General features: G+C 39.7%; 4 protein-coding genes across 7 annotated transcripts; all 4 read left to right on the forward strand.

Annotated features, from left to right (window-relative positions):
• The first annotated feature begins 7384 nt into the window (after positions 1–7384).
• LOC127786248 (uncharacterized) lies at positions 7385–8109 on the forward strand. Its single transcript, XM_052313583.1, has one exon. It carries the CDS (start codon positions 7548–7550, stop codon positions 7944–7946), a length of 399 nt encoding a protein of 132 aa, XP_052169543.1. The 5' UTR covers positions 7385–7547; the 3' UTR covers positions 7947–8109.
• A 5878-nt stretch (positions 8110–13987) lies between these two features.
• LOC127786246 (probable galacturonosyltransferase 3) lies at positions 13988–18574 on the forward strand. Its single transcript, XM_052313580.1, has 9 exons — positions 13988–14106; positions 15176–15460; positions 15597–15661; positions 15757–15796; positions 15899–16045; positions 16141–16248; positions 16475–16809; positions 16932–17904; positions 18062–18574. The coding sequence occupies exons 2-9, from the start codon at positions 15347–15349 to the stop codon at positions 18338–18340; spliced, it is 2061 nt and encodes a 686-aa protein (XP_052169540.1). The 5' UTR covers positions 13988–14106; positions 15176–15346; the 3' UTR covers positions 18341–18574.
• A 17260-nt stretch (positions 18575–35834) lies between these two features.
• LOC127786244 (acetyl-CoA carboxylase 1) lies at positions 35835–48043 on the forward strand. Of its 3 annotated transcripts, none has more exons than XM_052313577.1 (30): positions 35835–36191; positions 36995–37370; positions 37473–37679; positions 37771–37929; positions 38039–38131; positions 38335–38430; positions 38878–39145; positions 39226–39464; positions 39601–39640; positions 39719–39843; positions 39920–40036; positions 40126–40200; positions 40307–40363; positions 40456–40560; positions 40665–40751; positions 41211–41402; positions 41496–41684; positions 41839–41949; positions 42061–42150; positions 42235–42411; positions 42496–42573; positions 42667–42789; positions 42878–43147; positions 43240–43583; positions 43725–43962; positions 44050–44417; positions 44525–44735; positions 45041–45220; positions 45305–47464; positions 47570–48043. In XM_052313577.1, exons 2-30 carry the CDS (start codon positions 37023–37025, stop codon positions 47624–47626), a joined length of 6804 nt encoding a protein of 2267 aa, XP_052169537.1. In that variant the 5' UTR covers positions 35835–36191; positions 36995–37022; the 3' UTR covers positions 47627–48043. The 3 variants fall into 3 exon arrangements, with proteins under 3 accessions (XP_052169537.1, XP_052169539.1, XP_052169538.1); XM_052313579.1 differs by having other exon boundaries at positions 36998–37370; XM_052313578.1 differs by having other exon boundaries at positions 35835–36187.
• A 4196-nt stretch (positions 48044–52239) lies between these two features.
• LOC127786247 (pentatricopeptide repeat-containing protein At4g26680, mitochondrial) lies at positions 52240–57338 on the forward strand. 2 transcript variants are annotated; one of them, XM_052313581.1, is made up of 2 exons: positions 52240–54184; positions 56775–57338. In XM_052313581.1, exon 1 carries the CDS (start codon positions 52371–52373, stop codon positions 53907–53909), a length of 1539 nt encoding a protein of 512 aa, XP_052169541.1. In that variant the 5' UTR covers positions 52240–52370; the 3' UTR covers positions 53910–54184; positions 56775–57338. The 2 variants fall into 2 exon arrangements, with proteins under 2 accessions (XP_052169541.1, XP_052169542.1); XM_052313582.1 differs by lacking the exon at positions 56775–57338 and adding an exon at positions 54419–56759.
• The last annotated feature ends 3610 nt before the right edge of the window (positions 57339–60948 follow it).

A 60948-nucleotide genomic window follows, 5' to 3' on the forward strand; every position in this document is an offset into this window, starting at 1 on the left:
GTATAATTAGTTATCTTTTAGCCAATATTTAATACTTCATGCAGGTGTTTAAAGGTTCGATGTGACTGGGTGAAAAATTTTAGGGTGAGATTTAAACAGGGCCTAACACACAATTTGCATATATGGGTCCCTTGGCCCTTGCCGTCTAATCAAACGTAAAATGAGAAGAAGCAAGCAACAATCAGAACAATAATTGGCAACAGTGCCAGGACACATACACATCAAACACATACAGCAAGTCCCAATCAGCAGCAGAAGATGTCACTGTTTATTTTGAGAGGCTTTGCAGTTTGCATGCATCACATTCTCCATGTGATGAAGGGTGACAAAAGAAGTTACAGCTAACCATGGCCAACATCGATCATCCACACACCAGGGTCACAAGCACAACAAGCACACAACACAGACACATCACAAAAGCTGCCTGAATGATTCTCCAGAGAGCCATTGGCTCTAGCTGCAGCAGAGCTGAGTTACCTACCTATACCTAGCTAGCAGGCATGCAGCTACCACCTACTCCATTCATTCCAAAATAGATCAAATTCTTAAAGTTTAAATTTTGTTGGAAAATAAATTAATTCTTACCTTTTTACCTACCCTTGATCCAAAGATGAGAAGTTTTCTCTTCAACACTTCTTAACTTCCCACTCACCAACACCAATACTATTTTTCTGTTAATGAGGACAAGTATTTTTTCCCTCGTTAGAAATTATCTTAAAATGTAAGAGTATGGTTTATTTTAAAACGGAAGAAGTAGCAAGATCATCATCAGCTAGTGGAGCATGTGGCCTACTGCAAGATGCAACATCATATGTGTGCACTGTGGCTGTGGCAGTGGAAAGGACAGTGGAAAAGGATAGCTATAGCTCTGGATGAAGCTGGATTGGATGCAATCCAATGCAGTGCAGTGCAAGCCTGCTGGCTGCTGGCTGCTGCTGTTGCATGCTGGTGCTTCTTTTGGGTGTCACTCCAGTGCCAAGAAAAAAAAAAGCCTGTGTGCCATTTTGCTTCCATGTGCACAAATGGAGTAGAAAGCCTGCACCAACAAATTGGTGTTGCATTGCATGGATAGGGGTGGTAGTCCTTTTCTTTCATTGGTTGCTTTTGGATCACTGCTACTTTGTCTAGTGCATGATTGGCCAATTCAGTGCTTAATTGCAGTTCACATAGCAGCTACAATATGATCCTTAGATTTAGGGCCTATTTATATCTCACCCCAAAATTTTACACCCTATCACATCGAACGCTTGAACACCTGCATGAAGTATTAAATATAGGCTAAAAATAATTAATTGCACAGATTGCGACTACTTTGTGAGACGAATCTTTTAAGCCTAATTGCTCCATGATTTAACAATGTAGTGCTACAGTAAACATGTGTTAATGACGGATTAATTAGGCTTAATAAATTTGTCTCGCGGTTTACTGACAGAAACTGTAATTAGTTTTTTTTATTAGTGCCCGAATACCCCATAGGACACCCTATATAATACCCGATGTGATACGCCAAAACTTTACACCCCTAGATCTAAACACACCCTTAAGTGGTGGTTCTATATATTTATCTTAGACTAGCTACAAACTGTGCCATGACATAGAAGACCTATGTAGGTGTTATTTTCTCCTGCAAGGACAAGCTGTAATTTCCATTTTTATGTCTAGAAATAAAGGTAAATTTAGTGTGGTTATTATAAATTGTTTTATGTTTCTCCATATGGAATGGATAAAATGATGTAATACCTCCGTCCAAAAATAAATTCATTTTTCACTCATTTCACACATACCAATACAAAACCAAAAAGGCTACAATACAATTACTTTATATAATTCCATTACAACTATTCCTTATTTTATCTACTCCCAATAAAATTATTACGTACTTTCACAAACTACAATGCAATGATTACTCTAAAAATAAAGTTATTTGGGGCCAAATGGAAGGGGCTAAAAATGAACTTAATATGGAATTGGGGAAGTACATGCCTAATTTAGTTTTTTATTAATACTTATAGTAGTAATGGGCATGTTTGTGCTGAGCAATGGATCGATCTCATTATTGATGAGAGTATGTAAACATTAACTCAACAAGGTTTGACAAGAATTTCTCAAAATTAAATGGCGTGTAGGGAAAAAATTATATTGCTGAAATGTGTTGGCTTATAAAGCACAGCCAAATTTTAAAATTTTCAAACTTAATAAAAAAATTAGTTTAAATATGTAAGTCAAGCCTGGAATACCTTAATTTATTGATAAAAAAAGTCACAACAAAATAATGATACTTACATATAGTTTTAAAATAAAACAAATGGTTAAATATGTCATATCCAAGTCAATGTAACCAAGGTAGCATATTTTACTCTGTAGAATATAGTAGACAAGAAAACCAACAACAACAATTATGGAGAAACCTCTGAATTGTCAGGCTGTGTGTGCATGATCATCTACAATTGCGACTAGTGCTTGTATAATATTTGATTTGCATATAACAAATATATATGATTCTACTAGAGAATAATAGCTCAAATAGGCCCACTCAGCCCATATGTAATCTAGACTTCTACATGGGTCCAAAATGGGCTTAACAAGGTTGTTGTTGCTTCTCAGAGATGTTAGTACAAACAAATTTCCCGAACGTATTACTTGCTTAAAAATAGTTTTTTTTTTTGCAAAATTTATCTGACCTAGCATTATTATTTAAAAAACTTAATTGTGGCAATTAAATGAAAACTTCCATAGGCCTTGTTAAAAACAGGAATACGTCCATATTGTTTTGTCTATAAATAAGAATTTCACATAGGCGCCTAGGTTTGAACTGATGGGGTTAACTTGAATGGTTCAAGAGAGTGTATTGTATCTGGTATAGAAGTTAAGCAGGTTTTCTTTTTAGACAAATGAGATAGTATTAAAAACTTTGTTAACACTACATCATGATAGCAACATCAGGCACGGATGGTTGACTAATGTGAAACATATAACGCACCATATATATGGTGATTAAGCAAGAGATGCACAGTCCTGACCATCATAAAAATTGTAGCATAATACTTAGTCAAAGCCCCTTTTCATTTTGTATATACATTTTGTTAAAATTTTCATTATGATAATGACTATGCATCTTGCTTAATCACCATATGGTGCGTTTTATTTATCAAATATATCTAGGTTAACCTGCTCTCACAAAAGTCCAACTTTCTCCAACTGTAGCTAGTAAAAGAAAAAAACAGAATACTAAGTGCATTAGGTTTGCATGCTTCATCAATCCTTTTAACTGCTCATTTGGCTTATCACTTCCATTGGTTCATGGTTAGATCTATATGCATCTCCCAAAACCACTGTTCAGCATCAGTACCAAACAAGAAGAAGCATCAAAATAGCATCATATGCTCTGCATGCATATCCATGGACAAATGTGCTTTTGGATTGAAGATCCAGAGACATCCTGTGTTGGAACGGTTCACCATCTCTGAGCCTCCTGTCCCAATCCATGACATCAGGCAAATGGTTAAACGATGTGACCATCAGAAAATCTGCTTGGAGAGACAAACAAAGCTGGTTATTCTTAGTTTTTTTTTCATTTTGGTAGATTAAAATATACTTAATTCTTGTGTAGTGTTATGATAGAGTCCTTTTCTGCAAATATATAAGACTTAAGTGTGTCTTCTAGCTACCATTATATAACTTTTCAAATCCAGAGCAGTTGAGAGTTTTTAGGCTTCACAAAACAGGAGTTAAAATTAACTTGAAATTGTGTGAGTTCTATCACTAGGAGAACAATCTTGTTAAATACCTAGCAACCATTACAGGGCTTAAGAGGCAGAGAAAAATAGCGTTGATGAAAATAATGTTTTACTTTTTCAAAAAAGAAAAGGAAAGAAAATGGTGTTTTCCATGTAAGTCAGCTTAATATCATTGCGATAACTAAGGTTATACCCAGGGGCGAAGCTAGCATCAAAACAAGGGGGTGCACTACCATTGAGAATTTAGAAAATTTCAGTACAACACTGTACATTCTAGTGTTTTTAAATGAGAAATTAGGAATTTGGGGTTCATGTGCTGCCCCCCCCCCCCCCCCCCCAACATAATATAGCTTCGCCACTGGTTATACCTAAATAAGATTTTGGTTATATTGTCGAATATTGGTATCATAGCATGCAAAGAGAGGTTTTGTGACAAAGAAGCTACAAATGAACTCTGGCTACCCTGTACCTTTTTAATATTTATATATACTATGTACTTGGAACCAATTTATTATAGTTATTGCTAAAAATAATATAATGTAAGACACATAAATGTATTCTTTCACAATGAAAAGAACTTTGAAATTATATATTTATATATATCCAGATGTTAATTTTGTTCAAATTTTGTACTACTATATATAATATGGTCCCACGCGCTAATTAACTAGCCTCCATGGAGCTAGGAGACCCAAACCCACAATTGTGAATATCTCCATAAAGAATAGATACTACCCACAATTGGTTATGTGTCCCTACAAACTGTAAAGCACCCTGTCAACTACTGGTGAACATGTTCCAAACATGTCACTCTACTATAAATATGTCCGCCACAACCATAAAACACATCGCTAACAAGCTTGTTGACTGTAAATTCATCCCAAACTAGTAAACGAGTTTTCGAACATGTTTGCCAACTGTAAATTCATTCAACACGATTGGGAAAAACATCATTTCAGTTTATACAATTATGAGACAATTATCTTCACTCCAGTTATAATAATTTTTTTCTTTAATTTTACAAACATAAGTATTTATATTTAGATATGTGCATGTACATGTGCAATTTTGCGGTCCCAAATAATGCTCGCTTTTACAGTCGTGAACTTGTTTTACAGAAAACCACCAAGGATATACTAGTATGCTTGTAGCGTCTATAGCTCAATAGATGTTGCTGACAGGAATCTGTAGGATCTCCCATGGTTAATTAACACCCTAGCCAAGTTAGCAGCCTGATAGTGGTGTAGCAAAGGCCCATATGGCCTAGGTGTGGTTGTAGTTGGTAGTTCAGTACCACCTTAGAGGTTTATCTAGGTGAGGGTAAGCTTATATACCCTATGAGTTAACCTTTTACCTGAAGTAAGCATGAACGTGTAAGTGAGATAATATGTAACGAGAGTACGGTAGTGTGGATTTTGGTGGCAAGGCCGTATTTGCATATGCCTTATATATATGCATGCAATGCTACAAAGTGCTCCATTCGCATCTCTAGGCGTTCTTTCTAATAGAATTGGATATTTAGAATTGGAGTAAACATCCATATCTCTAGGTGGCTATTTAGATTTGGATATAATCCTATATCAAATGGAGAAAATAGAAACCGCAAATTTTACCACGCAACTAATTACTGATTTTGCCAAAAGAGTTCTCTCATGTGCTGCAATCTGATGTCCGTGATATGTTCTTCACATTGATCTCCGTATTTCCTCGATAGAGAGAAAATGAGTGGCACGGTGGAGGGGGAGGAGGGAAAGTTGGCATGGTGTCTTGGCCTCATATCATGTTGACCGCATCGGATGGAATTGCCATGGAAGGAGGGAAAGTGAGGCTAAGAAAATGGTGCTCGGCTGAACCTAGAACCATGCATAAAACTCAAAATAAAAACAACAACCTCCCTTGCAATAAAATCACCAGGGAAACCAACATGTACAAACCCTATGATGGTAAAACTAAGTGTTGTTTTTACATATATATGCTAGATTTTACAATTGTTGGATGGTGCTTGGTGTGGGTTAGTCAGTTGGCCAATGCTACAAAAGCGTGTGTTTAGGGTCAGGGTCAACAATGCTGGTGGTGTGCTGGCACTGTCCCTTGGCTAGATAATATTAGTATACTATAATATATAAGAGTTCATAATATATTTTTATTTCTAGAGTTGAACCATTGAAGTAATAATATGAAATTTGATATATCATTTCCTTTGGTCTCTTTTTAACTAAGACATTTTATACTTTACGTGTAAAACCTTATAACTCAGCAGTCAAAATCGATTGACAACTAATAGAAAGTGATGTACCTGCAGTGAAATATATTTTAAAATGTGGTCTAACAAAACATTATAAAAGAAACAAAAAAAAGGTCAATCTCTGATAGAATCAAAATTGGTTGGTTCTACTTGCATGTAGATTGAAAATTTCACTTACAAAAAATACGGAAAGGTCCCACTCCTTCCAATCAAGCAAGGGTTATCAGACAAAACATCACTACAAAATCATGATGACCATATTCCTACAACTCGTTGCCAAACACTACCTTCCAGTTTGTTTTGTACTATCTGTTCACCCATTACTCAACTTTAAAAAGCTAGGATTGGCCCTCTCTTCAGTCCTCACATCAACTCACCAAACCACTACACTGTTCACGAGGCCTCTTCTCCTTTGGATTTTTTCACTTCTTCATGATTCTCCGAGCAAAAATGCTACACCAACAAATTAACTTAACCTCAGCTAGCAATAATGATTCCACAACTGAAACCAACACTATATAAAGTAGCCGTAGCCCTTTCATTTATAGAAAAACTCATCTGGATGAGCAGTAAGTTCGTCAACTATATATATATATAGAAAACATTTCATACAATTGAAGTAATTTTCTCCTTCTACATACAGAGTGAGAATTAGAATAAAAATACACTAAATGTAACTTTAGCTTGCTTATATTGGTGATGGAAGCTAATTATAATCCGACTTAACACCTCTACACGTCAAAAGATGTATCCAATAACTAACTTTTCATGCTATTAATGAACAAAATTAGCTTGTAATGTATATACTTGTGTTGTTTGTTCAAGTAGTACCGAAATGCTATCTTCTGCCAAACCTTTCTAATAGTATGCACAAACAATTAATAGTACCACTTTGTCTTTAGAAGGAATTCCATGTTGATCATTTAACAAAAATAGGAACATCTCTCCTAAAAACACTTACAATAGTATAGATGAATTATAGTCAATTTAGATTGCGGCGCTTACAATTAGTTCTCAGGAAACACTATGCTAGATAACGGGAGGCCATCATCACTTTAGTCTTATTTTCGTCACCATCATCATCATCATCATCATATGACCTTGTAGAGACAGTACATGTTGTACTCTGCCTTGTCTTTAATCTACGTTAATCAGCAGAAATCAAACTTGACACTGCCTAAAGACGATGGCACAATAGTTGCTGCGAAAACCCCTAAGATTTTCCAGAACTTGTAAATATGCATGTGAAATTTGCGTGTGGATGTAGCAGCTAGCTAGCTCCACCTATCTTCCACTTCCACATCTCCCCCATAGGATTATTTGCTGGATCCACCAGAATCCGGCACAGAAATACATGCAATGAGGAGTGAAACGTTACAACACCTCCCTTATAAATACCCTAACCCCACACAAGAAACCCCTCCTCCATATTACAATCAAGAGAGGAAAAAAAACAGAGAGAGATCAAGAGCATATAATCTATATATACACACAGACACGCCGCGAGTAAATTTCACAAAGCTACATAGACTACGTTGATCCGATACTCCGATCCCGGCCCGGCCATGAGAAGGCAAGGAGGCAACTGCGAGGTCAACTCCTCCATCGCCCTCCTCCAGGAGAGGTTCAGGAACCTGCAGAAGGTGAGGGAGATGAGGGAGGGGAGGGAGCAGCTGCTGCAGACGCCGCCGTCGCCGTCGGCGACGGCGACGGCGATAGCCGGTGCAACTACCACTGGTGCTGCTGCGTCATCGTCCGGCGGCGAGCAGCCGAGGTGGTTCTCGCACCCGGAGCTGGTCCGGCCGTCGTCGAGGCCGGCGGCAGCACAGCGAGCCACCGCCGACGACGATGCTGCCGCCGTTCGTCAGCCGCCGGCGGTGAGCGTTGGCAGGGCGGCAGCCATGGTTTTGCAGAGCTCGGGGTGTAGGAGCGATGTGGAGGTGGACACCTCGCTTCACTTGTGAAGAAGTGAAAATTAAGTAGATAGCTAGTAGTAGCTAGATGCTTATTTAGCTCGGCCGAATTAATCATTTTTTCCCCCTTTGATCCTTCTAGTTCTTGTTTTTCTCTTGATCGATCACATCTTGTATGCGCTCGTGGATGCTGTCGAATTTGAATTAATTTGGTTCTAGTTCATGTTGATTAGATGTTTAGATGAGGGAGTGTCTAAGGTGTTGTAAAATTAAATTTCTCAAAAAGATCTACTATACATACTAAGTACTAATTAACTACCTCAGATCAATCACTATTTTGGGATAAAAGATTCTTTTTGGGTTTTTTTGGGGAGAGGGCCAGAAAATTCGGGGAAACTAAAATTGAATTTGGGATATATTTTTGCTGAATTTGAACAATTCTTTGCTTCAAAATTTGTTTTTTTTTCCAGATGTACATAGTACCGGAACTCATATACTCTCTATGTCCCTAAATATTTAACGTCATTGACTTTTTTAAACATGTTGACCGTTCGTCTTATTAAAAAAATTTAAGTCATTATTAAATCTTTTCCTATCATTTGATATATTGCTAAATATGTTTTTATGTATACACATAATTTTACATATTTCACAAAAGTTTTTGAATAAGACACACAGTCAAACATATTTTAAAAAAGTCAATGGCGTCAAATATTTAGGGACGGAGGGAGTATATTAATACACCCGAAGTTGTGGATTGAAATCGTGGACCCTAGCTACATCATAAATGTTATTACCTCTGTTTTTAAGTATTTGTCACTGAACATGCATTATTCAATTGTTAATTTTGACCCCTCTATTTGCATTTGCAGAAGGTTCATGTATATTTAAAATATGCCATATACAATGACATTGTATATTATCCTACAGTAGAGAACCCCGGATTTTTATCCTATGTGTGCCCACGCAAACCTCAACATGCAAATTGAATCCACTACTATAGAAAAGGGAATAGGTGCCGGTTGAGAACCAGTGTGTCAGATTTCCTAGCTGACACCCAGTAGGCGGCACCTTTGAGAGGACTCAAAGATGCCTGTTCCTAAACCGGCACCATTGAGGTTTCAGAAATACAAAAGAAAAGCTAACTCAATGCATCGGCTCGAATCGATCCGATGCATTGAGCAGCTCCCATCACCGGTATCTAAGAACACATGAACAGACCGAACAAACAAGAACATCAAGAACACCATGAACACATGAACATCAAGAACTAAAAGAAGTCTTGTCCTCTATGCCGGCCATCACCTTACCCTCCTCACCGGCCTTCTCCACCATCACCGCCGTCGCCAGATGAAGAGGAGGAGAGGAGGGGTGAGCCTCTTTCTCTACCACCACTGTCGTGGGACGCCACTGACACCACAGTCGCCCGAGGATCCGCCACAGGAAGCTAGATCTGTCGTGGTCGCCGCTGGATCCGTCATGGGAAGCCACCGATGCCGCCAGATCTGCCGATGCCCATCCTTGCTCACCACCCATCCGTGGTCTCCGTCGGCGCCACTCCATTGGATCCACCCAGCCGCCGGCGCCGCTCCATCGGATCCGCACAGCCGTCGGCGCCGCTCCGCCTCCTCCATGGCAGAGTGGTGAGTGGATAAGTACGTGGGACACCCCTCCCTCTAGTTATCTGCTCACAAGTTGCCGGTTGGATCAGCTCGGTTATTACCAATGTCGGTTTTTTTATAAAACTGACACCTGCAATATATTATAGGTGTCGGTTTTTTAATTAACTAGAACCTATAATAAATTAAAGTTGATGGTTTTTTTTTAAAAAAACGACATCTATAGTATTGGTGTTGGTTTTTTTATAGAATCGGCACCTATAGTCGCTTAAAGGTATTCCGACACATATCTAGTAGTGATTACTTATGTAGATATAAAGTACTGAGGTCTCAATCGGTAAAATAGTACAAAAGGACATCAATAACAACTCATTTCTACTCCCTCCAGTCACTATTGTTATGTCATGTTTTTTTTTCTAAGACCAGTCATGTTCTGGAATTTACCTAGCACCATAAGAAATGTGAATCCCTGGATATAGCCTAGGTGATGAGGAATCATAATACTTTGGTACCATGTTAAAGACAGAAATAAAGCCTATGTTCCTCCTAATAGTTGATTGATTCAATTTAAAATATCATTCAGTGAAAGAGGGATCACATGTTTAATGGAGGTAGAATTGTAAAGAGGTAAAAGACTACTTGGTCACCTTATCTAGAGCCCCATTGTTTCGCTTATTCATATTCTTATCCGAATCACTTATTAGCAAATAAAATATTATTTGTGAATAAAACCGCACCGCACCACCACCACGACCTCCGCGAAGATCGGAGCTTCATGCCCGTCGCCTCGCCCACTCCTCCTCAATCTCGTCCTCTCGAGGCAATATAAATGATACCCATGCTTCTCTTGCTTGTTTTCCGGTCTCTATCGAGCTCACCGCGTCCCCAACCCATTACCCCGCCGCAACCCTGAGCTCCACCGCCTGCTGTCGTATTTTGGGCAAGCCCTACTGCCGCTAGTGCCGCCACCGTGCTGCACCACCAGAGCCTCCGGCTTCACCATGCCACTCCGCACCAAGACCACCACTCCATTTCCCGCAAACCACCGCCCGAGCACCGTCTTCCCCGCGTACCCAAAGCCGCCGCCATATCCATCGCCTCTAGCCACCATTTTCCGCCATTCTCGACCACCTCAAGCCGCGCCACCACCACCGCTGAGTTTGTCATGCCGCGCTCCTCCTCGGCCGCTTGTCGCTTGTTGCAAATTGTCGCCTAGCCGCTGCTTCCTCCACACACCGAGCTGCCGCCAGCATTGCCGCCTCCAGCCATCGCTCGCTGCTGCTATAGCCACCACCAAGTCATGCCACATCCGCCAATAGCTTTGTCGCACCGTGAAGCAGCTTGACCACCCCTCCATCGCTGCCAACCTCCATCAAAACTCCATCTTCTCTAGGACCGGTGAACTCCGCCGCTCTTCGCCGCCAACCCAAGCCACTGCCATCTTTGCCGCCTCCGACCTCCTCTCACCGCCATTCCCAATCACCCCTAGCCACGTCGTCGTCTCTATCAACTTTCCTGTGCCACGTAGACACCATTGGGGCATTGTCTTCTTCGCTTTCCGGGGCTCTGCCGACGCCACTTCATTCCCAGTCGGCTGCCGCAGGCGATTAGAGTGCCGCCAGGCCGTTTCTCCCCCTTCCTAAGCTTCGCAAGTTCACAAGCTACACCGCATGCCGCTTCTTCTTCGCCAGGCACCGCTGAAACCAACTTGGCACCGTATGAGGTCTCGGAGGGCCTCGGCCTCCTCTTCTCATCCAACAAATGCCGCGGGAGCGCCATCTCCTACATCAACTCGCACCGCCGCACTTCCTATCGCCGTCGAGCCCCGTGCTACCTCTTCCGCGGTGTGTGCTCGGTGAGCATTTTCCCCTTCCTCTCCTTGCCTCCTCCTCCACTTCCCGCATTGCCGCTACGCCCAGTGGTCGCTGGCTATGACCACCAGGCTGTGTGCCGCCGCAGTTGGTAGGATCGGCCGGTGAGCCGCCTCGCTCCTAGTTGTTTGATTGGTCCGGGCCGATCTAGGGTGTCCATGCTCGTGGACCACCCCGTGCTCCTGGTCCACGGTGCACCCGGCAACCTCCGTGGACTCGGTCCACAGTAGGCCGGCCCCTTGACCTGCTGACGCATGGGCCTGCCTGTCGGCATAGTAAAATAAATAATAATTGTGCAATAAAACGAGTTTAATTTCAGAAATTTATTTAAATGGCTCAAAACTTCTCAAATTCAAAACTAATTCATACGAACTCCACTTGCAAAATTCACCTAAAGTTGAGCTCTACACGTTTGTTTACTTTTCATGTACTGTTTACTAGGTTTTTATTAGGGTTTTTCCTTGTTTTGCGTGCTAGCATGTAGAATCTACTGTTCTGGAGGATCGCAACCGCAAGGAAAAGAGTTCAGAAGATTGTTCGAAGATGCTAGGCAAGTCACACATTCTCACTTGAGCATGTTGACCCTACTTTATGATTTTTTACTGCTTGCAAATAAAATGCATGTTTTTGATAATTATATGGGAACAAGGATTACCTATCTGCTTGCGTGTGCTATGTTTACTTGATATCCATCTTTTATCAAACTTGGGTGACAATTTGACTAGCTTGTCACTTATGTTGGTATTGCTGGAACTATGATATGCTTAGCCATGCTTAATTACTACTAGCTCACCTAATGGGACGATCACATTATGTACATTTAGTATCTTGACAAGCTGCGAGCTCGAGACACCTGGCCATATTTATTGGTCACAATTATCCAACTAAAACATGGCCTAATGGTTGGTTGTGAGTGCATGGTTTTGATTGTTGCACCCATGACAATTAAGTACCGGTTCGCGGGAAACCCTTGAAGACTTACTCTGCTTAATTACCACCAGCAAGCGTGGGTAACTGCTGGACTTGTAGTATAGCTTTTCCCTTTTTGATGTTCTCAGGCAAGGGTGGATGTGATGGTGTTTGGATGGACCGTGTGGCGGTCTATGCGGCTTCAGGATTCATCATGGCACAAGAGGGGGTTGCCCACCTCAGTTTTAAGAGAGGGGGCAAAACCTGCAGCGTGATGCGCTTGGTCAGGGGAGTTATGCAAAGGGTCTTGTCACAATCACTCGCATGGTGATGTGTCCGGCCGGGGATGGAAACATGATGGTGGGTTGTGTCTTGTGAGTATATATAGTTGTATACCTCTGGCCAGAGTAAAACTATTTGAATAGTTGTGCCTATGGTTATGGGCAATCAACCAGCATCTACATCGTAGAGCTGTAGGCCGAAGTCTCCTTGGCAGACCAGGGGTAAGCAGGTGTCTGAAGCAATCGATAGGGGTTTACCTTAACTTAATTAAAATAATTAACCCATAGGAATCATCTCTATTCTCAACCTACCATTTAGTTGTTGTCCTTGGAAGAATCTTGTACTTAGATTATACAAACACGTTCCCTGTGGATACGATACCCTGGAATACTCTTAGGTGAAGGCTACAATAGTATCTGTGCAGTTCTAGATTATTCTGTGTTCGTAATAAATACCAACAGCTACTTGAAATTCATCTAACGAGAACAAGAAGAAAATGAATATGTTTTCTAGATTATATTCTGCTTATATGTTATTTTGGGAAATAGTGTTGGCTGGAGCGTCGTCGCTACTATTCGACACTAAGGTGTCTTAATCGATCTTATCCATGGAAACAGAAGAATGGCTATGAGTTTGCCAAATCCTTCTATAGGTTGTCAAGTGGGTTGGGTTTTTCCTTATCCACCTGGACACACATATATAATTCACGACCCAGGAATAGCACGGCTCATTTGGCTATGGGCTGTGCTATCACTGCCCGTCTAGCCATGCTATGCTTGGGCTGCTACCCATCCCGGTGTGCCAACACAATAAGTACATGTAGCGAGCCAGCACGACATGGCCTAGAAATGATAGGAAATGGCCTGGTCCATGTGGCACGGTGGTGAACAATGACTGGCAAACAACCGTCAGTCGAGCAACTGCCATCCGAGTTGAAGCCAGGAGAAAAGGAGAACGGAAGAACTGCTGAAGCTAGGGCCTAGGGGCAGAGAAAGCAATGGTGGACGCTCATTGACATAGGCCTACAGGGCAGCGTGGTGACGCGGTCGACCCCTTTCGTGAGCACAACCACTAAGCGTGTCAGTTGTTGGGGGCTCATCAGCTCCGAACAGAGCAAATAGGAAGTGAAGGGCCACGACAGTGCTTGACGGGGAGGAAGAGGAATGAGCTATCTGTCAGCAGAGAACCTTGCTGGAGCTTCGCCGGAGTTTGTGCGGCAAGATAGAACAGACTCAATTCACATTATTTTTTATGGTATATGTCAATTTTGGGCTAACGGACCTCCACCCAACCCACATACCCCAATCGTGCTAGGCCGACACGACACGGCCCGATATCTCACTGGGCCGTGCGGCCCGTGCCTGGCTCCTATCGTCAGCCTCGCCATTTTGGCGTATAGTTGGCCTCTGTCGTGCGTGCGTGAGTTATCCGTCAGTTCGCCGGCCGCCGCCGCCTCCGACGATCCCCATCCATCCCGCGAGCGAGCAGGGCGCCGTCGTTCGTCCTGCTGCATCCGCCCGCATCCATCTGGTGAGCACATCCTCCGCCACCGCCGCCTGCGCCGATCCCCATCCATCTGCTGCTTCCTCCGAAACGCATCTCTCTTTCCCATCTCTCTCTACCCACGCACTTCACTTTTTCTCGAATTTGCGTTAACCCTAGCTAGCTTTCTGTTCTAGAAATTTGCCTTAACCTTAATACTAATAACAGTTTGTTTGTTCCCAAAAAGTTTTGGGGGTTCAACTGAACCCCATGTCCCAATGTTAGATCCGCCACTGGTGGTAAAATGTAGTACACTGTATTTTATTTTTCAACTTTGTTTTGTAAAATCCTTTGTAGAATTAGTCCAATGATGTTGATATCTTGGCCCACCATAGCTTTCTGCATATAGTTATTCTACCTTTGGATTCTTGTAAAGGGGGAAAATAAGCACGGACTGATTTGTTTACAGGATGATAGATGATGCGTAATTTTGATGTAGCTTTCTGATTTCCGCTAATCTCATGTTCCTATCTGTACTGCAGTAGGATCAATGGAGACGAAGTTATCGTTTTATCAGGACAGCCCGCCAATTCCCATCATTTCTGCTGTTAAGGTTGCCATTTAGTTGCTTCATTTACTTGGTGTGTTACTTTTGTGATTCTTTGGTGTGGCCATTTTTTTATCCTTTTGTTAGTTTGCGTTGGTGGAAATTGTTCGCTGGTCCTATCAGAAGATATAATATTATCCAGAAGTATGTGTGTGGTTTCATTGACTTGATCAGTATTAGCATTGACCACTAAATGTGAATTTTGATTTTATTTTGAAATCGAGTCAGTAAGGTTACAGATGGCCAGCTAGTATATATCAGGGCCTTTTTTTGGTAGAAATCCTAACTTTAATGAGTCAGACAAAAGGTATAATATTCAAACCGAAACATATAGATATTGGAATTTTTTTTTTAGATATTGTAGTGGTTGGCGATAACATATATTCACAGCCAATTCACTAACATTGCAAGCATTAGCCTTTCTCGGTAAGTTAGCTAAACGGCATGTTATTTAAAATCAAATTAGTTGTTCAAAATAACGCATATTCATAGCCAATTCTCTGGTTGCAGATATTGTTGTTGGTTGAAGATTGTCATTAGGAACGGTGTTGTGTTGTGGGAGGAGGTCCTTTGGATGAGACAAGGAGGAGCCAGGAGGTCCTCTGAAATTTCCTTCCCTCGCAGAAAAGGTGCACAAATAAAACAAACAAAAAGGAAGTCTGTATCCCCACGACCCCACCCATGGCATTCCCCTCCACCTCGTCGGTGGCGTATCCCAGAAGTCTGTCCCCACTGCGCCGCTGCCCCGGATTCCTCGCCCTCCTTGTTGCCGTCCTCCTTTTCCTCTCCTTCCAGGTACACACCACATCTCTGTGCTCATCATTTCCTCATTGTAATGGCGAACTGTCAACAGTTTCAGAAAACAACCTACTACAGTGTACTAGTGTAGGATTCCTGCCTTCTCATTCTAACTACCAATTCAATGCTACAGCTCGTGATTCATGTTCCCTCCATCAGATTGGCAGTGTCTGGATGGCTCTTCTCCGATCACCAGACGTAAGAGTTAAGAACAGCCACAGCGTTCTCCGTCCCATTGCACTTATTTAAGATTCTAACTTTGATGTTACTATCTTGGGTTCTTGAATTGTCAGTGAGCGCAAGGGTCCCGGGAGCTGTCCTGGATGCCACAATGTACAGTTTATCTGATATCTTCTAATGACATATATGAGGTCAGGAATAGTTGGATCCTGTTTCTTGCCAAATTACTAAGTGTGCATTTTGTTTACCTGACAGGGCATGGATAATGCCGATAAGACTATTGCTTACACGAATCAGGATGGTCGGATCAGGCTGTTCAAAGTTACCACAAGAGAATTCTTGTCGTCCTCTATCTGGAAGAATCCTTTGTTGCCGAAAGATACCGAGCCGGTAGCTGAAACAGTATGTTGTGAACAAAAACGTGTTTTTATCTTGCCAAGTTATTGCAATTTTTCGGTTTACAGTTCTCACTGCTCTTTCTTCTGCTGCTGTAATAGCAAGAGATTGCGGAGGAGCAGCTACTAGCCACTGGGTCAGAAGTCTCCAATCTTTCAAGCACAGAAACTTTGGAAACTAGAACTGATCCAATTAAATTAAAGAGAGAGGTTGATTTCCTATTTGCCTTATATCGTAACTATTATCAATGACGAACTTTGGAAACTAGAACTGATCCAATTAAATTAAAGAGAGAGGTTGATTTCCTAATTGTCTTGTATCATAACTATTAATGATGACAGATATTTTACCTGTATATTATGTTCCTTTCTTGTTCCTATTCGATTAACTCTTCACCATCTCAGCATATCTGATATACCATTATGATTCCTGCAGGTGTTCCGACGTAAAAGAAAGGAGCATAGGATTCAGGAGTTGCTTCAGGTGGACAAGGAGGCTGAGCTCCATATGCGAAATGTAGCGACAAACAGATCGAGGAACTTCAGTAACAAAGTAAGAGCCAGCTACAACATATGGAGGCTGCAGTTTCACCATACTAATACGGATTCAACCCTGAGACTTATGAAACATCAGATAATAATGGCCAAGGTGTATGCCACAATTGCACATTCCCAGAAGCAACCTGACATGTACGCGTTGCTCATGAAGTGCATAAAACTATGCCAGGAAGCTATTGGGGATGCACACATGGATTATGAACTTGATTCGAGGTACTCTATTTTACACCCTTGAAGATTTACCAGTTCAGTGTCTGTTTGCTGTGACCTGGTTCAGTTATTTATTGCTGTGACTCTAAAGGTTCAATTATTTATCACCCACATTTCTTATGCAGTGCTTTAGAGCGAGCAAAAGCAATGGGGCATGCCTTGTCTTCAGCTAGAGATGTTCTGTACAACTCCGATGAAGTATCTAGAAGATTGCTTGTTATGCTGCAGTCTACAGAACTAAATATTGATAGTGTTAAGAAGCAGAACTCATTCCTGGTGCAGCATGCTGCAAAGACGGTCCCCATGCCCTTGCACTGTCTGCATATGCAGCTGACAACTGATTATTACTTTCGTGATGGTACGATCAAGGAATATTTCCATGATGCCGTTTTGAAGGAAGAAGAAGATAAAGCAAAGCGTGAGGATAGGTCACTATACCACTACGCTATATTTTCAGATAACGTCCTTGCAGCCTCAGTAGTTGTCAGATCAACTGTGACACATGCCAAGGAACCAGAGAAGCACGTGTTCCACATCGTCACTGATAGACTTAATTTTGCAGCTATGACGATGTGGTTTATACGTCATCCTCCTCTACCTGCTACTGTCCATGTGGAAAATATTGACAACTTCAAGTGGCTCAATTCATCATACTGTTCAGTCCTACGACAACTTGAGTCAGCTCGGCTCAAAGAGTACTATTTCAAAGCACATGATCCATCATCACTCTCTGACGGAAATGAAAATCTGAAGTACAGGAACCCCAAATATCTGTCTATGCTTAACCATCTAAGGTTCTACATGCCAGAAATACACCCCAAGCTTGACAAGATATTGTTTCTTGATGACGATGTTGTTGTACAGAAGGACTTGACACCATTATGGGACGTTGATCTTAAAGGGATGGTAAATGGTGCAGTTGAAACCTGCAAAGAAAGTTTCCATCGCTTCGACACGTACCTCAATTTCTCACACCCAAAGATCGCAGAGAACTTCGATCCACGTGCTTGTGGGTGGGCTTTTGGGATGAACATGTTTGACCTGAAAGAGTGGAAGAAGCAAAATATCACTGGAATATACCATTATTGGCAAGATCTGGTAAGTAATGGAACGAGAAAAGCTAGCAGTGGTTAATTATATTGTTCAAATAGGTTTATCCTACCGTGCATTTTCTGTCTATGAAGGTCATGCAACTATAACAGCTGGTAATTTATCTTTTGTTGGCTTCATTTAATAAGGGAATTTCTGTTTGCAGAATGAGGATCGCAAGCTGTGGAAGCTGGGCACACTGCCTCCAGGACTGATTACTTTTTACAACCTGACATACCCATTGAATCGCAATTGGCATGTGTTGGGGCTTGGCTATGATCCAGCTGTTGACCTTGCCGAGATTGAGAATGCAGCAGTAGTTCATTACAATGGGAACTACAAGCCCTGGCTAGACCTTGCTGTCTCCAAGTACAAGCCCTACTGGTCCAAGTATGTAGATCTTGACAATTCACACATCCAGCACTGCTACATGAGTGAGCAATGAAATGAAGTACGTGTAATCCTTCACCCAGTTTTTATTTATTTAGTTTCTTTGTGCGCACGTGTGAGTTTCGTAGGGCAAGTTTTTCGCCAATAGGAAGTTAGGCATAGTTGTGTATATAAATAACATATTTCAGACTTGATGATCTTGTCATTCTTAAGCTCAATAACCGGTTCACGTACATGAATTGTGTCAGGTGGTTTACATCTTGCAGCATAGTAGTTATTATTTTGTTCATTTGAGAATACACTGGATATTGTATGAAATGACAAAAGAACAAATGTTGAGGCTAATAAAAGATCATTCAAATCTTTCTGTGATTGTGTTGTTTTGTATGAATTATGGGCACTTAACAGCAATGGACTATACATGCTAGTGTGGAAGGAAATAGAAATAACTCAAAGCTCTGAATCTCAGAACCATGTATATGAAAAGCCTAGAACAGAAGACACTGGTGAATTTAAAATGAATCCTAGGGAAGCTGAGAGTTGTCTACTTGTCTATCACAATTGAGTTCTGCTTTATCTAGGGATGGGTTGACCAAACAAATTGAATTTCATCTTAACAAATTAAGGCAAACCTGCTATGCCCAAGACACAGTACGGCATTATTATTATTATTCAGGCATTAGGAGTTCCATAGTTCTTCTACAAAACGACCGGTGAAAAGGAGTTTCTTCTTGTTTCAACAGCTTTTGTTAATTTGAATGAGGAAAAGAAGGGCTCTTAGTACTAATACTGGTGGCATGCATAGCTGTCCTTCCTCTTCCCTGCTGGTCACCTGAGTTATAGCCATGGGACCAATACCAGATCAGGAATTGAAGAACTTCATTAGCAGTCACAGTTAGTACTTACCTTTCCCTAAGAAAAGGTGCTAAGTACAATTCATGTCTCCCATTAGATCTACGAACAGAGTCCATTTTAGGGCTTGTTTGGGGAGCTTCTAGCAGCTGCAGCTTCTCCTAAATCTCCAGTTGCTTTAAGCTCTCCCCAAACTGTCCAGCTTTTTACCCAGATTCTGAGGATCTGTAGTTGTAGAATCTAGAAAATGAACTAGAAGACAGAAGTTGGGTTAAACCTAGCTTTTCCAGATTCTCACCAGCTAGCTTCTCAGCAGCTGCTTATCAGAATCTTAAGCACCCCAAACAGGCCTTAATGGAGTGAGTGACAGAGGAGCGTATCACTCATGAGTTGTGCCACCTCCTTTTTTGATCAGAATATTGCCATGGATTATGTACTTCATCATTAGAATAAATTAAATATTTTAAAATAGACTTAATAAATAGTTTAGAATAAGTGGTATAAGCAATGCGGCCGAAAAAAGGTTTCTTAAGAAAACGTATTTTTAGAAGCGTACGGCAAATAATACTACCTCCGTTCAAACCATTTGTCTTTTTCAATTTTTTTTTAAATATAAAAAATATTACGTCATGCTTAAAGAATATTTGACGATAAATCAAGTCACGATAAAATAAAATAATAATAATATAAATTTTTAGAATAAGATGAATGATCAAATGTATCTTAAAAAGTTAACGGTATAATGCATTAAAAAATGGAGGGAATATATGGCAATAGTCCAGTGAAAGTTGAAAAGAATTGGGATAAAACTAAGTATTATATTGACATATGGGATGAAAAAGCGAGTAGTCCTTAAAAGAATTGAACGATTGCATGTATATGTATGTAAAAGAAATCTCACAAAGCCTAGGATAGAAAGAAAATGGAGGTAATTCAAAAGAGAAATGTATATGGAAAATAAAATAAAATGGGCAGCTTAACCTCTCTTTGCATGGGGTTTTACATCAACTTGCATTTCAGTTAGGAATAAGTTCACTTCGTGACCCTCAACTGTTATCGAAATCTAATCCATGACCCTAAACCACAAAACCAGATATCTCGACCCCCAAACTCCTAAAACCGGTGCAATTTGACTCCCTGGGCGGTTTTGGGAGGCGGTTTTGCTGACGTGGCAATATTGACCGAGTCTTTGTTCCACGTGGCGTTGACATGGCACCTACATGGCGGTAGAAATAAACATATGCGTGGGGCCCATTAGTCATTCCCACAAAAAAGAAATGTGGGCCCACTGACATGTGGGGTCCACATGTCAGCCCTTCTTCCTCCTCCCTCTCTCCCTTCTCTCTCTTTCTCTTCCCTTCTTCCCCTTCAGTGGGCGGCGGGCGGCGAGAACGAGTGGCGGCGGCGCGCAAGTGAGGGCCGGAGCGACGACGACAGGACGAGCGAGGGCAGGAGCGGCGAGCCGTGCAGCCACCGCCGTACTCCTCCTTCCTCCCTCTCTCCCTTCTCTCTCTTTCTCTCCCCTTCTTCCCCTTCGGCTGGTGGCACGCGGGGACAGCGAGAGCGAGCGGCCGGGGGGCGGTGAAGGCGGAGCTTCGGGCGCCGGCAGCTAGCAAGGAGAGGACGGCACGGAGGAAGGCCCGCCTGCCGCCATCGTCGCCGCCTCCGCTCGGGCCTTCCTGGCGCCCATCGCTGTCGCCTCCACTCGATCCTCCTCTGGCGCCACCGCCGCTCAAGCCGGGCGGCCGCCGCCGTTTGGGCTGCCCCGTCACCCGGCGCCGTCGCCTCCGCTCGAGCCAAGCGGCCTCCGCCCATGAGGCGCGCGGCGAGGCTGGGTGTGCGCGGCGTGTCGGCCTCAAAGGGTGGCGCGGACGGCCTAGGGCGCGCGAGGGCGCCAAAGGCCGGCTCGATCTAGATGCTGATCTGGATGTCGCCGCGGAGCAGGTTGGCGTCGAGGTCGAGGCTGTTGCGCGGCGCCTGGAGGCCTCCGTCGTTTGCGCCGCCCCGTCGCCCGACGCCATCGCGTCCGCTCGACCTGCCTCTAGCGCCGCCACCGCTCTAGCCGGGTGGCCGCCGCCGTTTGGCCTCCCCGTCGCCCGGTGCCATTGCCCATCGCCGCCTGTGGGAGACGTAGGGGAAGAAGGGGGGAGAGAGAGAAGGGAGAGAGGGAGGAGGAAGAAGAAAGGAGGATGACATGTGGGGTCCACATATCAGTGGGACCCACAATTTTTTTTTTTGTGTGTGAATGACAAACGGGTCCTACAATTGTAATGCCATGTAAGTGCCACGTCAACGCCACGTGGATCGAAGACTCGGTCAATATTGCCACGTGGCGCCACGTCAGCAAATCCGTCTCCCAAAAACGCGCAGGGAGTCAAATTGCACCGATTTTAGGAGTTTGGGGGTCGAGATATCTGGTTTTGTGGTTTAGGGTCATGGATTAGATTTCAATCACAGTTGAGGGTCATGAAGTGAACTTATTCCTTTCAGTTACTTTTCCCATCACATGAAGCCTTCAAGGCCCATGGACCACTAGCAAGGCCCAAAATTAAAACCATATCTGTCCCAACCATATTTCATTTGCCTAATACTGCTCTTTATTTAATGCCACTAAGTAAAATCAATGCTCTTGGTTGCCTCTTAAATAATGAATCATGAGCCTGGAAGTTTAGAAGAATTATAGCAAAAATGATTCCCTGTTAATAATTTTATTGCATATCAGGGCGATAAGAACGGTCAGTTTTCCGCCGTCTCTACGGAAACTACATATTTCAGGATACTAATCTTTCCAAATCAGTCCATATTTCCATGGTAATATATAGTTTGTGTAGCTTAGACATAGTGTCCAGATATTCATAATTATATCTCTAGCTGATTGGAAGATGAATGCAAGAAAATTGTGATAGGAGCTGGACAAAATAAAAGCTGAGATATGGCACATGGCTGTCAAAATATGACTCTGCTTTGATTTGATTCAGCTTGAACATGCAGCCAACCAAGTAGAAATTTTAACATGAATAAAATCTTAAAACACCTATATAATAATCAGTGTAATTAGATTGGTCGTTGTTGGATGCTACACCAATTTGGATCAACAGAATCGCCACAAATCGCAAGCATAACACATTTTTTTTTAGATAATGAGAAGCATTTGCAAAGCATAACGCACGTAGGTGGGAGTAAGCTCACCAACGCTAACGATATCGAATTCTGCAATTTATTTAATTATGAACTACTATATGATACAGTTAAATAGAATAATATATGAGCTAGCTTTATGGACGCCATCCACCATTAATTCCACCTTTTTTTTATACAGTTGATGTAATTATATAATGGAGCTCCTATGATCTCCTCATGGAATGACTAGGAAGTCTAAGATACTGTCTAATTAAGTACAAATCTCTATCTGATGGAAACAGTACTGCCTGTACTAGACAATAATTGTGCAGTGTTTATTATTGAGAGAGTAAGCATGTTAGTTCTCAGAGACACGTTTTTCTTTTTTAAGAGACAGTACAGAGTAGCTTGAATCAGGAGTATTTTTTTTTATCGAGAGTACATCAATTTTTTTTGTGCATTCATATCGACTAACTGATTTCCAGGTATGTTCAAAACAAGTACATCACTTGAAATTGGTGATAAAAAAAATCTTTTTTCCTGCTAACCTAGATGGAGAATACGGTTTATAAGCTGCATCTAATATTAAATTATGAACTTAATTAATCTTGGGATTAATTTAAGGAAGTAACTATATTTATGGCGCTATATTTTTCACCAAAAAATAGTCGGTATGTATTTACATTATAAGTCCCTAAATTACATATGTAGTTTTAGTGTATTTACAATGTAAATCCCAAAATTACATATATAAGTCCTAAAATTACATATGTAAATCCTAAAATTACATACTAATTACATATGTAAGTGGTGTGTAAGTGTGGTGTAACTAATGTGTAAATTTGTATAAGAGAAGGTATCAGTGCAATATTAAACGCTAATCAGCAAAGAAGATTGGGGCTTGCCGCAACGCGTGAAAACATCCAACGATTGAAAGATGCACAGCCGAATACTCGCGGAGAAATTGTACGGCCAGCGACGCCGACTGAAAATCAGTCAAAAAAAAATTGTCGACATATTTTTAGCAGTGCCGTTAATTTAATTAGATGTTTTTCCTTGCATTATTCAGCTTTGGCTTTAAACTGTTTTAAGAGCAAAGCATAAATGGCTTATCAGCAACCAGAAAATAATTTGCAACTAAAACTTTGTACACGCCCAGATCTCTACGATCTCAGTTCGCCGAAATTTGTTTCAATTGATTCTTCTTGAGCTGAGTTTTCTAATTAACCATATGATAGTGGAGACCATATGATATATAATTAAATCAAACCTTGGTTAATTAATCTGGATCCAAATGGAAAGCACCAATTTTGTAGTAGGTAGGGTTGACTGCCAATTAGGAGATCAGCTTAGCTGCAGATTGCATCGATCACACGTTTGCAATCAAAGTGTTTAATTCTTTCTTTTTTCACTGTTATAAGTTGTGTTTGGTTTGTTGAGCGTGAGTGTGTGTTTTTGTGGTCCATCGGTCCTCCACGCTCTCACTGCTTAGCTAACATGTTTCACCAACACACTACTTCTGGTACACAATCAACTCGATCAGCTGCATCTTTTGAAGTTGACAAATCATTTTTCTTTTAATTGATCATCATAGTTGGATTTTTCTTTTTGTCCTCTTTTTCCTATTTGCAGGGAACAAGTGTTGTCATGATGTGCGATATTATTCTCTTTAATCTAAAGGCTGCATTGATTTCCATTATTAAAAATACGCATGTTTTTTTAATGAGAATTAATAAAAAATATTGTAAGACAAAATTTACTTTATATATGCAAGTGGTCGTTGAAGCATGGTTCATCTAGTCCGTGCATTTTGAATTTTTTTTTTAAAAAAAAAGGAGTACGATACAATGAAAATGCACATAAAGCATGCACACCACACTCGCTCACGCCCATATTAATTTAAAAGAAGAGGCAGCATGCATTTTGTATAGTTCCATTGTTGCACGGAATGGGATTTCTAGAGGCAGGGAGCAACTTGCGGGCTATTTAGGCTCAGATCGGCACCCCAGGTTCCAACCCAAACATCTGGCACGGAAAACGGAGCAATTCATTAGCACGTGATTAATTAAGTATTAGCTATTTTTTTAAAAAAAATGGATCAATATAATTTTTTAAGCAACTTTCGTATAAAAACTTTTTTAAAAAAACATACCATTTAGCAGTTTGAAAAGCGTGCGCGCGGAAAACGAGAGTAGAGAGTTGGAAACCTGGGTTCCGAACAGACCCTTAGTCTTTGGATGAAGGCATTATTTAATAAGTTTTTCGGATGTCAGATTGAAATTTGAAATTCTATAGTGGTTGAATACAAATTAATTTGAATGGTGATAAGTATGAATAAGCATCTGAATTGCTAATCGGTGTAGTTTTTATATAAAAGTTGCAATCACTTGTTAGTTTCCTTACACATGATTTGGTACCACACTCCATGTCTCCATCTGTTTTTTTTTTTTTTCATGAGAATCCATCTCGCCGATGAGGGGTAGGTATGCATGAGCTACCTACCAGCTAGCTCCAAGAACAATATACATGACACCAACATTTACTCAAATATATCTACACATGCTACAAAAGATAGCTAACCGATGAGAAGGACTGGAAAAAGTTATTCTTAATATACCCAGCCATTTCATCTACCATGAACCATAATCGTAACATCCCTCTTATTTCAAATGTACGTTTGTTTTAGCCTTCTCAAGTCTAAACTCTCAAGTACTCTCTCCGTTATATATTATAAGACGTTTTAATTTTTTTCAAACTTCTTTCAAGTTCAACGAAACTTAAAAAAATATATATTAATATTTTCAACACCAAAGAAATATACCATGAAAAGTTTAATGGAACTAATTTAGTGTTATAAGAGTTTCTATATTTATTTATAATCATAGATAACTTATAAAAGTTTGATTTGGAAAGATGTTAAAGCTTTTGTAATATAAAATCGGGAAGGAAGTATTTCCTAGTACGGTTGTTTTAGAATTTTAGGCACTTCTCACCTTTAATTTCTTCTGTGTTTTATCTTAGTTAACTAGTAGTATTACTCCAATAAATAAATAGCTGATCATATTTTACAATTAATGTGGTATATATTTAGTGGAAGGGTATTCATTTGAGTTATTTTTGTAATTGTTGTGCACTTTCTTCATCCCAAAATAAAATTATTTTTCACCCATCCCACACATATCAATAAAATCCCAAAAAACTAGAATTTCCCCACGTTATCAAATCCCAATATAATTATTTTCTACTTTATCTATTCTCAATATACTTATCTCATACTTTTACAAACTCCGATGTAATGGTTCTTGAAATACTCCATATAAATTTATTTGGGGACAAACGGGAGAGGCCAAAATAATATTATTTTACGACGGAGGAAGTACAAGTGTAAAATGACTTATATCTAGTACAAAGGGAGTATTGAGTATGCATGATCAGCGGTTGGTGTATTTTGCGGTCGCTGATCCTGCCTTGCGTTACAAGAAAATAAAAAGGAAGAAAGGCAAAAATATTGAGGAACAGAGGAGCCGGTGTAGGTGACAAGTGAAACATCAATGCACAATTGTAGTTTTCCCCAGTAATATTGCCAATTTCTTTTTATCTACTTTAACAAATATTATTGCGATTTTTTCTCCACGCCTCTAACAATATGTTTTCATAAAAGAAAATTATTTTACGGCATTGCTCAATATCTTGTTTTGAATTTGTTTTTCATAAGCATATTTATCATTTTTTTTACTTTATATCAATAATCATGCAATATAATCCAATATAATAATCCGATCAACAACCTACTTCATACCTGCACATATTTATATGCTAGTAATAAATTATAGGAATATATATGTTGAATATGTGCTGAATATTTTGAAATATTTCCACGAAAAAATGTGGAAGCAACCATGCTTTAGCAATCAGTCTCTGTCTAAAAACTAACCAATAATACTAGGCTACCATTCCCCCTTTACTAAAATATAAGAGAGTTTATCAGAAGTAAAACATTGAAGTATTATAAATCTAGATAGTAAATCTATTCAGGTTCGTAATACTAGAATGTGTTATATCTGATTAAAATATTTTATATTTTAGAACTAGTGCAAGTAGCTATAAAGCAAATCAGAGTCGAGACAAGCTAAGCTAGCCTGAAACCTACCACGCCCACCAATCAGCATGGCCTCCATATACACACCAATCAGCACTGTTACGTGGCCGTCCTGCAGACGCTACTCCCACCTGCAACCTGTTCCTCTCTCTATCTCTCTCTCTCTTATCTTGTGTTTTTCTCATTAATACATGCATAATAATTTCTTTTAAGATAATAGACATTTCATTAAACAATGAAATACATCAGGCCTTTGTATCAACTCAGCTTGTGTTGCGGCAATGATATTTATTTACCTTCGTCCAAACGCTAAATGAACACTTGAAAGAAAGGAAACAAAAACAGAGAAATTAGAAACCTAAGGTAATTAAATATGAACATATCAAGTTGTCTTGCAGCAACTCGCTTTTCTAGAGCTAGGTCTTCAACACAAAACCAAAGGCACCCACAACCTCCATTATTTTATAGTCATATTTTTTTTAACTTTGACTAAGTTTATAAAATGTATAACAATATTTTCAACTCAAAACAAATATGCTATCAAATTATATTAAATATTAGTTTTATGAAACTAATTTGGTGTTATAGATGTTAATTTTTTCTATAAACTTAGCCAAACTTAAAAATATTAAAAAAAACAAAGCAACTTATAATATGATTATAAAACGGAGGAGTATTTTACAACAACACTTTTATAAATAAAAAACCAAAGCAATTATAATATGAAACAGAGGCAATATTTTGGAACAACGCCATTAACAAGAATATGATTCTTGTCCGGTGTTGTTGAATTCCCGCATCAAATATCTTCAGAATTTGTATCATAGTATATCGATATCATGTATTTACGCCCACACAATCACATGCACTACATCATATGAAGGGAGATCTAGTTTACAGGGAACATATCCTATGCATATAAATTTCCCCACACTCCGTGTACACCAACTAGAAAATATCACGAAAAATTCTATAAAAGATTGGACATTTACTCCTAATAATATTACACATATCTACAAAGTTTCATATTTAAATTTATTATATTTTAGTCGTATGAAAAAAGTTAAAAGCTGAAAGTTTTTAAGGGTAAAAAATTGTCAGTTGTCTTTTTTTACGACTAAAATATAATGAATTTAAAGATAAGATTTCACACATAGTTATAATATTATTGGAATTATGTGTACAATTTTTGCTAGAATTTTCTGTGACATTTATTAGTTGATGTGTATGGAATGTGTAAAGCTTATGTGTATAAAATATATTCACCAGTTTACATCCAAGAACAGCTGCATAGACTCAACGGTACATGACAGGTGGATATGTCACACCACTGTTACCTGGACAACGCCGGCGGTCTGTGTTACTTCATTCGGTTTCAAATAACTCACCGTTCACAATGTTATTTTGGCTTTAAGTACTATTAATAAATTTTAAATGATTAGATAAGATGTACAAAAGTTTTATAGCCATATTAGGTTGTGTTTCTATAATCTATAATCTCTCTTTCCAACTTATACTCTCGTTTCGTGCGCGTATGCTTTCTGAACTAATGAACGGTGATTTTTTTAAAAAAACCTATAGAAAAGTTTCTTAAAATTATATTAATTTATTTTTTAAGTTTTTATGCTAATAATTAATCAATTATGCACCAATTACCGCTCCGTTTTACACTTGGGGAGTTGGGGTGAAGGGTTCCTAACCCTCAGCACCAAACGGGTATTAGTACACGGCACGCTTTGTTAGTATGTAATACTTTGAAGTAGTTATACATTTTCTTAAAGACAAACGAGTGGTTAAAATTTAAAAATAAATAGTATATATTCAGCAACAAGTACTTATTTAAAACGACAGTTCGTGCCTCGCCGTCACCGTTGTACACGGTGCTAGCGGTCTCTACGCATTAATTCTACGGACATACAGGCAGGTTGATGACATCAGAATCATCAGATCAAACTAGCTTTAATTTGGGTGTGTTTAGTTTACGCTAAAATTAGAAATTTGGTTGAAATTAGAACGATGTGATGGAAAAGTTGGAAGTTTATGTGTAGGAAAGTTTTGATGTGATGAAAAAGTTAAAAGTTTGAAGAAAAAGTTAGGAACTAAACCAGGGCTTTGTGCTGCAACCATGCAAGCATATGATTGGGGAATTCAGCAACATATAGTTTTTTTTTTCGTTCTTTCATTTTGTTAAAAAATGTGGCTGCTACATACTTTTTTTTTTGGAAAGATGAATATATAGGATTCATTTTGGTTGATAAATAGAGTATATGCTTAGTTCGACATAATTTTTTTACCGAACATGTTGTGTAGGATTACACAAATTAATCAAATTCATGGCCCTATATCTATATGTACAGTAGCACAGAGCCTGGTGACCTTTGGTGTGTTTAGTTCATACTAAAATTGAAAGTTTGGTTGAAATTGGAACGATGTGATGAAAAAGTTGGAAGTTTGTGTGTGTAGGAAAGTTTTGATTTGATAGAAAAGTTAAAAGTTTGAAGAAAAATTTTGTAACTAAACACGGCCTTAGAGCTATTGATGGGTGTGACCTAAGATTTGCAAACATCATATGTTCTCATGTGACTTGAGACATTTATTGAAGAACTACTTTTTGAAGAAAAAAAATATTTCAAGGAAATGAGACGATGAAATGACTTAGTTAGCTAATTATCTTTAAATAGACTTTAATTGTCCCATGATTGTCTTTATCAACTAAGAATAAGTCCGTTGGTACAAGATATTGGGAAAAAAAACTTGACCTAAGAAGAGGGACACACCAAAAGAATTGCATCTAATTTTCTTCAACAAAAATAGAATATTATCTGATAATTAAGAATTCGACTTACCTAGAAGACGGCTCTTACCCGTATGAGACTCCATCGCCATTGGGACAAAATTATCAGTGTGCTAATCCTACACACACAGTGTACAGAGGACGACTACAACAAAAATAAAATGTTTTGCAGAGACACTAATTTTCCTAATACTACAGAGCCATTTTCTAAATACATTTATAGTACTATATAGACATTTTAAAAATACCACATAACTATCTTTTGATGAATATTTTCTACAAATGAAGAGATATTTTGTAAAATGTTTTTTTTCACTGGACAGTGATAATTAAGATCACACTTAGGGAAATCAATTTGCAGTCAAAAAATCTTAAAAGAAAGGGTTGACAAAAAGTTCTAGACGATTTCATCTTCATCCATGCGTGATCTCAAGTATATATATGTAGAAATAATCCTATGACTTGATTATCAACTCAAAATACTAGTATTACTTATTAAGTACGTTTATAAAGCATGGTGCTGGACTGTAGCGGTTTGTTAGACAACCTGTCCAGACTTGAGAAGATGAAAGTCAAAGCTGAAATTATTCTCTCCCTCAAAAGAGAAAAATATAAAAATTGTTCATCTGGTCACATCCAACACAACTTTCACATCACCGTCTGATTCTACTTGCGATCTTCCTTCGAGAGGGATTTTACATGTCTCAAGCACTCTCTTTAACTCGTGTTATTTGGAAAGTCGGTTGCAGGTGTTGGTGTAACATATGGCCCAATTAGTATTTGATTTGTGTGGTATATAAGAGTGAGTTGTGTGCGTATATTTAGTATCACATTGCTACTTTAGCAAAGGCGAATCAACTTATAAGTATTCGTTCCTCCAACCATATCAATCCCAAACTAACCCTTATATACTAAACGAGGAAGAAATTGTAAGCGAGGTGTTATGTATAAGTGGACACGTCTATCGGATGAGTTGGGCTGCACAGCCTTGAAGATCGGGTTGTTACGGTTAGAAAGGAGGCACCCACTGAGATAGTACTGAAAGTAATTAATTACTATCTCTATTAACTTTTATAAATCATAATATTTTCATTCGAAAAATATATCTGAGTCAAACTTTTATTTTCCCGTATAAGACCCTGTTGTATATTGTTGGGCATTCTCAAAAGCGGGTTTAATGAGAATTGATCTATTAAAAAAGATCTAACCATTGATTTCTCGTAAAAAAAATCTATCCAGTTTAAAATTCATCTAGTCTTTTTTAAGAACATATGGAGAAGCTCATGTCTACATATTTCTTCCATTGTGATTTCAGAAACCAGGTGAGTTAGGCATTGAAGTTCGCAAATAAACACGACCAGACATGCATGAATGATGGCTGGGAATTCTGGAATGGTTTTCCTCTCAACCAAATGATTATTCAATTAGTTGCAAGTCAAAGTAAAAAACATGTGGGAGGGGTTTAATTAAGTCCTAACCATCACAATTGATGAACAGTTGAGAGGCACCCCTCCGTAATTAACATCCTTGTTGGAGGATAGCATGAAAGGCCATAAACTTTTGATAGCAACACCTATGCTTCAAGTACCCAGCCTCATTCCAAAACAGTTATACTTCATAGATCCAGAACCCATGAGAATAGTCCCTAGTGGGGCAGAGCCAAAAGGTTTTTAGAGCCTGAACAGATCTAACCATGCTTAGAATTTGCTAAAAAGAATAATGTTTTTAAGTGAAATGAGCGTAGCTCAATTGATTAGGTTCCTTGTGGTGAAATTGAACCAATCCATCTGGGTTCAAGCTCATATTTACGGCTAATTGATGCTCATAGATGTAGGGCGTACGTGTGTGCGTTCATAGAGGTAAGTATACGCACGTTGTGAGTGCACATGATTGTACTATGGTTTTTTTAAAATAAATTAATGTTTTTAATCTCTAAATACCACCAAAATTATATCAGCGTACGAGCCCAATCTAAAGTAACTAGGTGGTGGATTCGCCCTAATACAATAATACTCTCTATATTTCGTTGTAATAAAAGTAGATAATCGGAAAGAAAAAAAGAGCGCACGATACTCATTCAACTACGCTACGCTCTCACGTATATTAGCGGTTGAACACATGAAACCTCTCCCAATTTACAAAATTCCCACAAAATTCATAAGTTTGGCATTAATCCAGGGAGAGAATATACTCCCTAGTACTCCCTCCATCCCATAATAGGTGACTTTTTAACTTTTTATTTGCAACGTTTGACTATTCGTTTTATTTGAAAAATTAGTGCAAATATAAAAAAAGATAAGCCATATTTAAAGTATTTTTGATAATAAATCAAATGACAAACAAAATAAATAATAATTTTAAAATTTTTTGAATAAGACGAATGATCAAACATTAAAAAAAAAACTCAAAAAGACAGTAATATGCAACGGAGGTAGTAGTTACTTGATTCTAGACACAAGGCATGTGGGACCCACACGATCCAGAGTCATGAAGCCCAACTACTCGTCTCCAAGGGGAAATAAATCCGGTCCTCCCAACCCAAAGCTGCCAAGCATCCCTCAGCTACCAGCTGCCTCTCATCAATGACCCCCTCTCTCTGCCGTCTCATTCCACGAGCCTAGTCGGTTCTCCGTATTCCCTCGTAAATCATTTGACTTATTACTCCCGCCATCCTAAAATAAATACAGTCTTAGCACTGTTCATGTTTAACGTTTAACCGTTCGTCTTATTTGAAAAAATATTATGATTAGTATTTTTATTGTTATTAGATGATATAACATGAATAGTACTTTATGTGTGACTATTTTTTTAATATTTTTCATAAATTTTTCAAATAAGACGAATGGTCAACACGGATATATATGGCTGCACTTATTTTGGGACGGAGGTAGAAGAAAATAAAAATTAATTTATAGATAATTTTTTTATATATTTGTTCGTAGTGGCTTAAAAACCAACACTAAAAATAAATAATATTCAAAATGTCTTAAAATAAACTTTAAAATTCGAAAATTTAAATTTTAGCTCTCTTTTAACTTATTAGGCCAGCTGATTGGGTTCCTATCATAGTACAAAAAACCGGACCGGACCGGCGGTTGAACCGGAAAAAACCGGAACCAGCACTCTCACCGGCTCGGTTTGCTCTAAAGACCGTCCATGCAATTGAACCGGTATAAACCCGGTGAACCGGACGGTTTTTGCTTAAAACCGGCGACCGGGCTATACTAAACCGGCAGGTCAGCTAGTAGATGGGCCGGCCTTCTAAGGCCCACTTCACTTCCGGCGGCCCATGTTCGTTTTATTGCCTAAAAATGAGAAAAAGTGCTGCTTTGGGGGTTTGAACTCTAGCTGGCAAGGAGCTAGAATGTGATCCTCACCACTAGGCTAACATAAGCTCCCTGTTTGAAGGTAGTTATGTATAATATATGATGGTTCCGGTTCAGCATTAGACCGGTTGACCCAGCGGTCCAACCGGTGAACCGATGAACCAAGGGTCCAAGCGGTTCGATGACCGGTCCGGGTTTTTCTACTATGGTTCCTATAACCATCCGGCGTGTGCATCGCGTGTTGTGTTTGCTCCTCACTACTACTATCCTACTACTTCTACTATCATGTTTCAGGGATTTTGGTTAGTGGCCTGCTAATGATCATTATTATCTACTAATTTGCAGCATGGCCCACATGGTTGTGGTTTTTTAGGAGAGGCCCTCCGATTTTTTGATATTTCGTATGTGGCCTGGCCTAGAGAGGTGTTGGATCATCAAGGGCGCGGAGCCAGAAATTTATCATGTCTGTATGATAAGCTAATGTACTCTTAGCTAATCTTCAAATTAATTTCTATGGCATTTAAAAAAACAAAATGGAAAATTAGGGAACCAAGCAGCTTAGGCCCGTATAGTTGCTCGGATTCATGCATGTTTTATAAATGTTGATAATGTCTAGATGCACTACATGTGATTCTTGCATTTGGTTCTCATGTGTAAAATGCTGAGGAGGAAGGGTTGAAGTGAAAACGCTAAGCGAGGAAGAGATTAATCTGTAGGAGTATTCATTAGTTTGTGTCACGTGTAAAATGCTTGTGAGGAAGAGATTAACTGATGTTGAACCAGAAAAGGCTATTTGAAAATAATGTATTTTCTAGTCTTGAGGAGATATGTAGGGGGTATAATATGGAGTACCTTTTGACATTAATTTGTTGTATTTACTGGTATCTCTTGAGTTTTACAGTTTTAGTAGGTAATTTGATAAAAATATCACAAAACTATGGACTTAACACATAATTTATCAAAACAATAATAAATTAATTAAGCATATTGAAAAAAAATAATTATTATTACTTTTATCACAAATTAAAGCAACAAAATTACATCTAAACTTGTAATTCTATGATACTAATTGGCTTCAATAATACAGGTTGCGTATGCATTTTTTAACACACACACAAAAAAATAACACTTGGCATGCTAAGTTCCGTTTGTTCTTTTTGCTGCCGGTTAACCTAAACATTAATTTAATTAAAAAATAGAAACCTAAACATTTTTAAAAACCAGAACTTGAAGTGTAGCTGGTTAACAGTCGTTTTCGCATGGTCATATACCGGTATCATCTGTCTCAAGTCTCCAAAAGCTATTGCGCTTTTCTAACGACACTTCCTCTTATGCACCTATAACCTACCTTCCTTTTTTTCTTTCTGCAACACCAGCTAGTTTATTAACGGCTTCCATAGTTCCTTAGAATTATATATGTTCATGGGCAATTTTGAATTGGTGTACTTAGGTTGCAAAGTTTGTTACTGCAATCTCTCTTTTTTCCAATTCTTCAGACGACTTTGCATAATTCTATAGGCTGTCAAATTCGGGGTACTGCCTAGCAGAACAAATTAAATGTCAACAGTCATCACTCATCACACAGTGCTCTTGGCTCCAAATGGTTCAATCCTCTGTGAAATAAGAAAAGTCTAATGAGTGAAATGCCGTCGTTTAATTCTTTCTCCAAACTAGCGAAAATATGGAGCATTAAGGATCAAAACATATAGGAGTAACATTAATACATTATCTTCGTCCTCAAAAAAAAAATACATTATATATCTTCTCATTAATCACAAAAGAATCCAAGAACCATGTCGTTTCGCCTACAATAATTGATCATAAGCCGTAACATTTAGTAGTGATAAAAAATAATTTATATGCAAATCTTATATATATATATATATATATGTGATTTTAGCGATTTAAAATCTAATGCTGAAAAATAAATTACGATAAAATAATATTAAAATCAACTTAAGTTTTAAATTTTAAGATTTGGTTGTGACTAATAAGCTGATGAGATTTGCAATAATTGTACCTAGCTAAAAATGCAGGACCTAAACTTGGAGCAAGAAGATGTACACCCACTTCCTTGAATACCTTGGATAAGTTGGCTACCACTGTGCAGCTGTAGCTACTACGAGACGCCAACGACAGGAGAGTGTGGATGGTTTGCTAGATACTCCCTCCATCGCATTTTAAAGTGTAGTTGTGGGTTTTATGCCTAACATTTAACCATATATTTTATTTAAAAAAATTATAAAAAAATAAAATAAAATAAGTTATACATAAAGTACTATTCATATTTTATCATTTAATAACAATAAAAATATTAAACACAGAAAAATTTCAAATAAGACGGATGGTCAAATGTACACAGAAACACATAACTACATTTAAAATGGGATGGTGGGAGTTTCCCTAAGTTTTATAATCATATTATTAGTCACTTTTTTAAGTTTATAATTCCTGATAATAGAAATTTTTTTAAAAAAATTTGACCAATTTTTTAAAAAAATTTGACCAATTTTTTTTTAAAAAATATAGAAACATTGAAAATACTTTTATTAAATCAAAAATTAAATTTATTTTTAATAATATACTTTTTGCGTTAAAAAGTTTACTATATTTTCTATAAACTCGATCAAATTTAAAGAAATTTTACTAAAAAAATCAAAGCAATTTATAATATAAAATAGAAGGAGTAATAAGTTACAACTCATCAAGTACATCAATTGTAATTTTACTGGTAAAATACTCCGTAGCATATTTTCAAAACGATTATTGTCACGGTTTATCTACTATAGATGCATTAATTTTTTTAGAAATAAACTTAACAAATACTTCAGATAAGTTATTTAAGAAATGTATTAGAAGGAGCTTTTTAAATATATATACATACATATTTTTATAGTGAGACATAAATAATCTCCTACAATAATCTAGTGAACCAGCTAAAAAGAAAAAAAGCCCAAAGCAGGGCCTAGGTAAGACTTGCCAAACCATTTGGGACGGAGTTACCACCACAACACTGTTTGGTGGTTACCGTGGCAACCGCACGGTTATCACGAAAACCGCGCGTTTATCATGAGTTATACCGTGGTTTCAAAAACTGAAAATGTTACCGCACGTGATAACCGCACGATTTTATAAACCCGGGGACTAAGGACATTCTTGTGAGAAAAGAAGGGTATATGTGCAAATACCAACTTGCTCATGAGAAAAGAAAAAACAGAGGGGGAGATTAGAAGCGTTGGAGTGTTGGTGGTTAGTTGATCCAACTCCCAACCTCCCTTCCCCCCTCATCACCTCCCAGTCAAAAAAATCCCTTTTTTTTCCCTCTCTCTCTCCTCTCCTCACGCATTCCGGCTTCTCTCTCTACTTGGCTGGGGGTGGGCGGGGCTGGGCGGGCCCCATGGCGAGGTGGTGGTGGTGGTCGCCGCGGCCATGGCAGTTAAAAGGCCGCGCCACCAGCAGCTGCGTTGCGTAGCGGGAAGACGCCTCCTCTCCTGCTTTTGCTGCTGCTGCCGCCTCGAGTTGGAGAGAGAGAGAGAGGTGGAGAAGAGGGAAGGAAGGAAGCTGTGTGCTGCCGCGGGCGCATTTAAGGCGCGTGGGTGCGGCGAGGAGGGAGGTTGGCCCTCGGCGCTGGATCTTGATCTGGCCGTGGCGCGCCGCGGCGGCGGCATTCCGTCGAACGGGTGGCGAGCAGAGCGCTCGCGCCGGCATCTCGTGCGTACGTTTCTCTTCTTCTTCTTCTTTTTTCTCTCTGTCTGTTCTTGCTTCTTCCTCCTCCTCCCTGCTTCTTGCGCTCGAATTCCGCCGCCGGAATCGAGGACGCTACGGCCTTCGGATTCTCGCACACGCGCCGAATCTAAAATCCCAGCTCTAAGAGCCGCGATTTTTTTTCCCTTTTCTGTTGAGCTGCAGCGCGGGATCGGGCGAGGTGAGATCGTAGCTGATCCTGCTTTGCTAGGGGGGGAGCAGAGCTGGCGGGCTAAAAGCCTAAAGCTCTTACCTTTTTCTCCTCCTTCTTCTTCGTCTTCTCTAGCTTCGTTTCAGCCTGTCAGATTCTTGTTCGTTTTTGTTTCTTGGCATGCTAGAGCTCTGGGGGTCCCTCGTTCAGTGCTTATTTCGTAATTTACTAATCTTCCGTGTCTCGACTAGCCACTAAGATTGATGTAGCTTAGCCTTTTGCTTTGGACTTTTGTGTGATCACACAGTCAACCTATATAAATATATATATATATATATATCCACCTGGTTAATTACAAGGGGAAATGGAAATTCACAGTCTGTGGGTCTTGCTGTTCTAATTCTGCTGGCTCTTGGTTTATTATTTACTGTTGCGGTCAAAAACTTTTGCTGCAAAACTGAGCCGCCATGGAATTCGAGGATAAATTGTACTAGCGCTTATGCGAATTTTACATTTGGTACTGATGGTAAATGGGAGTAGTGGTAAATTGCCGGTTTTCGTTTACACCGTTTCGTTTGTCAGAATTTGATGTGCTGATGATCTGTTCGGTTTCTTTTTCGCAGCAGGTCTGAAGGTTAGAGGTGGTTAATAATGGAGGGATCTTACCAAATGAATGGCATACTGAACGGGATGTCTAATTCGAGGCATCCGTCGTCGCCCTCTGAGGTCGATGAGTTCTGCAAAGCGCTCGGTGGTGATTCACCGATACACAGTGTGCTGGTTGCCAACAATGGCATGGCCGCTGTCAAGTTCATGCGCAGCATCCGTACATGGGCGCTGGAGACCTTTGGGACGGAGAAGGCGATTCTTTTGGTCGCCATGGCAACTCCTGAGGACTTGAAGATAAACGCAGAGCACATAAGGATCGCCGACCAATTCGTAGAAGTTCCTGGTGGTACAAATAATAACAATTATGCGAATGTACAGCTCATAGTGGAGGTTAGCACAATTGATCATCATCATAGCCTTTTTCATCTTACCAGTGGATTGATTTGCCGTAGGTAATTGGTTGTTAATATTGTGTAATTTTACCTGTCACAGATAGCAGAGAGAACACATGTTTCTGCAGTTTGGCCTGGCTGGGGTCATGCATCTGAGAATCCTGAACTTCCGGATGCACTGAAGGAGAAAGGAATAATTTTTCTTGGGCCACCATCAGCCGCGATGGCAGCGCTAGGTGATAAGATTGGTTCATCTCTTATTGCACAAGCAGCAGGAGTTCCAACTCTTCCATGGAGTGGATCACATGTATGCCTTCCCCTTTTCCTGGATACCTTTTATCTTTTATTCCTCTCTCTGCTGATAGATAGTTGATAATCAAACCAAAAATCTTTTGCAGGTGAAAATTCCACCAGAAAGCTGCAATTCGATACCTGAGGAGATGTACAGGAGTGCCTGTGTCTCCACTACAGAGGAAGCAGTAGCTAGTTGTCAGGTGGTGGGATATCCTGCTATGATCAAGGCATCATGGGGTGGTGGTGGTAAAGGAATAAGGAAGGTTGGTTTTCTTTTAGTTCAACACTATCAGAATGATAAGCAAATATCAACTGCACATAAAGAAATGAATAACGGAAGATGGTTTTGATGTTATCTTAATGGATTTGTAGGTACATAATGATGATGAGGTGAGAGCACTGTTTAAGCAAGTTCAGGGAGAAGTCCCTGGCTCACCTATATTTATTATGAAGGTGGCATCTCAGGTGAGAACAACTTGGAGCACATTGCTTTTCCTTTATTTGTTCTGTTGTGCATTTGTATCCACCATATAACATGCTATCCATATATAGATGCCTGTTAAGGGGTTATAGAAATGACATTGGACAACATTTGTTGCTCATATGCAGGGGTTATTCTGCATTCATATATTTCATGTCTAAAGCTTGTATTAATTCTTTCTTTACAGAGCCGACATCTAGAGGTTCAGTTGCTCTGTGACAAACATGGCAATGTGGCAGCTCTGCACAGTCGAGACTGTAGTGTTCAAAGAAGGCACCAAAAGGTTAGGATTTTTTTTTCTTTTTTGAAGCATTGGATTTTTCAATATAAATTTTCTTGGAATCAGTCCATTGTGGATTGGTGTTTTGAGTAGTAGTTGAGATTTTATAGCTTTCTTCAAATATAACTTCATTGGAAATATTTTATGTTAGTCATATACTGTTTAGCAAAATGTGACAGGAACTATACAAATCTTATTCGTTGGCTAATATTTTTAACTGGGGCATGCATTAATAGCAGGTAGTGAAGTATTATCGGTTGAATATTACATCTTAACTTGAATATTACACCTTTTCCTACAATGATATATGTATTGCAGCTGTACTATTTTCAACAAGAAAAAATGACATATTTTGACTAGTGCAAGACCAAAAAGAAAACGGATGCCTTGCATTACCAAAATCTTTGGGATTTATGAAACAGTTGTACTCACCATATATCTCTGCAACAGATTATTGAGGAGGGGCCAATTACAGTTGCTCCTTCAGAGACAGTTAAAGAGCTTGAGCAAGCAGCAAGGCGGCTTGCTAAATGTGTGCATTATGTGGGTGCTGCTACAGTAGAATATTTGTACAGCATGGAAACAGGAGAATACTATTTTCTGGAGCTTAATCCACGGTTGCAAGTAGAACACCCTGTTACCGAATGGATAGCTGAAATAAACTTGCCTGCAGCTCAAGTTGTTGTAGGAATGGGTGTGCCGCTCTACAATATTCCTGGTATGTCAATTTCACTAGTAACTTGATTGTTGGTGAAATTTGCTGCTTCTTTCCTACTGAAAAATAATGGATCATTGCAGAGATCAGACGCTTTTATGGAATGGAGCATGGTGGTGGTTACGATGCGTGGAGGAAAATATCAGCTGTTGCAACTAAGTTTGATTTGGATAATGCACAGTCTGTAAAGCCAAAGGGTCACTGTGTAGCAGTCAGAGTTACCAGTGAGGATCCAGATGATGGATTTAAGCCTACTAGTGGAAGAGTTGAGGAGCTAAACTTTAAAAGCAAACCAAATGTTTGGGCCTATTTCTCCGTTAAGGCAAGTATACATCCATCCATAATACTTCTTTTGAAACTGATGCACTTATTATTACTTCTCTTTTTCTGGTTTTTTGGTTTCTTTTCTTACCTTGCTGCGAGACTAGCTAACCTCAATTTTCTTTACTAATTTTCAGTCTGGGGGAGCAATTCATGAATTTTCAGATTCTCAATTTGGTATGCGATACACATACTTTTCTGTTTTCTCTTGGTATCTCTTAGTGCCTTTTTTAATGGTGTATCATTGTCTTCCAGGACATGTGTTTGCATTCGGGGAATCTAGATCGTTGGCAATAGCAAATATGGTGCTTGGGTTAAAAGAGATCCAAATCCGTGGAGAGATACGCACTAATGTTGATTACACAGTGGATCTCTTGAATGTAAGATAACTCCATTGAAGTAAATGGTACAGTTATTCTTTTATTTTCCTAATATATGCCATTTTCATATTTTCAGGCTGCAGAATATCGGGAAAATAAGATCCACACTGGTTGGCTAGACAGCAGAATTGCTATGCGTGTTAGAGCTGAGAGGCCCCCATGGTACCTTTCAGTTGTTGGAGGAGCTCTATATGTATGCTTTGATTAACTTCAGAACAATGATATGGTAGAAGGTAGCTTCTAAATCAGATGTCAATACCAACTTGTTTTCTTATGTTGCAGGAAGCATCAAGCAGGAGCTCAAGCGTTGTTACAGATTATGTTGGTTATCTCAGCAAAGGTCAAATACCACCAAAGGTACCATATTGTATAATGAATGATGCAGCATGCCCTTACTGCAGATAAGCTCATTCCATTTTGAACAAAACAGCATGGCACCTGTTTAATTATTTTCCCTTTTCAGCATATCTCTCTTGTTAATTTGACTGTTACCCTAAATATTGAGGGAAGCAAATACACGGTAATTTTTCTTCTCTTTAAATCTTATCCTGCAGTAGTATCTGATATATCTAGTGTTTTAATTACAGTTTTCATGATTAATTATTGCTGTAGATTGAGACAGTAAGACGTGGGCCCCGTAGCTACACATTAAGAATGAATGGGTCAGAGATTGAAGCAGAGATACACTCGTTGCGAGATGGAGGACTCTTGATGCAAGTAAATATATCTCACTATAAACTTTTTTATAGAAAGATGATATGCTAGTATTATATTTTTAGTTGAAAAAGGATCTGATCCGTCTATAACTGTAAATTCTTCAGTTGGATGGAAACAGTCATGTAATTTATGCGGAGACAGAAGCTGCTGGTACACGCCTTCTCATCAATGGGAGAACATGCTTATTACAGGTGAATATAGCTATGTTCATATTCCTTTCTGTTGCTATCAAACTATAAAACTTATCTTTGTTTTTCCCCTTAAGGGATGTGCAAAAGTTATACTACAGGATCTTAAAAAATATGTTACCGTAAGATCTTGTAGAGGCCATAAAAAAAGGGTAATGCCTGATTGAGTCTATCCTTATATTATTTATATGAAGCTTGATCTGATTAATTTCTTCGGAATTTGGAAAATATGATGCAACAAGTTTTTTCTTTGATTGAAGTACACTGCTTGGCATCTTCAATCACTCCTTATCTTGACAGTCTCATATGATCTTTGTTTTTAAAAAGATAAAAGAGATACATTATCACTATGGAAACTTCAATGGAAGGATTAATGTGTGGGGATTATTTCAGCTCTGATTTGATTGCACGTCTAAAAAAAATACTGAACTTCAATTTATTTCTCTTAATGGTACTTTACAGAAAGAGCATGATCCTTCCAAATTGTTGGCTGATACACCTTGCAAACTTCTTCGGTTCTTGGTTGCGGATGGCTCTCATGTAGATGCTGATACACCATATGCTGAGGTTGAGGTCATGAAGATGTGTATGCCGCTGTTACTACCAGCTTCTGGTGTTATTCATTTTGTCATGCCTGAGGGTCAAGCCATGCAGGTTCTATACCTCTATTTCACCCTGTTACTATTTGTATCCATCTTATTTGCATACATCTTTTACAAGGTAACTAAAATGTCTATTCTTTTGCAGGCGGCTGACCTGATAGCAAGGTTGGACCTTGATGACCCCTCTTCTGTGAGGAGAGCTGAACCATTCCATGGCACCTTTCCAAAACTGGGACCTCCAACTGCTGTTTCTGGAAAAGTTCACCAAAAGTTTGCTGCAAGTGTCAATTCCGCACACATGATCCTTGCAGGATATGAACATAATATCAATGAAGTATGACTTTACGAACTGTCAGAATACGTACTCTCAATTTTCTATTTTCCTTCTGTATCTTGTTGCCAGTATTCTTGTTTACAAAGAAAAAAAACTATTTTTTATATTTTGTTACTGACTATTCTATCTTCCTAACTATTTCTTTTCTTTCCAGGTTGTACAAGATTTGTTAAACTGCTTAGATAGCCCTGAGCTTCCTTTTCTACAGTGGCAAGAACTTATGTCTGTTTTGGCAACTCGGCTCCCGAAAGATCTCAGGAATGAGGTGATTAAGTGTTTAAGTTAAATTGTTTATGTCATATTCCATCTTGTCTATTTATCTTATCTTTCATTTTGGCTGCATATTGGAAGTTCTAATTCATCTGCATGTACTCAGTTGGATGGCAAGTACAAGGAGTATGAGTTGAACTCTGATTTTCGGAAGAACAAGGATTTTCCTGCCAAGTTACTAAGGGGAATTATAGAGGTCAGTTTGAGGCTGCTATTTGCTTCAATTCTTTTATGGTTATTTATTTATGTTGTTTCCTTACCCCAAAAAACATTATTCCAGGCAAATCTTGCATACTGTTCTGAAAAAGATAGAGTTACTAATGAGAGGCTTGTTGAGCCACTTATGAGCCTGGTCAAATCATACGAGGGTGGGAGAGAAAGCCACGCTCGTGTTGTTGTCAAGTCTCTATTTGAGGAGTACCTGTCTGTTGAGGAACTCTTCAGTGACAATATTCAGGTAACAATTTAGAGTAAGAATTGTGCAATGCTCATTTGCTCACTCGTAGCTGAACAGTAAGCATTTTCGTTTTTATCTCTTCAGTCTGATGTGATAGAACGTCTACGACTTCAACATGCCAAAGACCTTGAGAAGGTCGTATACATTGTTTTCTCCCACCAGGTAATGATGTAATATCCATATGGTGTGATCTTTTGCTTTACTGCATATTGGTACACAAGGGATCAGGTGGCTGACTATTTTGTTCATTTAAAGGGTGTGCGGACCAAAAATAAACTCATACTACGGCTTATGGAAGCATTAGTCTATCCAAATCCATCTGCTTACAGAGACCAGTTGATTCGTTTCTCTGGGCTGAACAACACAGTGTACTCTGAGGTAGCAATGCAGAATTATAATGATCTTAATTCCGTCTATTCAGTACACATGTTATAGTCCAGAGAATGATACATTTTTTACGTTGCAGTTGGCACTTAAAGCAAGCCAGCTTCTTGAGCATACTAAATTGAGTGAACTCCGCACAAGCATAGCAAGAAGCCTCTCAGAGCTGGAGATGTTTACTGAAGAAGGAGAGCGGGTGTCAACACCCAGGAGAAAGATGGCCATTAATGAGAGGATGGAAGATTTAGTGGGTGCCCCACTTGCAGTTGAAGATGCCCTTGTGGCTTTGTTTGATCACAGTGATCCTACACTTCAGCGGAGAGTGGTCGAGACATACATACGTAGATTGTATCAGGTATCACTTAGTTATTGAACTAAATAACTCTTGTTTTTTATACCTCTGCACTCTTTAAATTTATGTCGGCTAATTCACAATCATTTTTTCAGCCTTATCTGGTCAAGGGCAGTGTTCGGATGCAGTGGCATAGATCTGGTCTAATTGCTTTATGGGAATTCTCGGAAGAGCATATTAAGCAAAGAAATGGACAAGATGCGATGTCTCTAAAGCAGCAAGTTGAGGACCCCGAAGAGAAAAGATGGGGTGTCATGGTTGTAATCAAGTCTCTCCAGTATTTATCTAGTGCTATTGATGCTGCATTGAAGGAGACTTCACACTACAAAGCAGGTGCTGGAAATGTCTCGAATGGCAATTCTGCAAGTTCCAGCCATGGCAATATGCTGCATATTGCTTTGGTTGGTATCAACAATCAGATGAGCACTCTTCAAGACAGGTTCCTATACTCTCCTTAGATTACCTATTCTTGTTGATGAAAAGACAAAAGTAATGTGTATCACAATAGTGATTCTGTGAACTATTAGAGAATTTCATGTATTTTTTTATTTACCTCTTCCACACTATCTTCTCATTGCAGTGGTGATGAGGACCAGGCTCAAGAAAGGATCAACAAAATTTCAAAAATTTTGAAGGATAGTACTGTAACATCACATCTCAATGGTGCTGGCGTTAGGGTAGTCAGCTGCATTATCCAAAGGGATGAAGGGCGCCCACCGATGCGTCACTCCTTCCAATGGTCAGTTGATAAGATATATTATGAAGAGGATCCGATGCTCCGCCATGTTGAACCTCCTCTATCTACATTCCTTGAGTTGGTATGTTGCCACATTCATTTTTCCTTGAGAGAAACCGTCAAGTTCTCTTTCCCGTACCAAAATCTGACAACTTCTCTGTAAATACAGAACAAGGTGAATTTGGATGGTTACAATGAAGTAAAGTACACTCCATCACGCGATCGCCAGTGGCATATTTACACACTCATCAAGAACAAGAAAGATCAGAGATCAAATGACCAGAGGTTGTTCCTTCGTACCATAGTAAGGCAACCAGGTGTGACCAATGGGTTTTTGTCAGGAAATGTTGACAATGAAGTAGGCCGTGCTCAGGCTTCATCATCATACACATCAAGTAGTATACTCAGATCACTGATGGCAGCACTAGAAGAAATAGAGCTACATGCACATAATGAGACAGTGAGGTCAAGCTATTCACACATGTATCTGTGCATATTGAGAGTACAACAGTTGTTTGATCTTATACCATTTTCAAGGTCAGTCAAAACATCTTTCTTTCAAGAGAAATCTTTCTGGTAAAAATACATTGCATTAAAACTTTTTTATAGTTGTTCACTTCATTCATGCTTTCTCATTGTGATAGCACGATTGATAATGTTGGTCAAGATGAAGCAACTGCATGTACGCTTTTGAAGAATATGGCTTTGAATATATATGAACATGTTGGGGTGAGGATGCATCGCCTTTCTGTGTGTCAGTGGGAAGTGAAGTTATGGTTGGATTGTGATGGACAAGCAAGCGGTGCTTGGAGAGTAGTTGTTACCAATGTAACTGGCCACACCTGCACTGTCGATGTAAGTTATCCAGCTATTGCACTGTTGTACCAGCAATGGTGTGCAACATCATATAATACTTCTTAAGAACGTGCTACATCATATAGTACTTCTTATATGCACATAAGTTGGTAGGCGCTGAAACTCATAGATCACCATTATAAATGTTCTCCAACTTTTGTAGCTAGTACATAGCTAATGCTCCATCACTCTCATCATTAATTCCAGAGTTACTCTCGGTGCTTATTGATTTGTTTTTTTCTGAAAAATATTTAAATATCTATTCCATTTTCTTGCTCTCATGCTCAATTTCTATGGGCTTCCAGATTTACCGAGAAGTGGAGGATTCTAATACACATCAACTTTTCTACCACTCTGTTACACCATCACTGGGTCCTTTGCATGGCATTGCGTTGGATGAACCATACAAGCCATTGGATGCTATTGACCTCAAACGTTACTCTGCTAGGAAGAACGAAACTACGTACTGCTATGACTTCCCGCTGGTGAGTTACTTGCATTTTCTTGTTCTTTTTCTCCAACGTTGGTTAGCTTGCTTAACACCGTGATTGGTTATATTCTGTCTACAGGCTTTTGAAACAGCACTGAAGAGGTCATGGAAATCAACCCTCTCTGTTGTTGCTGAAGCTAATGAGCATAATAAGAGCTATGCTAAAGTGACAGAGCTTATGTTTGCTGATTCAACTGGATCATGGGGTACTCCTTTGGTTCCAGTTGAGCGTTCTCCAGGTATCAATGATATTGGCATTGTCGCTTGGATCATGAAGCTCTCCACACCAGAATTTCCAAGTGGCCGGGAGATTATTGTTGTTTCAAATGATGTGACATTTAAAGCTGGATCATTTGGTCCTAGGGAAGATGCTTTCTTTGATGCGGTCACCAATCTTGCTTGTGAGAGGAAACTTCCTCTTATCTACTTGTCAGCAACTGCTGGTGCTAGGCTCGGTGTAGCTGAGGAAATAAAAGCATGCTTCAATGTTGGTTGGTCTGATGACGAGAGCCCTGAACGTGGTTTTCATTACATTTACCTCACTGAACAAGATTATTCACGCCTGAGTTCTTCGGTTATAGCCCATGAACTGAAACTAGAAAGTGGAGAAACTAGATGGGTTGTTGATACCATTGTTGGAAAAGAGGATGGACTCGGTTGTGAGAACTTGCATGGAAGTGGTGCCATTGCCAGTGCCTATTCTAAAGCATACAAGGAGACCTTTACTCTGACATTCGTAACTGGACGAGCTGTTGGAATTGGTGCTTATCTTGCTCGGTTAGGCATGAGGTGTATACAGCGTCTTGATCAGCCAATTATTTTGACAGGATTTTCTGCGCTGAATAAGCTTCTGGGGCGGGAGGTATACAGCTCTCACATGCAACTAGGTGGCCCCAAAATCATGGCTACAAATGGTGTCGTCCATCTGACTGTGTCAGATGACCTTGAAGGTGTTTCTGCAATCTTGAAATGGCTCAGCTATGTTCCTCCTTATGTTGGTGGTCCTCTTCCTATCATGAAGCCTCTTGACCCACCGGATAGACCTGTAACATACTTCCCTGAGAATTCATGTGATGCTCGTGCAGCTATCTGCGGTGTGCAGGACAGTCAAGGCAAGTGGATGGGTGGTATGTTTGACAGAGAAAGCTTCGTGGAGACATTAGAAGGCTGGGCAAAAACTGTTGTCACCGGAAGAGCAAAGCTTGGTGGAATTCCAGTTGGTGTCATAGCTGTGGAAACCCAGACTATGATGCAAGTCATCCCTGCTGATCCAGGTCAGCTTGATTCTGCCGAGCGTGTGGTTCCTCAAGCAGGGCAGGTGTGGTTTCCTGATTCTGCCACCAAAACAGCCCAGGCATTGCTGGATTTCAACCGTGAAGAGCTTCCGCTGTTCATCCTCGCTAACTGGAGAGGCTTTTCTGGTGGGCAAAGGGATCTGTTTGAAGGAATCCTTCAGGCTGGTTCTAATATTGTTGAGAATCTGAGGACATATAACCAGCCTGCTTTTGTGTATATTCCAATGGGCGGAGAGCTTAGGGGAGGTGCATGGGTTGTGGTAGATAGCAAAATCAATCCAGAACACATTGAGATGTATGCTGAGAGAACTGCAAAAGGTAATGTCCTTGAACCAGAAGGATTGGTTGAGATCAAATTCAGGCCAAAGGAACTGGAAGAATGCATGCTAAGGCTTGACCCGGAGTTGATCAAGCTGAGTACAAGGCTGAGAGAAATGAAGAAGGAAAATGCTGGCCTCTCGGAAATGGACACCACTAGGAGGAGTATTATTGCTCGGATGAAGCAACTGATGCCTATATATACCCAGGTTGCTACACGGTTTGCTGAATTGCATGACACCTCTGCTAGAATGGCTGCCAAAGGTGTGATCGGAAAGGTTGTCGATTGGGAAGAATCTCGGTCCTTTTTCTATAGGAGGTTGCGAAGGAGAGTTACTGAAGATGCACTTGCCAAGGAAATCAGAGAAGTTGCTGGCGAGCAGCTGTCCCAGAAATCTGCATTGGACTATATCAAGAAATGGTACCTTTCTTCCAATGGATCTGATGGAAACAGTGAAAAGTGGAATAACGATGAAGCTTTCTTTGCTTGGAAAGATGATCCAACAAACTATGAGAATCAACTCGAGGAGTTGAAGGCTGAAAGAGTATCCAAGTGGCTCTCGCGTCTCGCTGAAAGCCCTGATGTGAAAGCTTTGCCAAATGGTCTTTCAATTGTTCTTAACAAGGTAAGCTTTCTTCAAACACTTCCTGAAGCTATGATCTTTTCTCTGTTCTATTTCTGTCATCATGTATCTCATAAGTCGATTCTAATTCCTCGATTTCTTGTTCAGATGAATCCTTCAAAGAGGGAGCAGGTTATTGATGGTCTCAGGCAGCTTCTGGGTTGACCAATGTGAATTTTGATATCCAGCATGAACCAAACAGAATCATACTCAAACGCTAAAACTGAAGTTTAATTGGGCTATCATTGATGCAATGGAAGAGGTTTTTTGCACATAAAATGGGAGGTTTTGAGATGGCATCTCAAGAACCATATACATACAAGGATATGATTGGGCCTCTGCCCTACTGGATGTTTGGTGTGAGTTCTTGCAAAGAGCAGAATAAAGAGCAATGCAAAGATTAGTCAGGCACGGAATGTTGTTCCATTTGTAGTGATGTATTTAGATGTTTTTTACTAGCATTTTTTTTCTTGGCCTGCCTCATGCCAATGTCATATAGATACGATGGAATTCTTGATCAATTAATTGTTTATTTATTTTCCAATCCAAATAATACATAGCAATCCTCATCTTCTAGTGTTCTATTCTCGTGCCGATTGTGTTGCTGTTACAGATGGTTGCGACGTTTGGCATGAATAAACCAGCTCATTTGAGCCTCAAACTTTGAAACTGAGTTGGTACTTAAGTTTACGTATAAGAGTGTATTTCAGGAACATCATTTGGTTTATACATTTGTCTGCTGTTGCAGAGGAATGAAAATTGTATTTGTGGTTAGAAATGATCTCATAAGTGTGTTGAGTAATTTTCACAAAACAGTATTGTCTTTTGTGCGAGCTGGTAAACCTAGTATCACACCCTTAATTCTTTCAATATAAATAAGGTCTTTGACATAATGACATGTGGTCTACACGATAGAGTTATATGTAGTGTAGTGACTGTCAAAGATGCACGTGGAAGAAAGTATGTAAGCATATTAAGATTTCAAAGTATGATCTCATAAGTTTTTTTTTAGGGTACAACAAAAGCAGTTGTGAGCGCCCCATAGGGCAACCCAACACCCCCTTAAAAAACAACAGTTCAGTCAAAGCCAAATGTATTTTTAACATGGCAAATTTTGCTACAAAATACCTAAAATTTATGTAATTTGCTGATAGACATAAAAAAAACGTGTCACAGCTAAAAGACAAAATAAAAAACTGATAATTTACTAGAGGACACTTTCGGCTTAATTGGATTGATAAATTCTTAAGAAAGATGAGAATGTCCCTAAGGCCACATACTTGAAACATGATGTTAGAGTAAAATTTTAGAAAGTATGTAACTCTAAATTTGCCATCACCCCAAATATATCACTAGCATACATTATATTGCATCATCGCTCCGTCTCAACCCAAAGTCTTTTGACCCTAGGGGCATTCTTGTCTTTTTGAACAATTTCTCTCTCTAATTGAGCTAAAAGTGTCCTCCAGCAAATTACCAGTTTTTTAAGTGTCTTTTAGCCGTGACATGTTTTTACGATGTCTATCAACAAATTACATAATTTTTTAATGTCCTGTAGCAAAATTTGTCTTTTAATATGTTGCATATAATCTTCTCGTTCTATTTTTAAAATTTTCTCATTTTCTCCTTCACTTATTCAGCTGAAATGAGCTTTGTTTTTCTCGGCTATAGCAAGTGTTCCATGATAATTATAACCACCCAAAAAACTAAAACTCATGACGACAATGTGAACGTCCGTACCAGACAAGTACAGTTTTATTTTTCCACTTAGTAAGAAAAACTAGATCACTGCATTACGACATGATTCTTCTTCCAACTTCCTACCTAGTCAGATCGTTTTAACATCATCGTCAGCCAGTGAATTTCCTTGGTATAGCTCCAGTTGTCATTGGTCACGTGAAATTCATGTAATTTTTGTGCATGTATATATATTGAAGTAAAATGTATGTTTAGCATTTTTTAAAAAAATAGAAGGCCTTACTTTTTATCTTTCACCTAAGGTAGTGTTTGTTCGAGAATGCAAACGTAAACGTTAATGGAAATGGTTCCGGTGGCAACTGATACCATTGTATCAGATTACACGCTTTGTTTGGTTTGCTGCTGTAACGACAACGAAATAATTCACGCTGTTTGGATGCGCGGCCAGGTAACAGATGCGCTAAGCAAAACATTACCATTGAGAATTCAAATACTGAGTACACAACAAGCAAGTACATGATATGCATAACACTATCACCTCCTGTTTACAGAATATGCAAATGTTGACAGAATTAAGACAGGAGGCTATGTTTTGCTTAATTTAATCGATGGTACACCTTCAAAATACAATTAATAAAGGATTGGATGAACAATTGAGAAGACCGAAACTATCAGAGTAGTAAACAAATAAGATAGGAGCAATACTTTTATTTGAAAAACAGGACCATACTTGATTGGTCACATAATATGTACATTGTCATGATTCAGCAAATAAAAGCCAAAGTACTGGAAATAAGCATGTTTAGGACATAGGATGATCTCCAATCCTGTAGATCATTTGCCTCAGCACATCAGTTTTTCTTTGCCTCATCTGGTAATGAAAATTTTGACATAGTGAAAGGTCAGATGAAAGAATATATAACACTCAGCATAATACCAAGTTAAGAATATTCTTACACAATGTTCAAAAAAAAAAAGAATATTCTTACACATACAAGCCATATGATACTCAGAACATGGTAGCATTTTTAACTTCAAAAGTAAAAACTACAGCACTTCAAGAAATCAGCTTTGCTAACTAGCTGGGGCAGCATACTACTATACTAGGAATAAAAGATTATAAGATGCCATGGCCATGCAAGCACAAATGCATTGTGAATATAGCTATGTGATCATTCCAACTGTAGGCACTGTAGTAGTATTATTTTTCTTATGCAAACTCACATTAGTTGGAATGAGAAGAAAGCTAAGGCCTGACTGCGGACATATCTGTCAGTGTCCCTTTTCTTGAGGAAAATAGCTAATTAAAAATATTTGGTCCTTAAAATGTGAAATGTCCTCCAGTACATTCGGACCTTGCTTATATAAGCAATACCACTCTCACGTATAAGCTGGAATAGTCTTTCACTCCTAAGTTCTCTAATTCTGATCCCCCTCTCTATTTTCCAACATTTTCTCTTATATGAAATCAAAAACAATATAGCAACATATTAATACATAAATATGACAGCAATCATCATATTTCTAAGCCCTAAATTTCTTCTTCGCGTTTTGGTACTTAAGGGAAGGCGAGCCATTGCACTCTACAAATATATAAAACAAAAGCGTTAACCCTATGTCCAGAATATATCCTGCTATCACGCATAATACATCAAGCTACCTCTAAAATAAACACAGTACATATTATTTTTTTATTGCTAAACCTAACAAATTCACTAGAACCATGTATATGTTGTTTTACACAAAACTTTTTTTTCCCGATCTTACGTTGTGGAAAATGATATATGCAAAAATGAGTTGGTCCAACTTCCCTACACTAAAAAAATATATGTACCTTACACAAAAACCTGGCAGTAAAAGAAATCAAAATTCTCAAAATCTAGATAGTAAAAATGAGTTGGTCCAACTTCCGTACACTCAAAAAATTAAAGAACCATTATACTGTAATATTCAACTTTCCTGCAATCCAGGAAAATATATTCTACATAACCCATGTGAACTTATGAAGAAAACATATATGAGGCAGGATTAATACATGAATTTCACTAGTATAGGCTACTTCATAATTTGTTAATGAAAAGATTATCACAGGATCATCACTCACCAGCATTCACAATTATAAAGAGAGGTGGTTTCAGTAGGGGGAGGGTTCTCACCGGCGAGGTGATCGATAGACAGCGGCAATGATGGAAGTCGGATGTGGTTGATGGCACCAGAATCTCGGACTGCCCCCCTGCTTCACGGCCTCGCCCTTGTTCTCGGAGTTCTTCTGGTCAAGATCCAGTCGCCCGGGAGGTGGAAGTCGGGGAAGGTGGTGGCGCACGTTGGATGGGGCAGGAGGGACTAGAGACGGAACTCCTGGAGGTGAGAAGCACGGGCTCGCCGACCTGGGCAAGCGGTGGAGGAGCGCAAGACGGCGGCATCGGCGATGCGCGCGGGGGGAGGGTGCGGCGCCAGCGACGTGCGGGACGATGGGGAGGCGTGGGGAGGCGCGCGGGGCAAGGGGGTGGCGCCGGCGACGCGCGCAGTGTGAAGGAGAAGCGGCGGCGGCGCTCGATCTGGAGGAGGCGCGTGAGGAGAGTTAGGTTACGCTCCTCGCTTTCCGCCCGTCGAGGAGTGTAATCAGCGTTGTATTGGGCCGGAATTCGTTTGCGGGCTATGTGATTACGATCCATCTGAAATAAACATGTGTAACGTAATATATTCACGATGGGATCTGATACGGGCCAAAAACGATCTAACCAAATAGCTCCTAGTGATGATCCTTAGCATCATGGTGACCGCTCATCAGCCATGGTCTAGTGGCAAGCGTTCAACGTATTTGTCCCACCTAAAATTTTAAGTGTGCTTCGTCACTGGTTGTGAGCGAGTATTCAATTTAATCAAGTGATATTTCACATGTTGTTTTTCTTCAGTAATCGAACTTTTGCAATGATTTCAAAACTTTGAGATACGTTTATTTTTTCACACACAGCACCTTTTAAATAAAACTTCAAATACTATCGCATTTTCCAAGACAAGTAACCTACATTTTTTTTAAAAAAAAAGGAAAAGCGTGATCACCGAGGTGGACTCCAAGGCGCCCACGGATTTCGTCGAGTTGCCTACTCGCCGCCGCGTGGCCCGCCTGCCTCCCCACCTCGCCGCCGGCGACGGCGAGCGGCCGCGCGAACCCTCGCCTCGCCTCGCCTCCGGTCCGCCCCCGTCGCCGATGCCGCCGCCGCCGCCGCGCGCGCTGCCGCTGCCGCACTTCACCCTCCCGCCGCTCGCCGGCGAGGACCTCCTCTTCGTGACCGCCCTCCGCGCCCACCTCTCCACCGCGCCGCCGCCGCCGACGACGACCGCCGCCTCCCTCTCCCGCTTCCTCCCTCACCTCACCCCGCTCCGCCTCTCCCACCTCATCCTCGCGCCCACGCCCCCGCCCCGCCACGACGACGGCGGCCACCTCCTCCTCGCCTCCCTCCTCCCGTCGCCGCCGCCGCCGCTCCCCTTCGCGCTCCTCCTCCACTCCCTCCGCCCGCGCCGCTCCTCCGCCCTCCTCGCCTCCCTGCTCCCTTCCATCCCGCACCACGCCTTCCCGGACCTCCTCCACCACGTCCTCCTCACCGCCCGCCTCGCCGCCGCCCGCCCCGATGGCGGCGCCGTCCCGGCTCTCGACGTGCTCTTCTCCGTCTGCGCGCGGGGGAAGAAGCTCTCCCTGGCCACGCTCGCGTTCCGCGCCATGCGCGCCCACGGCCTGCTCCCCCGCGTCGTGTCCTGCAACGTCTTCATCTCCGCCGCGCTCGGCCTCAGGCGCCCCGAGATCGCCCTGTCGTTCTTCCGGGAGATGCGCCGGTGTAGGATCTCGCCGAACATCTACACGGCGAACATGGTGCTGCGGGCGTTCTGCGATCTTGGGCGGACCGCGGACGCGGCCGAGGTGCTCGACAAAATGCCGGAGTGGGGCGTTGGCAGGACGGCAGTCAGTTTCAACACGCTGATCGCGGCTTACTGCAGGGATGGTGTCGACGCAGGGCCTGCGCTGCAGCTGAAGAGGAAGATGGAGCAGGAGGGGTTGGTGCCTGACGTGGTGACGTACGACACGATCATCCATGGGCTGTGCAAGGAGGGGAGGATGGGAAAGGCGAACCAGGTGCTGAGCGAGATGAGGGCGAAGGGGGTTATGCCCAACACAGTCACGTATAACACGCTGATTCATGGGTATGTGGTGCTTGGTGATAATGCCATGGCGGGTAGGGTTCATGAGGAGATGGTGAAGAACCGAGTGGAGCTTGATATCGTGACATACAATGCGCTCATTCTTGGGCTTTGCAATGAAGGGAAGATGAAGAAGGTAGAGCACTTGCTTCGGGAGCTTGACAGGGCTAAGCTTGAACCAAATGCATCAACCTTTTCAGCGCTGATTGTTGGGTGGTGCAAGATGCAGAACTCAGAGAGAGCACTACAGCTGTTGAATGTGATGAAGAAAAGTGGCTTCCATCCAAATTACGCCACGTATAAGATGGTTATATCTTCTTTCTGCAAGAACAAGGATTTAGAAGGAGCAGTTGATGTGATGGGGGATATGTTGGGGAGGTGCATTGCTCCTGACAAGGCCTTGTTGAATGAATTTTTTGATGGTCTCTGGAAGGCTAAAAAATTACATCTGGCAGAGAACCTCCGATCACTGAATAATGGTTTGAAGTTCATTCCTGATGTCTACTATACTGGTGATTATAGGAATAAGGATGAAGTGATAAACAGATGCTAACACACAGAGACAACAATCAAGTCTTATGAGAATGTACAGTAGTCAAGATGAATTAAAGTTCAATTGCTGTGCTCATACCAGTGGGAATTGATTTTGGCATGTGCAATGGAGTTCCATTCGGTCTATGTGCACTCACCCTGATAGACAATTCTTTCTATATGTAGTCTATGCCAAATTTTTCTATGAGGTTTGATGGAAATGAAAGTTCGGCTCAAATTGGCATACTAGCTACTGTGCAGACGAGAGGTGTTCAAGAAATTATTCCATAATCTGAGGTTGGTATCCTTGCACTTTTCTGCAATAACTCCTATTTCTGTACATGTCTTTTGAGGTCGTATATTTCTACTATAATATGAGTGATTATTCAGAATAACTTTACATGTGTGACACATGCAAACTCTGTTTTGAGAAAAATAAATACACCATCTTTTGGTATGTCTTGAAACAGGACAGTTCTTCTTACACATGTTATTTTTTTTAATTCTCAAATTACCTACGTACATTTGAAGCTAACCAAAGTACCTAGACCGATGGGTGGAGGAACTGGAACAAGAAATGGAGACGGATACCATCTTCTAAAAACATTGGACGATAGGAACCTCTTTGGGCCACAGGTTAGGGATGTGGATTAAGAACCAACTTTTGGGATGATGGTCCCGGATCTATAATTTGGGGTCAACATCCTTGGAACAAACTAAAGGTCGAGGGTCCCAAATCTGGGACGACAAAACACATATCATGTACAAATTTAGTTGCCAGACCAAAAACAAAATGAAATCATAATTTAAGTTCAAAAGTTTAACTCCACTGTTCACAGAGCTACAGACATGAATACATCAAATTCAACGTAGTTAACTACAAACAACTAAAAGCTTCAGCTAAATGGCAGAACGGAACATATCTAGCGATTGTAGATTTGCAGTAATGAAGTCCTTTCCTCCTTGGAGCATTGAGTCACTAAGCACTCCTATCCTTTTCATGTGAACTCATAGTATGTGCACATAGTTAACACATGGTTTAGGGAGATAGAAATCATTGTTCATTTCTTATTTCTTACTACCTCTGTCCCGAAAAGACTTCATTTTTCTACACAAATGTGGACAAATGACGGTTCATATTCACTTAGAAAAGTGAACTCTTGTTGGGACAGACAGAGGTAGCACATGCTAGAGTTGACAGGATATATATCGCACTTGGTTTGTCGTCCTTGCTTGTTGCTCTCGGTGACCCTTGACAAAAGAAGCAAATTCGAGAGGATATATACAAGCTTATCTACATTTTTAGAATTCACCTGGTTCCTCTTTGCATTGTAGATGTAGTTATAAATACCCCAAATCCTCTTGGCAGATGAACTATTAATAGGCTGGGACTATATCCTCTTTGCTAACTCTGCTAACTCCAGAGTTTGAGTTCTAGTTGTTTGACTATTCGATTGGCTCCATTATTATTGTTGCATCAAGTTTTAGAGCTGGCAGTGCATTCCTTTCTTCATGATGAAAGTATTAAGCAAAGGACCCTGTTGCTCACTTTCATTATTTACTATTATTTCAAAACCTTTGATCACCTTAATAGTGACCTCTATGTTTAAATTTGGTGTTTTTCTTGTAGTTCCTCCAAGTGCTAGTTTTTCAGATAATTTTTACCATATAACTTTCGGCATAGAGCATAAGCCTATTACTTTCATCATGAAGAAAGGAATCTATGCACAGTTGTCTGTTACACTTGATGCGACAACAATGGAGCCAATTGTATGGTGAACGACTACGGCTCTAAAACTTTAGAGTTTGCGGAATTAGTGAAGAGTGTTCTGTCCCAGTCAATTGGTAGTTTGTCTGCTGAGAGGATTTGAAATACTTATGAGTACACCAACAAATGCAAAGAGGAACAAGCTGAATGCTAAAACGGCAGACAAACATTTCTATATCCACTCGAATTTGCAGCTTTTGTCAAGGTTCACTAAGAGCTACAAACAAGGCCCACAATCCAAGTGAGATATAGATCCTATCAACTTATACCATGTAAGAAGTAAGAAATAAGGATGGAGTGCTAAGTGCTCCAAGGAGGCAGGGACTTCATTTTGCAACTCTGCAATGACCAGATGTGTTGATGTGATGTGCTGCTGTTTAGCTGAACTGCTGAAGCTTTTAGTTATTTATAGTTAACTTCTGGTCATGTCTGCGTCTCTATGAACCTAGAGTTAAACTTGTTATAAATGTTTGAACTTAAGTTATCAATTAAATTTGTTTTGATTTGTCAAGTAAAATATTGTACATGATGCTTGTTTGTCGACCAAAGTAGAATGGATTTTGCAACCCTCACTATAGGGCCACTGACCCGAAATTATATGGAACACAATCCTGAATATACCATCTTGTACCATTGTCCCATTTCGGCATTTGTGTTACATGTGGTTCTAAGCCTGCTGTTTTGTGATATTTATTCAAATATTTTATTTATCGACAATGGTAGATAGCTTGTTGTAGATTATTTATCCATCTAATGGAAGGGGAAGTGATAGAACAAGTTACCATTCTCTCATAACACTTTTACAGAATTGTCTCCTTGGGTTAGTAGTTTAATGAGCACTAAGCAAAGCATTTGCTAGATAATTCACACATGCAATATGGTGTCCCCAAGGTATTGCAGTTTTTTTTTTGTGCTGCTTTTGAACACTATTTCAATTTCTATCGTATGAATATGTAACTGAGGATTCAAATACTTGCCTAATAAACTGTAAACAAGTGGAATTTATCCTCTCTTCTGGCCAATTAGAGAGGACTTTGTGCAAGGTCTTAAATATTCATTCTTATACTACTATTATTCTCTGTTATGTATAAATGCTGATATGTTTTTTCTCCAATCCAGCTGGAGATGCTGTGGGCTGTGGCTAACTAACTAACATCAGAGTTTTATAACATCAGTCATCTTGGTGGAGAAAGATGTCATCATAATAATTTGGCAGTTACCAGCAGTTGTGCACTTGTATTTGTACCAGGATTTCCAAACGTCAGTGGAGAACAATATATTCTACTCACCGTCCTGAAGCAGTGCCAGTGGAAGTGAACTGGGTTTTGCCGACAAACCATAGCTACCAAACCAAGCTGATTTCAGAGGCTCACAACATGTCAGATGCTCTCTTTTTCAAAATAAAGAAAAAAAATATATGCTTATCCTTGAACACTCGGGTCCGATCTTGAGTAGGCGCTTAGAGCAAGTTCTCTTCCCTGAACCGGATCTTCATGTTACCAATTAGAGTTTTAGTAGGAATACATGATATTGTACTCTACATTTTTGGAATTTTTCACAACTATCTGTACACCCATACAGGAGCTTGGAGCACTGTTTTCGGGGAAAAAAACGCAGAACTATCTCCCCAACAGACATTGTGCAGTTTTGATCATATTACGTGGAAGATAAAGTTTCGACAGAGTCCATACGACACCTTGAATTTGTAAACCACACTTTCAGTTAGTTTTGCAGAAGGACAAATAAATCTGGCGTCAGAGAATGTTTCCAGTTCGATCCTTGACATGCAGGCTCTTAAAGCAATTTTCCTATATTTGCTTTTCATCTTCTGGTGGTTAATTGGCTTATGATTACTTGTATTCCCAACTTGTGAAAGAGGCTTATAAAGTTGGCATTATCCAACCAGCTTCATTAATTTGGGGATTTATCAGATAAGATAGGTTGACTGTAAATCTGGTAAGTCAATCTAGACAGGTAATCCAACTGAGATAAAGCCAAACAAAGTCCTCAACTAGTCTTCCCTTTTTAAGTTATAATGAAGAATAAGTGATCTAATTATTCATGTCACTCTCATCTCATTTGGAAGGCTCTTATCAAGTCTCAATCTAGGTCATACCCCTAGCTTGAAAGGGTTTCTATCTTTGTACTAGTACACTGCAAAGCTTCTGTTGGACTTAACTAACCAGTAAACGGCACAATGAAAACAAGTGTGTAAGAAAATGCTTTGTAGCCTAGTTGCTCTAGTATTCACCAACGGTTAAATTATAGTATGATTCATGTTTAAAGCGTGTTTTTGGAATGTATGAATTTCTAGAAACAGTTAAACTCTTATTGGAATATAGTGAAGTTTTCAACAGTATATCACTTTCGCGCGTTTATGTGCGTGTGCAACAGGTGTGGAGGTCCTCAAAGTTGCATTCTTGCGGGGAAAAAAAAGGAGAGAAAATTGGTTCTGTAACATCGAAAGTCCGAAAGTCCGTGTGTATACCTAAACTCACTAAATTTTACCATGACATCATCTTTTTCTTAAAAAAAAAGAGAGAAGGTATTAGATTCCTTTGGGATGTATCTTTCCAGTACATAATTCTGTACCTTACTTACCAAGCTCTTAATTTGAGAATGATTTGGCACTAGATCATTAACAAATGACAAGAGAGAAAACAACTAGAAAAAGGGTCTCTGTCACAGCAATGTGGACATGAACTGTACCATTCTGTCATGCCAACTTACTAATGGGGTTAAAGGACTTAGTAGGCAGGATCAACGGAGTGCCACTTGGGGCACTTAATTGATTGATGGGCAGTGTGTGATTGGGATTTTTGTTGAGAAGGACAAGTGACAGCAACATACCAAACTACAGGTGGTTGTGCTTCAAACGATACGAGGCCAAGATATTGCTTCTGCAAGAACAAAAATATCACCTGTTTGGTTGGAGCACACTGCACACAGCAGAAATTGCAACAGCTTTCAAAAAGCTTCTCGTGAAATTTCTGTGGAATTTCAATGTACCCAAAACTTTTTAGCTAGCCCTCGGAATTATTGGGTTCAATTTCTCAGTTCTTTGGTTATGTGGAACCTACTTGTAATATCAGCTATTGTCTCCAAATTAAAGCAAGTAGTATCACATAAAGTTAAATAAATTAGCTAAGATCGCTTGATTATTTATGGTACAATATGAGATACTATTTTTTTTCTTGATATAAGGCATATTAGCTTTAGACAAGACCTCCAGTATTGTGTTTTGACTATTAATTTCTTTGGTAATATATTATCAACAACTATAATCAACCAAATAATAATTTATGATAAAGTGAGCGTAACTCAACTGATTAGGCTCCTTGCAGTGGAACCAGACCACCCAGGTTCAAGTCTTAGCTAATTAGGCTAATTATTCTTGCAGTGGTAGATGACTTACTTGTTGATAGCAAGACGACCCTGGTGACTTCATTAATCTCAAATATACCAACCCAGTTTTCCGGAGGTGCTCATATGCGTAAGTTATGTGTGTGCGCGTTGTGAGCGCTTGCGTTTGTACTATGTTTCTTAAAAAAAATATTTTATAGGTAAAACTTTTATAATTCATGATTTAAAAGCTAATGTAAAAAATAAACTATGATTAAAAAAAAATCTAAAATCAACTCCTAAATTAAATTTTCATTGGTAGTGGCTTATAAGATGAAAGGCGGACTATGGGAAGCAAGCGATATGATAAACATCATATAAAAATATTTTCAAAATACTAATACAACTGCATCACTTATATTGATATTATTAGTTTAATTATTAGTCATATTCTCACATGTTATAAATGCTTTTGAGACAGAGGGAATTCCAGGTGAAATTAATAAAGACAGTGATTGATGAAATGTGATGCGCAATTAATCATATTTGCCTTCCATTTGAAGGGCTAAATTGGCTATATTCACAAGTTTATTGATTTAGTTAGTTTTAGCAGGCCCAGCAAGATAACTAACCAATGCTTATTAATTATTATTGTTCCATATCACCTTCTTTTTTAAAAACAAAAATATCACCCTTCTGCATGATAACGTCATTAGGATGACGAAGGTACATACGTGTATTTGCCTCTGTCACTTCTTGACTTTCTAGTTCTAGAATCCAGGTAATTAAATTGTGCATATCTTTTAATTAGTTTTTATTGGTGAAGAAGCCTAGCTAGCTAGTTAGATCCTTAATCCCAAAGTTTTGCGCTTGACTTTCCACTTTGATCTTGATATTTTTCTATGGAGTCGCTGTTAACTTTCAGTACACACTGGACTTGTTTTATTCCGATCGAGACGACGACGACGACCTGCTTAATCATGTACCCATATGCTTAGCAACATGCCGTAATTTTTTCTTTAATTCCAGCCCAATCTTTGGGACAAATTTACAAACATAGTAGTAGAAGACGACATATCACGTACTCATGTGCAAACTTGTCACATAAATTAATATATATATACTACCTCCGTTTCAGGTTATAAGACTTTCTATTATTGCCCACATTAACATCTATATGAATGTGGGCAATGCTAGAAAGTTTTATAATATAAAACGGAGGAAGTATAACTTAACTTAATTACTGGAAAAAAAAATGTATCGTAGCTCTCTGTCTATTTTTGAACCTGTGTTAAGCAAATTACATTTATGGGTGCGCGGGTCATGGTTTGAAATTTTAGTTTGAAATTCGGTGATTTCGGCTCCCACTGGCAAGCACAAATCTCCCTAAAATTTTTGGTTTTTAGACAAATAAAATTTGGTCAAATTTTGTTCAGATTCAGTCAAAATATGTTAAATATTGAAATAACTTCGGTCAGAAAAACCTGAAAATAGCAAAATTTTCAAATGTTCGGCAACCACCGAAATTTTAGAAATTTTGGCGGCAACCGAAATTGCAAATCCTAGCACGGGTATAGTTTATAGATGGAGTGGTGGACTGGTGGTGCGTACGTGTGCTACGATCATGTAAGAAAAAGAAATACAGTTTTAAGCATGAAATAGCTAGCTCCATATATCCATTTTTGCTTTTTTTTCACGGGGATAAAAACATCACATTTTACTTATTCGTACATAGTTAAAATTATCTTAGCATATATTTTTTTTCCTGCAAATTGAGTTGCACGTCATTTTCTCTAACACTAGCAAATTTTAGCAACTTGGATAAACTTATTGAATGAGAGTTATCCTCGTTTTTTACACACTTCGCAAGTTGAGTAATTTTTTAAAAAAACATTTTCTATCAAAGTTTTTCTAAAAAGTCAAATAAAATCCATTTTTAAATTTACAATTA

This window comes from Oryza glaberrima, chromosome 10, assembly GCF_000147395.1.
Source record: "Oryza glaberrima chromosome 10, OglaRS2, whole genome shotgun sequence".
Taxonomy (NCBI): Eukaryota; Viridiplantae; Streptophyta; class Magnoliopsida; order Poales; family Poaceae; genus Oryza; species Oryza glaberrima.

Coding starts and splice junctions, on each gene's coding strand:
- LOC127786244 (XM_052313577.1), top strand. CDS start 37,023: ATGGAGGGATCTTACCAAATGAATGGCATACTGAACGGGATGTCTAAT. Junction 37,371..37,472: donor ATGTACAGCTCATAGTGGAG/GTTAGCACAATT, acceptor TACCTGTCACAG/ATAGCAGAGAGAACACATGT. Junction 40,201..40,306: donor AAGGTCAAATACCACCAAAG/GTACCATATTGT, acceptor TTCCCTTTTCAG/CATATCTCTCTTGTTAATTT.
- LOC127786247 (XM_052313581.1), top strand. CDS start 52,371: ATGCCGCCGCCGCCGCCGCGCGCGCTGCCGCTGCCGCACTTCACCCTC.
- LOC127786246 (XM_052313580.1), top strand. CDS start 15,347: ATGGCATTCCCCTCCACCTCGTCGGTGGCGTATCCCAGAAGTCTGTCC. Junction 15,461..15,596: donor TCCTTTTCCTCTCCTTCCAG/GTACACACCACA, acceptor TCAATGCTACAG/CTCGTGATTCATGTTCCCTC. Junction 16,810..16,931: donor GATTATGAACTTGATTCGAG/GTACTCTATTTT, acceptor TTTCTTATGCAG/TGCTTTAGAGCGAGCAAAAG.
- LOC127786248 (XM_052313583.1), top strand. CDS start 7,548: ATGAGAAGGCAAGGAGGCAACTGCGAGGTCAACTCCTCCATCGCCCTC.